This window comes from Nilaparvata lugens, chromosome 1 (genome assembly GCF_014356525.2).
Source record: "Nilaparvata lugens isolate BPH chromosome 1, ASM1435652v1, whole genome shotgun sequence".
NCBI lineage: Eukaryota > Metazoa > Arthropoda > Insecta > Hemiptera > Delphacidae > Nilaparvata > Nilaparvata lugens.
In genome coordinates, this window is record NC_052504.1 from 23,233,627 (window position 1) to 23,301,713 (window position 68,087).

The 68,087-nt window shown below is 34.5% G+C and overlaps 3 protein-coding genes across 11 annotated transcripts in view; 1 reads left to right on the forward strand and 2 right to left on the reverse strand.

Moving 5' to 3' along the window:
* LOC111062200 (GPI mannosyltransferase 4) overlaps positions 1-16,510 on the reverse strand; it is a 28,104-nt gene extending 11,594 nt beyond the window's left edge. Inside the window, exons 1-3 of one of the 8 annotated variants that reach the window (XM_039422447.1) lie at positions 16,163-16,510; positions 7,982-8,093; positions 1,887-6,338 (exon numbers count right to left, since the gene is read on the reverse strand). In XM_039422447.1, coding sequence (XP_039278381.1) covers positions 3,068-6,301 — 3,234 coding nt within the window. In that variant the 5' untranslated portion in view covers positions 6,302-6,338; positions 7,982-8,093; positions 16,163-16,510 and the 3' untranslated portion in view covers positions 1,887-3,067. Of the gene's footprint in view, positions 1-211; positions 339-627; positions 753-1,886; positions 6,342-7,981; positions 8,094-12,497; positions 12,838-16,162 lie in introns of those variants that run through there. The other 7 variants (XM_039422453.1, XM_039422439.1, XM_039422434.1 and 4 more) reach the window with 7 other exon arrangements.
* Positions 16,511-24,944: 8,434 nt separating this feature from the next.
* Positions 24,945-43,920, forward strand: LOC111062180 (ras-related protein Rab6). 2 transcript variants are annotated; one of them, XM_039422793.1, is made up of 7 exons: positions 24,945-25,284; positions 26,279-26,337; positions 30,420-30,473; positions 33,774-33,879; positions 34,724-34,929; positions 36,393-36,459; positions 37,788-41,351. In XM_039422793.1, the coding sequence occupies exons 1-7, from the start codon at positions 25,218-25,220 to the stop codon at positions 37,853-37,855; spliced, it is 627 nt and encodes a 208-aa protein (XP_039278727.1). In that variant the 5' UTR covers positions 24,945-25,217; the 3' UTR covers positions 37,856-41,351. The 2 variants fall into 2 exon arrangements, with proteins under 2 accessions (XP_039278727.1, XP_039278725.1); XM_039422791.1 differs by lacking the exon at positions 37,788-41,351 and adding an exon at positions 42,670-43,920 and having other exon boundaries at positions 25,096-25,284.
* On the reverse strand, positions 43,909-60,562 carry LOC111062178 (pre-mRNA-processing factor 17). Its single transcript, XM_039422599.1, has 10 exons — positions 60,183-60,562; positions 56,001-56,217; positions 55,165-55,394; positions 53,976-54,072; positions 53,041-53,255; positions 52,578-52,686; positions 51,473-51,627; positions 49,541-49,674; positions 48,646-48,867; positions 43,909-44,641 (listed from the first exon to the last, which is right to left on the reverse strand). The coding sequence occupies exons 1-10, from the start codon at positions 60,345-60,347 to the stop codon at positions 44,464-44,466; spliced, it is 1,722 nt and encodes a 573-aa protein (XP_039278533.1). The 5' UTR covers positions 60,348-60,562; the 3' UTR covers positions 43,909-44,463.
* Between the last annotated feature and the right edge of the window lie 7,525 nt (positions 60,563-68,087).

The window sequence follows — 68,087 nt, forward strand, 5'->3', positions numbered from 1 at the left end:
CGCTGTTTGCCTCTGAACTCCGACGTGAAGGAAAGACTCCAAGAGTGCAAACATAATGGAACGGCGATGGTAGAGAATATAGCGGAGAAAGTAGGTAGCTGGAAGGGTTCAAAGATGCATTCAAGGGCCAAAATAAACAGTATGTATATGATGGTATAACTTTTTCAGCTATATGTTCTCCGCTTTTCGCTGTAGGCTATAATATACATTAGCTATCCTTGCCGCTCCACTATGTTTTCACTGGTGTCATTATTGGTGCTTTTGCTGGCTGTCCACTCCAAAAACCGGTGCCGCCACTGGTGTCCAAGTGTAATTCTCAGGCCCTGTTGCACGTACGTCTATTAAATTTAACTGCAATTAATGAAGTTATCAGATTCATTCTTTATACAATAAGTATATTATCAAAATGATAATTGTCGATTAAGTAATTTAGTTCTTGACAGTGTAGTTTAGTTAGATGCGATTAGTTATAGATACTCAGAGCAGTGGTCAAATTTAATATAAGTACATGCAACCGGGACTTGGTGCATGATTTCCAACGCAAAGTGGATCACCTTTTAAAATTTCAATTATCAAGATAAATGCTTATTGTTATAAAAAATACAGCGTAAATATGTACAGCTATACCTGTCATGCATCCTATTCTTATCCGATATTTGTGTTGGGTGTGGGAGTGGTGGTGGGGCAGATCAAATGACAGAGCAGACATGATTGTGTAGCATGCACCCACCATTCTTGACCGTTGATTGCCATCTGTGATCGGATCGGAGTGGGATCGGAACGCTGCATGACAGCTGTGTCCACCAAAAATAGCTTTTAGTTGAGTTATTTTTGGTAAATTGAATAACTTTCTCAAAAATTGATATTTTCAGAAAATTTTGGTTTTACTAGATCAACAATACCATGAAGACTCTATCCTATAAATTTCATGGATTTATCTCTAACCGAATTTGAAATGTTCTGTCCCAAAAATTAAAACTTTAGGGGTTTATATCTCTAAAAGTAATGATAGGGAAAAATGTTTTCCTGAGAAAACTTTTCCATTTTGATAGCTCGATAGTATACAAATCGAAAAACTTTGAAAAAAAAATCACCAGTAGAAAGTTTATTTCAAGCCTTTGCACAGCCTTGAGACTCTTTAGCTGATAAAATTCATGTTGAAAAATTATAAAAATAAATATAACTTCAATTTACTGCCAACTCATTTTAGAGGAAATGATCTTTTACTATATTATAAGCACTATAACAGGTTATAAGCATTTTTAAAATGTCAAGAAAAAGCAAAATGTTTAATGAAAATATCGATAATAGTTGATTCTTCTTCAATGATCATCCTTTCCACGAATATTGGGACTGGTTGGTGAGTGAATGACTACTATTTGGTTTTGGAATATTCAAAATGTAAGTAGCCTACCGTACGGTACAAAGAATGAAAATTGTGAGACCCCAACCTCACCACTAAAACATAATATTCATTTTCTATTAGAGATTTTTGTGTATGGTATCTTGTAGGGCTATTCAATATTTTATAGTAAGATTCACTTCTGTTTGTATTGATTGTATGGAAAGCCTTGATGTTATACATAGCAGTATAAAGTGAATATCACTATAGTTGAAAGTTTTAATTAGATTTAAGCAAGATTTGTTACTCAAACATGAGTTAGCTAAAAAATGCCTAAAATAAATTCTAAGGGTCATATGCACAATCTACGTTAAACGCTAAACCACGATTACTTGTTGATATAGATATATGGTCGCATTCAGTCTACTGTGTTACATTCCGGGTTTAAATATGATCTGCTGATTTATCTCCGTTTAAGCTGAGTTGCTGCACATGGGCCCTAATGGGCTCTGTATTAGGATTTTGAAAATGAATTAACAACAAGTTGAGTAAGACCAAAAATAGTTTTATTATTGCAATTTAGAAAAAGCTAAAAGCTAATTATAAGCGAAATTGTTTGACGCGAAATTAAAAAAAAATCTTAATGACCCATTATTCTCAGGCAGATTCGTAATGTTTCTTATAATAAATAATATTCAAGAGTACACAATTACATTACAAAGCTCCTCCTTACACCAGGGGTTCCCAACCTGGGGGGCGCGCCCCCCTTTGGGGGCGTGGAGAAAGTCCAAAAAATGACAAACATAATTTCCTCAGAACTTTTGTATTAGTAATTATTTCGTTTTTCATGTAATAATTGTTTTAATTTGGATCATACGTGCAATTATTGAAAATTTCAAATCTGAGTTGCTGCATTCAACAGTGAACAAAAAAATCTACCTACTCACCATATCAAGTAGGACTTTGTATGTACGGCACCGTGGAAATAGGGTATTGCAAAATGGAATTTAAGGGGGCGTGGGGGAGTCTCCAAATAACCAGAGGGGGGCCTGGTACAAAAAAGGTTGGGAACCCCTGCCTTACACTTTTTATTTCTTAGTTACATTGAGCTTTGTAATAAATGTTAACAGAATAAACCATCAATAATAAACTATAAACTAAAATACTATAAACCAATAGAATAGAATATAAAAATTGCATCATAAAACGTTTTGTTGATAATGGTATTCTATAGCATTTGAAGGGAATAAGTATTAATTTTCTCTTGGCTTGGAATTAAAAAAATATGACAATAGTTTAAAAAATAAAAGATACATATTTTTAGTAGTAAATGGTGAAAAATCAAGAGATTAAATGACGGATCAATGAACAATTATTTATATTCCATAGTCAAAGACAAATTGAAAAAATCCTGTAGTTTGATTGAGTAAAATTTTTCTTATAATCACGGAACTTTTTTTGTATGCAAGATAAAAATTAATTCTTGATATCAATCTATTATTACTATCACTTTATATTATATCTAAATTAATTATTGTGTAATTAATTATTGTATAATAATATAAATGATAATTACTATCACTTTACGTTTACTTTATAGTTTGAATATAAGAAAGCAACATGTATATTATATAGCTTTGTAGTAGCAAATTTAAAATTGCAGAGGGATAGAATACGGTTCAATTCTGTTCATCAGTAGCCCCTAGAAATAAGAGTAGTAGCTTCTTAACTTCGCCCTCTACGAATAGACCTCAATTCAAAGCTTGAATTTGGAGCAATGTTTTCATCTTCAGGATCACCTGGATCATCAGGATCATCGGGGTCATAATCTTCGTCGTCCAAGTCCGGCGCTGACCGTCTCAGCGCATTTTGTTTAGCAATTACACGAGAAGGATAAGCAGACTTCTTCTTGCATGAAAGGAGATGACAGGCAAGCTTATTCCCAGACGAGCTTTCGAAGCCACAGCAGCAATGCATTGAATTTTTGAGTTGAGTGTCTTTCTTGAATGGCTTTGTGCTAACTTGCTTGCTACCTGCTGGCTCTCTAGCATATCTCAAGTCATGCAATACAGTAACATGATCAACTATTGCATTATAGCAGTTGGTGACAAATTTACACTTTTTACAATTGAACTCTGCTGGAAAATGACCCTCTTCATTGAGACTGCTTTCACATTCTGAACAGACGAGGCTTTCCTCTGGAATTGTCAACTGAATACTTTTCAAATCAGTTGATTTCGAGAAAAGACTGTTTTCCAGCAGAATATCTTTTGTCAGTTTGTGACTGGTAGAAGGCTGTGGCGTTAGCTTTGGCTTAGGCTTTGGCATCATAGCACAATCAACCGGTGCAGCGAATCTTTGCACATTTTCAACATCTTTACAACTTGAGTGATCAGAGTTTTCATGAGCTAAAAGTAATCCTTTCTGCACAAACCACAAAACACATTTGCTGCACTTTTTTGCAACAGCTTTTCTTTTATGTTTCTGAATATGATTCAAGAAGAAATACTGGTTCTGACTTATAGTCTTTCCATTAGCAGCCAATGCAACTGTTTTTAGACAGAAGGGGCATACGAGGGTTTCGCCTTTGCGGTGAGCATCATAGAAGTGATCTACCACATCGGTGTACTTCGAAGTCCTGAAATCACATATTTGGCACTTGTAAGGTAATTCTAACTCCACATGACACCGATGCATGTGAAGAATAAGAGATGTACGATCTTTGAACTTTTCTTCACAAATGCAACACTTGAAACCAGTTTCATTCATGTGGGTTTCTGACAAGTGACTCTGCAGCCAATAATCGGTTGCAAAAGTTCTAAGACAATAGCGACACATTGGATCCTTATCTTCTGAGCTTTCATGGAATGCATGACTGATAAGATGTTTCATGAAAGAAATTATATCATTACAGTCGTATGAGCAAATAACACACTTAATTTTCAACAATGCATCACCTCCTTCTTCAACAACCTTTGAAGCTGGTAGCATACCATAATAAAAGCTGTCAAGCGCCATGAGATCAGACCTCTTTGCTAGATCAATTGAGGGACTCTTCACAAGAGCTGGTAGATCACTTGCATGTCTCTTGCGGCCAAACCTGCTTGTACTGTCTTCATTTATTTTTGGAAGTTTTGAAGAACTTGATTCCAATTCTGATACATCCATAGGTTCACAGGAATCACAATTAATTTTCCAATTAGAGTACTTCCAATCTTTGAAGGGATTTAATGCAATCCGCTGAAGAGTTGAAACTAGAGAATATCCTGTTGTCAGTTTTGTCTGCTCAGCAAGATCCTCAATCAAAGCATCAAAAGCTTTAGCTGATATATATCCCCATCTTTCCCTCCAAACAAGTTCATCCAAGAATTGCTGTATCATCTGTCTTGAGAGATAAGCTAGAGTGTTCTGAAACATTTTGGGAACTGCTTTTTTCAGATATTCCATAATATTTATATTTGAATCCTTCAGAACTTTCTTATTTGGATCAATATTTGATGATTGAATAATATTCTTGAATCCCATTGACTGCAAAGTGCTCTTATCAATAGTAAAGTCAGTATAGATAATGCTATTCTTGTGAACTAAATGCTCCATCGATTCTAGAACTGTTTTGAATTTTTTCTTCGAGTTTTTATCAAGACCTGGAGTTGGTTCAATAGCTTGCAACCTCATTAATTTAGATTCAGTTTCCATCATGCCTAATACTTCAATCTTGACTTGACGGCCACCTCCATCAGATGCGGTAGTTCCCAGGCTGATAACACCAACCTCCACCTTCACATTTTCACCACCCAACTTTTCATACTTCTCATGAACGGCAGTTGTGCAGACAGCTCTCAGACTTGTGAAGAACGTTTTTATGAATAAGCTACTCACTTTCACCCAAGCTACAATGTTCATTATACTAGTTTGACAAGCCCAATGATAAATAAGTTTCAAAATTATATTTGGAGGGAAGGGAGCATCTTCGAAAATGGATCCAGTGAATACGGATTTGCTTTTCTGAGGGCAACATTCACTAAGCCACACATAGCCACCACTGTTTTGATACTTGCTAGGGTCTGAATACACGCCAAGTTGCAATTTGACGGGTTTCAACTCGTCATCAAGATGTGTAGAGCAGAACTGTTCTCGTTTCAACAATCCCTGTTGGATGAGCCACTCTGTGAATTTGGTAGCAGTGTGCAGCAGCACCTGCTTCACTCTGCCATCAACTGCAGCTCTTTCTTGACAAGCAGCCGCCATTTGTTCAGCAGTCATTTTCTTCACTTGCAGAGTTGGTCGTGCTAATACAATCAGAGATGGAAATGTTTTTTCCGTAGATTTGACCGCTGAACCACCTTCTTTGAGGCTTGGGAGGTTTGAGGTTTGTTGCTTGGGAGCAGAGCTTTGAGTTGTGCTGGTTACCGTAGAAGTAGGAGGAAGTATTACTCTCTGGAGGGCACCTCTTGGTCTCATCAATGATTGTGTTGAAGGCTGAGCACGGCCCAATGCTTGGCTCAGAGGTCTGGATCCAACGGGGACAATCGTGCTAGTGGGCATAGGAGCTGTGTTCGATCTTGGCTTGGAGATGGTATTCTGGGAAGACACAATTGTATTTAAGGGACTCTGAGCTCTATTTCCTTGTGAAGTGATTACCTTGAGTGGTTGAGAAGTTATTGTTGGAGGCATGGGTTGACCTGGTGTATTTGAAGATTTTTGTATTGAAGATGAATCGATCTGAAAACCTAATCCTGGAACAAACTTGGGAGGCTTGGTCAAAATTAACGGTTCTGGAATCTCAGTAAAGCCCTTCAGCCTCAATTTCTTCTGTAACGATGTCCAAAGAGTCTGATAGTCATTTTCAGCACGAGAATAGTGGGCTATTTGCGCAGGACTCAGCTCCTCATCTTCACACTCCATATTAGTGGTGATACTCGACGACTTTTCAAAGTTAGCAGATTTGCTAGACTGCATCTTGACGTCGTGTTTGAGTAGTTTCAGCCACCAGCTACTGCTGAAACATCAAACACCTATTTCAATAAATTGATTTAACAAACACGCTATCATTTGTTCTTTGAAACTCATGTACAAAATATCAAACTGAATGATATTAACCAAAATTGTAAAGTCAGCTTCTGTTGCATTGATTACAACTTGATAAACTTGATTACGGTATTGAAAATCTATTGCCATCAATAAAAATTGAAATATTCAACTTTTTATCTACCAATTCAATGAAAAATGCAAGCAAATTAAATAGGTATCTTCTAATTATAAACGTTATGATGAGTTACCAATCAAGCCTTACTCCCTCTATTTTTCAGTTTTGATAAATTGAACGTTTAAACTGAAAATTGAGTATATGGAATAGCGTATAATTTATAAAAAGCTACTTTTGTGATTACAGTAGAACCTCACTACTCCGTCCCCTATAGGACCAGGGGCATGAACGGAACAGCAAAAAATGCCGCATTATGGAAGGTAGCTCAATCATTCATATACACGTACAAGAGAATACTATAACTAACTACGGTCAACGGGGGTGACTGTCTACCGCGAGGTGACTGTACCACCTCGCAGGAAAATATGCAAATCCGTTTACCTCCGGTCACAGTTATCCAAAATCGACGTTCAACATTGATAGCCGTAGCCTTAATCATTATTGAGGTTCTACAATCGATATCTTGTCGAATCTCGATATATTAGTTGAACTTTCGACATAAAACCAAAGTGCTTGCTTCATCTTGTGATTTTGCTATCGGAGAACTTCGTAGAAAACTTATTTCTAAAAGACTGGTGATATCGGTGTGTACATTTCATTTTTGTTGTTTTATTATGTTTCAATCGGTATATCCATAATATACATAGTTGAACTGGTTAGGATTATGCTACTAGTTAAATACAAGAAGGTTACTTTTAGGTCAAACTTGGGGTGACTTTGTCTCAGTATAATAATTATTATGATACTATGCAGAATATGATGAAAATACAATGAAAAATATGATGTATTTTATCTGAGAAACCAAATATTCACCTTGCTTGAAATTAATACGTTCTAAATATTCATTTTTTGCAGATTCTGCAACTGGAGCCAACATTTTACATACGATCTTTGGGCAGCAGAAACTAAAATATTTTCCAATAAATAATTTGTGATTTTTTTAAATGGATTTTAATATTATTATTCAAGGTTATTTTGAAGGTTAACAATTTGTTCCCTTTGTCTAACTCTTGAAAATAAACTTGAATTCATATATTTTTGAAAGTGAGACAAAGTCACCTTCGTGTGGTTGACATTTATCTTATTTTCAAAAAAAAAAAGATATATTTATTCAAGTGATGTAAAATACTAACTTTTTAGTTAGAGATTTGTTTCAACCTAAGTATTGACGCAAGCTATTCAAAATTTCAACTCCCCAAAATTGGGTACAAAATCACCCCGGTTTACCGTATATTTGCACTAATTCAAAAGTTGTATAATGGAAAATCCAAGTACTGAATAAATAAAGAGAGATGGAAATACTTTCAACTGAATAAAAAATAAAAATAAAATTTGCATATGATAAACAAAATGTATTGTGACATCAAAGAAACATTTGATAATATTTTTATCATTATCGAAGCGATGTCGTAATAGTCAAGTCAAGTACTTACATGAAAAATGCCTTGCTTCAATTGTTGCAGGATCCAAGGTTGGTAGTCATCCTGGAAGTCGAACGTTGTATGATTCCACAAAGAACGTCTTCAATTATGAAGCCAGTAACAGCTGCAATCAGTTTGCAACAATCAGAGTGTTACAAATCTTACGAAAATCAGAGTCGTTACAAAAGATGTGATCACACCGAAATAATAATGTTTAAATTGAACACTCAAATACAAATGAATTTATACATTTTTTAAATCTATTTTTAGGCAGGGATACTCCCCACTTTACTACCCCTTAGGCAGGGATATTTCCCTTCCCTACCCCTTTACCGTATGCACAAAAGCTCTGTTGTAATGATAATTATTATTACCAAATGAGGAGCTAGGTTTCATGAAATGTCTCATCACTTTTAATAATAGAAGTTCCTATTTCAAAAAACAGTAAGTTCAAAAAATGATAATAATAATAATTTCGAGTGACCTGGCTGGCTCCGGTCTGGTGTCTTAAGAGTTTTCAGGTCGCATCACATCAATTTCAAGGCCTCTGACATGATCTAACGACTTTTATTAGGCAGCCGGGACCAACAGTTTAATGAGTCCATCCAAAATACGGAGAAGTGCATCTAACCGGTTTTTCTGATAGAACATTACCCTTGTATAAAAATATGATCCAAAATATTGAATTAAAAAGCTATTAAAATTTAAAATATAAATTTGTATTTTGGGTTTGAGACATGGTTTTCTATCTTTGCGAGTATTCCCCCTCCTCTAATACTGAATTTTAAAAACTTCTGTGGAGTCTTGTTCAGAATTAACTGTGCCTTAACATGATACTCCAAGTTGTATAAGTCGAAGCAATGTTCCAGAATTGAAAAAAGACCATTATTTGAAAATCTGTAGCTCTAAAACCAGAAATTGTAGAATCTTGCGTGATCACTCAATTTATTGTAAATTTTATTGTTTTAAATGTCGCCGAAATTGCTTTTTCTTAGAAAAAAACTCAATGTTTTCGAGATAAAATAGAAGTCGCAAAATTTGGCTGTTTTAGGAGGTTTTTGGGATGAAGCCCTCTATATGGTGTGACAGCAAACGTGGGATCCCAAACAACCAAAAGTGATAGGATTCCCATCCAGCCGAAAAATTCATTTTCCCATTTGGCCGAACGCTTTCGGTCATTTGCGACAAACTAGAGAAATTTACGGTCGTTTAGGAATCCTATCACTTTCGGTCAGTTGAGAATCTCAACAATTTCTCAATTCGGAGAACTTGCCGTTCGGAAATTTATAGTCTGTGTAAAATAAGTTGAGACTTGGCCCTCCATCCGAAGAAATTACAGGGTTGCCGAATCGTGTAAAATTGCAACTTTTTCAGATTTTGAATTCAACGTCTATTGGATGTAGAATATCATCCCCGATATCCTCATAGTACTAAAATAGCTTCAGGGTTGAAGGATTGAAAGGAAATTCAACTTTTATGATAACATTGGAAACATCGCGAAGATTTGTAAGCTATTTCTTTTGAATATCACTTCTCTCAGAATCATGGGGCGTAGCCTTATAGGCTACTTGGTATGCGCACACCGTTGCGTACAAATTCGTTGCGGAATTTTCAAGAATTCAGACAGCGGTTTCCAAACAAAGTTTTCTCAATCAAAGTTTTAATCTCAATGTGGGGCGCGGGAATATTCGAGTTGTTCTAACCAAACATTTTAGCATCTAAAATTTACGGTACTACTGTAGGCTACTTCATCTCAATTTACTGAAGTTCATCATGACATCATCATAAGCACTACTATTACTTGCTGTGGCGGCAGACTCTGAAAAAGATCAAAGGTCTAAAAAATGTGGGTGCATGCCATTTGAAGATAGACTTCAATTTGGAGAATACCATACTCTTGTACCACAATTGAGGAAGGATACAGCTATCCTTATATTTTTATAATCTGCATGACTAAGATCATACAATATTGGATAGGTATAAATAATAATCTCCAACAATGTTCTGTGTTCGCTATTTTTCTACTTGTGGTCGTGCAATGTCTGTTACTGTAACTCGTCACAAAATTTGCAAAGCGGAAAAGCGCTGCAAATGCTACATGTAGCAAATGTTGTAACGCATTGTACCATAACTACCTATAGGCCCCAGCCTACGATATTGCAACGTCGCAGCGTAGGCCTGGAATCTAATGATTGGTGAAAAAAATTAAAATAAAAATACTTTTTCACCAATACTTTTAGATCTTTTTCACCAATCATGTATTAGATTCTAGGCCTACGCTGCGACGTTGCAATAGCATAGGCCGGGCCCTTGTATTATAGGTATCTATGATTGTTCCAATGTAACGCATTGGTTTGCGCCAGCACAAACACCGCAATGATATTATATAGTCTGTGTAAAATAAGTTGAGACTTGGCCCTCCATCCGAAGAAATTACAAGGTTGCCAAATCGTGTAAAATTGCAACTTTCTCAAATTCCCAATTCAACGTCAGTATTGGATGTGGAATATCATCCTCGATATCCTAGTAGTGATAAAAAAGTTACAGGGTTGAAAGATTAAAAGGAAATTCGACTTTTATAATAAAATTGGAAACATTGCAAAGATTTGTTTTTCTTTTGAATATCACTTCTCTCAGAATCATGGGGCGTCGTAATGCGTAATAATTTTATATCAAATCAACGGGAAGAATGTCTTCTTTCTATTGGCGTCTAGATCATTTTTATTTGACCTATAGTTATTTTTTAATTAATGATTATGTTCGGCAATGTCGAGACATTTCATGCAGAAATCATAATATTTTCGAAATGCTGGAAACTTTTTTGTTTCGAAACTTAAGTGGGTGGTGAAAGCGAAAAAGTTTCTCAGAAATAATTGGAATTATTTTTCCAATTTTCAAACGTACTCGGAAGAACGTATTTTGGCCTCTCAGGAGCTTCAAAATCTAGGATAGCGGCTGTTGGTGTGCCACCATATGCTATTAATAGCTCGGATCAACAAAAACAAATAAATTCAGAACGGTAGAAGAATTCAGCAACTGCAAACCACATGATAAATAGTGAAAATGACAACCTCGCCTCGAATACACCAAGCAGTGTTTCATTAGGCCCGCCGCAAAGTAGACCCACGCTAATCCGCGAAAAGCAACCCACGCCGTGGGATGTTTTGTAAACCATTGCTATAGAATTATTCATAATCAATCAGCTGACAAGTGGATTATCCATTGCATGTATTATTATCATTACACAGATGTCTGGAGAAGCTTAGAAATGGTTTACAAAACATCCCGTGAGTTGATTTTCGTGGATTAGCTTGGCTCTACTTTGTGGCGGGCCTTAAAGCCTTTCTAAAGGCAATTAGCTGCTTGCGCTTGAAATAATTCAGTCAAATATCTTCTGAATTGTCAGTCTTTAGCATACAATTTAGTACACAATGCATAACATGCAGCCGATCTCCTAACTTTAAAATTCCATTAAGAGACCAAAATACGATCTTCTGACTACTTTTGACAATTGAAAAAATAATTTCAATTATTTCTGAGAAACTCGCTTTCACCACCCACTTATCTTTCGAAACAAAAAAGTTTCCAGCATTTCGAAAATTTTATGTTTTCTGCTCGAAATGTCGGATAATTTGAATTTTTATTGAGAGCGTGAGCACTGGATCACTGCCATCTTAACTGTTACAGTTTTTTTCATGTGTTTGTACGTGTTTTGATTTTTTGACGCCATCGATACTACAATTGTGGGTAATGGATGAAGCTGAAGGTATTAAAGGTATGTCTCGACATTGACGAACACAATCAAAAAATTGAAAAAATATAGGTCGGATAAAAATGATCCAGACACCAATAGAAAGGAGACATTCTCCCCGTTAATTTGATATAAAATTATTACGCATTAAGACTCTCCATGATTCTGAGAAAAGTTATAGCTTATACAAAAGAAAAACAAATCTTTGCGATGTTTCCAATTTTATTATAAAAGTTGAATTTTCTATTAATCCTTCAACCCTGAAACCTTTTTAGCACTACTAGGATATCGGGGATGATATTCTACATCCAATTGACGTTGAATTCAAAATCTGAAAAAGTTGCAATTTTACACGATTTGGCAACCCTGTAATTTCTTTGGATGAAGGGCCAAGTCTCAAATTATTTTACACAAACTATAGCAAGCCAAGCCTAGCTATCAGGTGCAGGTAGCAAAATTAGAATTATTTAGCGTAGTAGTAACGAGACCATAACCTAAATAGGCTACTACCTCTCCATTTGTGATTTTTAGTTTTTTGCTGATGCATTTTAGGGGCTTAAACCCCTAAAATAACTACAAATAAGTCTAGAAAATTCTAATTAAAACAGGTCAAATGATTAGTTCAACTTCATCACAATTAAAGTTGAGGGCAAGTTATCTAAAATTATAAAATCATTTCACAAATCGAAAACAAAAGTGTACATATTATGTAATAAAAATTTGATTTTACCGTTTGACTAAAAAAATATAGCGTACACTTCAGCCAAAAATACTTACAGAATTTAAATGTTGTTTTGTTTACATTGATGATTGTATAATGTAGGTGAATGAAACACTAAAATCCAAAAACGTTACATTTTTCTAGGATTATCGAGCAATCCATCCGACCACGAAAGTATGGATATGGGGTTAGTAACAGTAAACATAAACAGAAAAAGTAAGCACTCAATTTTACATCTCAAGATTTAAACTTAAAGCTCAAACTGGCAAGTTGCAATTTGCAATCAAATAATATAAAAATTATAAACGAGAGAACGAGTGAAGCCGAGTAGCCGAGTGTTTTACTGGCTTAATGCTCTGTTTGCGGGTGGGGATGCGACAAGCTGGGTCGATCCTCATTTTACACTGACGACAAACTAGGCTAACAACAAATGCGGTCAGTGACAGAGTGGGTCACATTCCTGAGCAGACCCAGTTTGTCGTGTCATGAGACGACAGATGAGATCGAAAAAATGACCATCTTTGTCAGACCCAGTTCTATTCCATTATATTATACTATGTTAGCCGAGTGTTTTACTGGCTTAATGCTCTGTTTGCGGGTGGGGATGCGACAAGCTGAATATCATCCCCGATATCCTCATAGTACTAAAATAGCTTCAGGGTTGAAGGATTGAAAGGAAATTCAACTTTTATGATAACATTGGAAACATCGCGAAGATTTGTAAGCTATTTCTTTTGAATATCACTTCTCTCAGAATCATGGGGCGTAGCCTTATAGGCTACTTGGTATGCGCACACCGTTGCGTACAAATTCGTTGCGGAATTTTCAAGAATTCAGACAGCGGTTTCCAAACAAAGTTTTCGCAATCAAAGTTTTAATCTCAATGTGGGGCGCGGGAATATTCGAGTTGTTCTAACCAAACATTTTAGCATCTAAAATTTACGGTACTACTGTAGGCTACTTCATCTCAATTTACTGAAGTTCATCATGACATCATCATAAGCACTACTATTACTTGCTGTGGCGGCAGACTCTGAAAAAGATCAAAGGTCTAAAAAATGTGGGTGCATGCCATTTGAAGATAGACTTCAATTTGGAGAATACCATACTCTTGTACCACAATTGAGGAAGGATACAGCTATCCTTATATTTTTATAATCTGCAAGACTAAGATCATACAATATTGGATAGGTATAAATAATAATCTCCAACAATGTTCTGTGTTCGCTATTTTTCTACTTGTGATCGTGCAATGTCTGTTACTGTAACTCGTCACAAAATTTGCAAAGCGGAAAAGCGCTGCAAATGCTACATGTAGCAAATGTTGTAACGCATTGTACCATAACTACCTATAGGCCCCAGCCTACGATATTGCAACGTCGCAGCGTAGGCCTGGAATCTAATGATTGGTGAAAAAAATTAAAAAAATACCAGCTGATCTTTTTCACCAATCATGTATTAGATTCTAGGCCTACGCTGCGACGTTGCAATAGCGTAGGCCGGGCCCTTGTATTATAGGTATCTATGATAGTTCCAATGTAACGCATTGGTTTGCGCCAGCACAAACACCGCAATGATATTATATAGTCTGTGTAAAATAAGTTGAGACTTGGCCCTCCATCCGAAGAAATTACAAGGTTGCCAAATCGTGTAAAATTGCAACTTTCTCAAATTCCCAATTCAACGTCAGTATTGGATGTGGAATATCATCCTCGATATCCTAGTAGTGATAAAAAAGTTTCAGGGTTGAAAGATTAAAAGGAAATTCGACTTTTATAATAAAATTGGAAACATCGGAAAGATTTGTTTTTCTTTTGAATATCACTTCTCTCAGAATCATGGGGCGTCGTAATGCGTAATAATTTTATATCAAATCAACGGGAAGAATGTCTTCTTTCTATTGGCGTCTAGATCATTTTTATTTGACCTATAGTTATTTTTTAATTAATGATTATGTTCGGCAATGTCGAGACATTTCATGCAGAAATCATAATATTTTCGACATGCTGGAAACTTTTTTGTTTCGAAACTTAAGTGGGTGGTGAAAGCGAAAAAGTTTCTCAGAAATAATTGAAATTATTTTTCCAATTTTCAAACGTACTCGGAAGAACGTATTTTGGCCTCTCAGGAGCTTCAAAATCTAGGATAGCGGCTGATTGGTGTGCCACCATATGCTATCAATAGCTGGGATCAACAAAAACAAATAAATTCAGAACGGTAAAAGAATTCAGCAACTGCAAACCACATGATAAATAGTGAAAATGACAACCTCGCCTCGAATACACCAAGCAGTGTTTCATTAGGCCCGCCGCAAAGTAGACCCACGCTAATCCGCGAAAAGCAACCCACGCCGTGGGATGTTTTGTAAACCATTGCTATAGAATTATTCATAATCAATCAGCTGACAAGTGGATTATCCATTGCATGTATTATTATCATTACACAGATGTCTGGAGAAGCTTAGAAATGGTTTACAAAACATCCCGTGAGTTGATTTTCGTGGATTAGCTTGGCTCTACTTTGTGGCGGGCCTTAAAGCCTTTCTAAAGGCAATCAGCTGCTTGCGCTTGAAATAATTCAGTCAAATATCTTCTGAATTGTCAGTCTTTAGCATACAATTTAGTACACAATGCATAACATGCAGCCGATCTCCTAACTTTAAAATTCCATTAAGAGACCAAAATACGATCTTCTGACTACTTTTGACAATTGAAAAAAAATAATTTCAATTATTTCTGAGAAACTCGCTTTCACCACCCACTTATCTTTCGAAACAAAAAAGTTTCCAGCATGTCGAAAACTTTATGTTTTCTGCTCGAAATGTCGGATAATTTTGTTTTTTTATTGAGAGCGTGAGCACTGGATCACTGCCATCTTAACTGTTACAGTTTTTTTCATGTGTTTGTACGTGTTTTGATTTTTTGACGCCATCGATACCACAATTGTGGGTAATGGATGAAGCTGAAGGTATTAAAGGTATGTCTCGACATTGACGAACACAATCAAAAAATTGAAAAAATATAGGTCGGATAAAAATGATCCAGACAACAATAGAAAAGAGACATTCTCCCCGTTAATTTGATATAAAATTATTACGCATTACGACTCCCCATGATTCTGAGAGAAGTTATAGCTTATACAAAAGAAAAACAAATCTTTGCGATGTTTCCAATTTTATTATAAAAGTTGAATTTTCTATTAATCCTTCAACCCTGAAACCTTTTTAGCACTACTAGGATATCGGGGATGATAATCTACATCCAATTGGCGTTGAATTCAAAATCTGAAAAAGTTGCAATTTTACACGATTTGGCAACCCTGTAATTTCTTTGGATGAAGGGCCAAGTCTCAAATTATTTTACACAAACTATAGCAAGCCAAGCCTAGCTATCAGGTGCAGGTAGCAAAATTAGAAATATTTAGCGTAGTAGTAACGAGACCATAACCTAAATAGGCTACTACCTCTCCATTTGTGATTTTTAGTTTTTTGCTGATGCATTTTAGGGGCTTAAACCCCTAAAATAACTACAAATAAGTCTAGAAAATTCTAATTAAAACAGGTCAAATGATTAGTTCAACTTCATCACAATTAAAGTTGAGGGCAAGTTATCTAAAATTATCTCACAAATCGAAAACAAAAGTGTACATATTATGTAATAAAAATTTGATTTTACCGGTTGACTAAAAAAATATAGCGTACACTTCAGCCAAAAATACTTACAGAATTTAAATGTTGTTTTGTTTACATTGATGATTGTATAATGTAGGTGAATGAAACACTAAAATCCAAGAACGTTACATTTTTCTAGGATTATCGAGCAATCCATCCGACCACGAAAGTATGGGTATGGGGTTAGTAACAGTAAACATAAACAGAAAAAGTAAGCACTCAATTTTACATCTCAAGATTTAAACTTAAAGCTCAAACTGGCAAGTTGCAATTTGCAATCAAATAATATAAAAATTATAAACGAGAAAACGAGTGAAGCCGAGTAGCCGAGTGTTTTACTGGCTTAATGCTCTGTTTGCGGGTGAGGATGCGACAAACTGGGTCGATCCTCATTTTACACTGACGACAAACTAGGCTAACAACAAATGCGGTCAGTGACAGAGTGGGTCACATTCCTGAGCAGACCCAGTTTGTCGTGTCATGAGACGACAGATGAGATCGAAAAAATGACCATCTTTGTCAGACCCAGTTCTATTCCATTATATTATACTATGTTAGCCGAGTGTTTTACTGGCTTAATGCTCTGTTTGCGGGTGGGGATGCGACAAGCTGGGTCGATCCTCATTTCACACTAATGACAAACTGGGCTAACGACAAATGCGGTCTGTGACAGATTGGGTCACATTCCTGAGCAGACCCAGTCTGTCTTATCAAGAGTCGACAAACGCTGTTCATTTTCATTCCTGCACCTCCCGACAAATACGGTCAGTGACAGAGTGGGTCACATTCCTGAACAGACCCAGAAAAGGTTCATTTTCGTTTGAGCGTGAATTTCTGCAGTCGACAACAAGCATTGTTGACATTCATATTGCCCAAATTTCAATTGTGCTAAAAAAGCTGATCAAATAACATTTCATTATTTGTCTTTATTATTAAAGAATAAAAAATTTCCAATAATATCAACATATTGTCATTCAAAATTATAAAAAAGTATAAGCTCAACCTGCCCCATTAAAACATAATTGTACATAATTTTTCAGATTATTTAGAGAAATTGAAAGCATTTACGCACAAACGAAAACCCAGCTTTAGCTGATGCTTTATTGTAGTTAAATGTACTTAACATGGGGGAACCGGAGCATTGAAAGCTGGGTTTTTGTTTGTGCATAAATGCCGTCGTCGACCACAACAAGGAGAGAATCTCAGATTGGATTTCAATTTGAGAGTAGAATTGAATTTCAGAGTAGATTTCAATTTGTCCACTTAACCTGGAAGATTATGTTCAATTATGTTTTTTGGGGCAGGTTGAGCTTATACTTTTTTTACTTCCAAATGGCAATATGTTGATATTATTAGAAATTCTTTAGTTTTAATTCTTAATTCATTATTCGAAAATAATGAAAAGTTATTTGATTACACAATTGAAATTTGGGAAATTGGAATGTCAACAATGCTTGTCGTCATCAACTGCGGATCGTGTAACTGAGGGTGCTACCACCCTCCATTTTTAAGGCCTTTCTAAAACAAAAAAGATGACATCAATAAAAATGTTCTATTATACTTCTATCCAAAATGGCGGCTGATTGAAGTTTTAGTTTTTAAAAAATTATTGATAAGGTTCAATCTTCCGCCATTTTGGATGAAAGTAATATAGAAAATGTTTATTGATGCCATCTTTCTTGTTCTGGAGATACCTTCAAAATGATGTATCACACAATGGGTGTTTATTTTGAAGGCATCTCCAGAACAAGAAAGATGACATCAATAAAAATGTTCTATTATACTTCTATCCAAAATGGTGGCTGATTGAAGTTTTAGTTTTTAAAGAAATTATTGATAAAGTTCAATCTTATGCCATTTTGGATGAAAGTATTATAGAAATTCCTGTTTTGAAAAGGCATTTGAAATGATGTATCACCCAATGGGTGTTTACATTTAAAATATTCGAGTTACAACCCCTAAGTCACCCCTAAGATAGAGTATTTGACCAATAACTTATCCTGAAAGTTACAGTATTAAATCTACAACAGTCTCCAACTCATTGAAGGGCTCCCATACATATGACTCACTCTGTATATTGGCCCATATTTTTTGTTATAGTTTCCAATTAGAGAGATTCAACCAGAAAACTATTTCTTGATCAAGTATGTGAAAGCCATAATTTTCCTGAAAAAGATATTCTCCTAAGGGATTAGGCAAGATGTTCTATTGATTCTACATATAATATACACTACACAGACAAGATAATAAAGGATTGTGAGAGAAATAATATCATATTATTAAATTATATAAAATTATTATTATATTAAATTATATTACAATACAAGTAAAAATAGCTTTTGTTCTGGGTTCATAGATAAAGGTATAGCTCACATATTTTATTGTAGCTATCAAATTATATTCTGTTTGTTTTATGATATTAGAGTTTGCAATTAAAATATTGTAATTTTGAATATGCTATTATAGGTTTCAGCAGAGAAAACTTCTATAAACTTCTAAAACTTGTATTCTGTGGTTTTAGATAGCTAGGCTAGCTATAGTGAGATTTATTCAAACTTTTAGTAGGCTTTTCCTTGAAGCTAATCTTATGGAGAATACTGCTTTATCATTGATTTACTATTCAATGCTAAGGATAGGTTTAATTTCAGATCAGCAGCGTGGCAGCGAGAGTACAATCCAGATCTATGTTTTACTTCAAGTGATAGCAAAGGCCAACCACTGCCAGCCACCCAGAAGGTTCTCTGTGACCTCCCCCACAGCCAGCATCGCCCAGCTCTCATAGAGATAGGCATTCAAATCCCACTTGTAAGATCCACACCCCAACCAAGATGGGATTTCAAAAAAGCAGATTGGGAGAGATTCTCGAAAGAGCTGGATAAATGCCTAGGTTGGATACTGCCGACAAGCAAAAACTATGGTAGATTCATTAGAGCTGTTGAAAGTGCTGCTAAAAAGTGCATCCCAAGAGGGTACCATCGAGAATACATTCCGGGATGGTCTTAAAACAGCAATGAATTGTACGAAACATTTTTGGAGATTGGTGACCAAATTGTGGCTGATGAGCTACTCCACAGCCTTGACGAAGTAAGAAGAGAGAAATGGGTGGAGATGGTCGAGAGCATGAACTTCCGAAACTCAAGTCGTCAGGTATGGACCTTGCTGAGGAAGCTGGGGAGTGGAGCATCCATGAAGAGACAAAAAACAGATGTTTCAGCAGATACCATAGCATCTCACTTAGTAGCAACATCCAAAGGGAGAATAGACAAGGCACATACAATTGAAATAAAACAAGAACTGAGATGCCTGAAAAGAGAGCCAACAGAGAGTGAATTTAGCCATCCTTTCACTTCACAGGAAATTGAACTGGCACTGAAGTCCATAGCCCCCAAAAAAGCACCAGGGTCAACCCGGAATTCCTAATAAATTGTGGAAAGTATGCAAAGGTTTGGTTGGCTGGATTCTTCACTGATATAATGCAAACTGGTATTATACCCAAAGAGCTTAGGCAATCAAAGATCATAGCAATCTTGAAGCCAGGAAAACCTGCAAACACACTCAAGAGCTACATACCAATTGCATTATTATCAGTGACATACAAACTATTGGAGAGGCTGATTTATAATAGGATCAGCCCGAAGGTATTTGAAAGTGTCCCAATCGAACAAGCTGGATTCAGACCTCACCGAAGCTGTGTGGACCAAGTACTCTCACTCACAACATGTATTGAAGCTGGATTCCAGAACAAGCTAAATACCTCTGCTGCATTTATCGATTTATCAGCAGCATATGATACTGTGTGGAGAAATGGAATGATTTACAAGCTCCTTAAAGTGATAAACTGCAAAGTGACTGCTCGACTCCTGAACAATATGCTGAGTGACAGAACTTTCAAAGTCATCCTGTGCTCTGATATGAGTACACAAAGAAAGCTCAGGAACTGCCTCAAGGGTCAGTGCTTGCCCCTCTCTTGTTTAGACTGTACATTGCAGACATGCCAGAGACAACATCAAGGAAATATGGCTATGTTGATGATTGGGTGTTAACAACTCAGAGCAGGACGTTTGAGGAGACAGAAAAGACTCTCACAGCTGACTTGGGGAAACTGGGAAAATACTTTCGCAGATGGCGCCTCCAACCGAATGCCAGTAAAACCGTGGTTGCTTGCTTCCATCTCAGTAACAAAGATGCAAACAGGGAGCTCCATATCCAATTTGATGACAAGTGGCTCACTCATCGCAAAACACCTATAGTGAGGTCCACGTTATAATGACAGTATTTGATCAACTTTGGTTTTGCTATCCTTGTCTATCATTTGACAAAGCCGGTGATAATATCCTTTTCTAGGTCCAAAACGATGACAATTATGTTTTTGACTGTGTAGAAATATAATTAATTGATGCAGAGAATCGGCATCGCTATTCTTCTATCTTTATCCACTGCCATTATAATGTGGATCATACTATAGATGTACCTTGGTGTAGTACATGACAGGACACTTTCTTTTAAGGAGCATCTTACAAAATTGGAGGAGAAGCTGAAGTCCAGAAACAATATCATCCAAAAGCTCTGTGGAACTTCTTGGGGAGCTTCAGCTTCTACATTACACTCTTCAGCCCTGGGTCTTGTGTTCTCAACTGCTGAGTTTTGTGCACCCGTGTGGCTGAATAGCTCACATGTGTGGAGGGTTGATGCTCAGTTGAATGATTCAATGAGGTTGGTTGCTGGAGTCATAAAATTGACACCATTAGAATGGCTCCCGGTGCTGAGTCACATTCCACCCCCCAACCTCTGATGCATGAATGTGCTAACAAGAGAGTTCAATAAGATCCTGCAAAATCAAAACTTGCCAATACATGGGGATATAGAACATGCCAATCAAATCCACCTGGTGTCTCGAAAGCCTCCCACCAGAACGGCATTACATGCTCTGGATGGTGAGTTCAGTTTAACAGATGCCTGAAAACAGGAATGGCATGCAAGGCAAATCGATCTTACCCCATGTATCACCGAAAAGCCACCAGGTTTTGATTTGCAATGCAAACTATGGTTGGCTCTTAACAGGATCCGAACTCAGCATGGAAGATGTGCCTATGCATTGCACAAGTGGGGAAAGGCTCCAACACCTTTTTGTGAGTGTGGCGCTGTGCAAACCATAAGACACATTGTAGAAGAGTGCACAAGAACAGCTTATGAGGGCAGGCTGGATGACTTCCTGGTAGCTACACCAGATGCAGTGGCATATTTAAATCGACTAGATATATGTTTATAACTTTTAAAATTTTATTTTTTAATTTGTGTTCCACCTTTTTTCAAACTTGTGGCTAAGATGACTTTATTGTTTATATGTTTGACTCATGTTAGATAACATAAAGATTTGTGTCGTAGGGCCATATGCTAAATAAATAATAAATTGTGTTTTTTTATTTAAACAAGTTATATGACAGTTCAAAAAACATGATTCAGGGCATAATTTATTTGGAATATCTAAAAAATAAAACAATATATAAAAATAAATTGAAATTGGAACGATACTGTTATATAGTTGATGTCCATCCTAAGTTGTCATGGTCTGAATGGAAAACCAGGGGATCATTCAAGATTAAGGTGCCTGTTGAATTTATAATGAGACTGCTAAATGCTGATTTCTGGCCTTCTGATGCTCTGGTACATAGATTTGTCTCAAATAAGCAAGTTGTGAACTCTTGTGTTTTTTTAGGGAGACCAAGATCACAGATAGGTAGTGTAAATTTTGAATCTGTTGACAAGAAGATTGACCTTGTACTGGGTCACTGGAATGCCCAGAGTGTAAGATCAAAGCAGGGTCTTCTTTCAATGTTTGTTGAAAAACATGAGCTTGACATTTTATGTGTTTGTGAACACATATTTATCTGACTGTGGGTGAGGCAGATTTTCACTCACATTATCTCTGACCTTACACTTGCATCGATTTTTTGTAGAACTGTGACCAGATGTGGGGGCTCTGCTCTTTACATTTGGAAAAATATTGATACATGATGCTGCTCTGACCCTTTTTAGGGATGCACTGGCCAGTACCCCCTGGGAGGCTGTGCTCTATGACACAAATGACCTGTTTGGAACATTTTTCCAGTATTTCCGGGAGAAGTTTAACAACTATTTTCCGGAAATTATCAAGCCACAACACAATCAAGGACCAAAAAAAAGCCCAAGCCGTGTGAAAAGTCATCTTGAGTGGTACACTGATGATCTTGCCAGACTCAAGGGAATCATGCTTGCCCTAAAAGATAGATGTGCATGTGGCAATGGCGATGACCGAGAAAGATACCATCAAGCCAAATCCATCTACAAAAAAAGTATTGAGCAAGCTAGAAAGTTGGCAACAGCATCTAAAATTGAGAGTGCACCAAATCGTTGCAAGGCTGCATGGGATGTGATAAACTCACATAGATCAATGCCGAGGAGACAACTTGACTTTGCAAGTCCTGACTCTTTCAACAGTTTCTTTATAGAGTCAGTGAATGACATAGTGAGTGCATTGTCTGTTGTTCCTGAGGATCCAGTTGAGCTTCTGGCTGCACGAGTACCACCCACACACGCTCGTCTTTCTGTCTTCTGTCCAGTCACTCCAATGGCCCTTAGGAGGATAATCCGGTCTTTTAAACCATCCAGGAGTTCTGTCTGCTTATATGCTTCAGGAGGTGATTGATTCTATTTCACAGCTTCAGGCCGATTTCAGTGACTCCAGTGTTTGGAAAGGTGGTTGAAGCAGTCATCAAGCCCCAGCTTGAGAACTTCTTTGAAAGACAAAACCTTCTGTCAAGTATGCAGTTCGGTTTTTGAAGAGGGAAGCCTACTGCAGATGCAGTAAATAAAGTGGCTGAACATATTGGACAGGTGTTTGAGAATGGAGAGTCTCTGGAGCTGACCTTGTGCGACCTGAGCAGAGCCTTTGATTGTGTTGACCATTGCATCCTGATTGAGAAACTGCGCTACTATGGTGTAGTGGACTCAGCGCTATCCATTCTGGAGTCCTATCTGGCTGGGAGGCAGCAGGTGGTGTCTCTGAGTGGAGCTTCTTCCTGTCCACTTCCTGTGAGCCACGGTGAACCTCAGGGATCAATCCTGGGACCGATCCTATTTATAATTATGATAAACGACCTCGACAGTGATGGTTCAACGCTCTTATTTGCGGATGATACATCATTGATGTCATCTGGCCGTGACCTTCAGAAGGTGTTGGAGATGTCAGCTGAACATCTGCGGTCTTCAACTTCATGGTTCCTGGCAAACCGATTCCAGTTGAATGCAAACAAGACCCAGCATGTCATCTGCAGCTTGTCAAGAGACCTTCCTGGTGATCAAGACCCTGTTAAACTGCTGGGTTTTGTTCTGGACAATAAACTCAACTGGGCCAGCCATATTCAGCATGTGACCACAAGACTGGCCAGAATTTGTTTTCTGCTGCTGAAGCTGAGGGGTCATGTGACTGAGGCCTATTTAGTCATGGTGTATCACGCGCTCTTCTGCTGTCACGTTTCCTATGGCCTACTCATGTGGGGTCATTCAGCAAAGGTTGTGAAGTTGCAAAAATGGGCTGCCCAAATCATCACCGCAAGCGATTATCACGCACACTGCAAGCCCTTTTTTGTTAGACTTGGTATTCTAACAGTGATCTGCCACTTCCTACTTCTCTGTCTAATGTATGTCAAGAAGAACCAGCAGTACATGTTGACTCGGACTGATCTGCATGAACATAACACCAGACATCGAGAGCTGATTGATATTCCCAGAGTACGCTTTCAGAGATCACAGGTGTGCTTCAGGAGTTCAGCATTGCGATACTTCAATAGGCTGCTTACAGGAGTAAAACAGTTGGATTTAAGAGCGTTCGAGAGAGTTGTATCCAAGCACTTGAAAAGCAAGGCATACTACAGTTGTACAGTGTTAGTGAATATATGAGTGATGATTTGTCAGAAATGCTGTCTTGCTGAACATGCCTTATGTATGTTTTTGTTTTTTGTGTATTGTATTTTATGTTTTTGACGCCATCGATCCCATATTATGGGTAAAGGATGCAGATTTAGGTATAGAGGGATGTGCAGCCACGGGTCAGCTCAGTCTATCTCTGGAGCTAGGCGATGGAAAAGTGTGTGAAATTATTCAGAAAAAAGTGGAAAGCTTTTTCCACTAGCTGGCTGGAGGGGAGACTAGAATGCTAGCCCCACTTCTTTACTCTGTCAGCCAAAACTGTCTGATCAGCTTTTAGTTTTTAAAGTTGAAAAAAATTATTGTCAAACCTTCTGGTTCATGACAAATGTATTAACCTACAATTCTTCAACCCATCCACGTCGTTTGTTAAATTTTATTTTCGATTTTATTATACTAGTCATTTAAGTAATGATACAGCTGCATTTTGTAATTTTCTTCAATGCTGGAATGACGCCATTGGTATCATGATGTGAAAAAATTCAAATCTACCATGTCTTTATTGTGTCGTCTGCAAATCAGATAGCTTTTTGTATGCCGAGGCATACGTGGAACGCGTTCACATAGACGTACAATGGATGCCGAGGCATGTGTCCATTTGTCGACAAATAAAAAGTCGATGTATGTATTGATATCAATACTATGGTGACTATCGATGACTATCAATCTTAATGACAAGATGACAACTTGACAGCTATCAATATTTTATTTATTATGAATATTGATTGAATTCATTTGAAAAAAGAATATCCTGCTCGATTTCAAGGCAACTCATAAATTATTAGAAAACCTTACCTAATCAGAAAACTACATTTAAAATATAGTTCAAATTCTTTCTGTTCTGGTCATGATCAATATATGCCAAACACATTTTTAGTTTGTTAGAAAATCTCTTCAACGGGAATGAATTATTCCAAGATTAAAAAAAACATCGGAAGATTTTCTTTTATATGAAATGCATGATCTCTTTACTGACCTATTTTGACAAATTGCAGAATGCTCATATAGAACGTGGCTCACGAAAACCCAGTTATCGCCATAACGCCATTGAGCTGTCAGTTTGATCCGTGGACGGGTGTAATACAAATGTGATAGTTTTACGGATTTAGTTTTAGAAGTTATAGTGTCCAGTGATTCCGAAATGTCGTCTGGAGATTTTGGAAACCCTTTAAGAAAGTTTAAACTTGTCTTTTTAGGAGAACAAAGCGGTAGGTTTCCACAACTACACACCCATTTAGGCTATGTTACAAAATTTTCTTCAATAATCTTTTCATGTTTACAAAAATTGTTATACCAATCACAGATTTCATTGTTTTACTGATTAAATTTCTTAATTAGATTATGTTTTGCTATTTGGTCATTATGTAATTGAGTGTGATTTGGGATAACTGTAATTTTTGTAGGCTATTAGACCTACTACAAGTAGGCTAATAACTAGTCTACCTGCAGTAAAACAAGTTGTACAGTACGGTACTCTTATAAATATGGTAAAAAAATGTACATAAAGACATCAACATAATTGAAGTCGTAAGAAAAACTTCTCAACTATTTAGTGAATGGTCTAACTTGGATAGTGTTTTCTTAAGTTTTAGATACCTAAGTATTAAATTCGTCCGTTGTCTCAAATTCCTAGTATTCAATCTTTATCAGGCAAAGACGGCAATTGCAATGATGATAGGTTCAAATTATTAAATGAAACTATTAATTTCAAAGAGTAATCCTATTGCCTATTTCAAGTGTATCGCCTGAGACTAAGAAGCTTTTATTGCACTTTTAATGCCACCATGCTGGGTCGCCAGTTAGACACCAAGTACCCGAGCTAGTTGCTGAAGATGATCGATTTCTTATTTTGTTCCTTACTCTCTATGCTTTTATTACCGCACTGGTTGCCGGTTTGGCCCTTTCTTTACACATAGACACCACGACTAATGACTCTGGTGGTGTCACACTTGCCTTGTTGACCCAGCCTGGTGACATGATGTAATAAACTACAAGCCCAAGTATTAATATTGATTGCTAAATAAGATTCTACAGTCAAAAAATGTTCAAAATCCTATGTCTTTTGGCTTATATCATCTTACTCATTTTGTTGGTAGCGAGTTCATATTGCCTAAGCTAGTATTAGATGATTGGGAGCTTTTGATAAACGTTTCATCTGTTTTTCTTCCATTAATATTATTCTTTTTTGTTTGTTTTTTCCAGTTGGAAAAACGTCTCTAATTACAAGGTTCATGTATGACAGTTTCGACAACACATACCAGGTGAGGATGGACATTTATGAGTAGATTTCCATTTATATCATTCTACTGGTTATGGCCAAATCTCCCCCTGCAGCGTACTAATAATGTCAAATTTTTAATTTCATTTGTATGTTCTTTCAGAGACCTTAATACGTTTTTGATTAGGAGAATGAAATAAATAATTTCAATTTACATTCGAATAGACGTAACGTTAGGCATTAAAATATAAATTCATTAATACTAGGCAAGCATTTAAACCCACACAGAGAGCGATTTGCAATCCTATAGGTATTGTCAGGGTTTCCAAAATAGACTGACAAATTTCGTGAGTGGTTTCCTGACATTGAAATAGACATTATCATAAATAATCATGTGCTCTAAAATGCTTTGTTAGCGAGATAGTAATGACTAAAAATGTGCATTTTTCTTCAAATTTTCAATTTATAAATATATATAAATATTGGCGGCCAAGCACCTCAAATTATGAGGCCAAAACGTGATTTTCCTATTTAGGATAAATATAACTAGGATAGTAAGTTATTGTTTAACTGTATCATAAATTAGATTAATAAATTAGATTTGTAACTAATAAATTAGTATCAAAACTAAATTCTGGTTAAAAAATGTTCAGTATTTATCTGTCTGAAATAAACTCAAACCTCATAATTGATAACTTCATAATTATTGCTATTTTATTGATTAAAGCAGAGATTTTTCAAATGTGTTATTTTTTGCCTTTTCTGTTTCCTTTCAATCCTGATTCAACAGTATTGGGTGCGTTTTAGACAAAAAAGTAGGTTAACTGAATATGTTTTCTGAAATAAATTATCTAAAATTTCCTCTCTTTTTAAATGTCAATAAAATGTCTTTTTAAAGATAGTCATAGTTATTTATTAAATTATAAAAATTACGTGTTCAGAATATTTATTTCATTATCTTGAAAGTTGTTTTTTAAACGAATTTATAAAATAAATGAATTGAAGATAAATGTTAAATGTTCCGCCATTGTTATCTCGTTAACGAAACATTTTAAGATCCATATTTACTGCAATGTTTTTTCTTATTTTGATATAGGCCTAAGGAAATCACTAATAAAGTTTGTCACATTCGAAGTCGACTGGCAGAAAGCTTCTATAGCTTCTCATCACAGGCAATTGGATTTCTCAACAGCCTTCCTAGGGAAATTCAGGAAAAACGGGACTCTTGGTTCTGTAAAAAAATAAACTCCAGGAGAGACCACTCACTTCAGGATTTGTGTGAGGGACCTCTTTTTGGGAGTGAAGCACCTCCACAGCACGAATAACCGTCCAGGTTTTTTCACTGTAATTGGAAACTTTAGACACTGCCTATCTGGTAGTCCCAGTCCTTGGCAACGACCTATCAACTATCAAGATGAAGTAGGTTATCTCTGAACAAATAGATACCCCTAGTCGCAGCTGAGTCTAGTTCTGAATAAAACTATTAAACTACCCACCTACAGATAGGTGTAGTTAGGTGGGTGAAGCTACTCACCTACAGATGTGGAGTGGACTGTCGATTAATTTATCGGTGCGGGGATGGTTGGAGGTTTAAAAGGAAGCCAACATACTCATTTATTCCTAATAAAAAATTACGGCTTGCTAGGGTGGTTGACTCAAACAGCTGACAACATCTCAGATGGTCGACTTATGTTAATGTTATGCATAGTAGCGTCTTTATGCTTCAGAAGTGGTAAATCGGTCCAGGGATCAACTTGTAAGACCGCGACTGTAGATTAAACGCTAAGTTTTATCATTTAACATATTTTCATTATGATTAGGTTACAGGTCTCAATTTTAAATCTTTTGAAAATGGCGAAAATATTTTATTTTCCGTTTTAAAAAGATCGTAATTTTCAACAACACAAAAGATCAACACATGCATTCCCCAAACTTTTTCAGTAGCCCTTTGTTTTATAAAAACAATAAAAAATATGTATTCACAACCTCAGTCAATCTGAGCTCAGAAGTTCGAACTCAGAAAGTCAACAAGGAAAATGAGAAGAGCGCCTCAATACTGCGAGATTTCAATTTGTCTAGTTTTTTGAAAATAACCTACAAGGTTCTGTTCAATTAGGTTTTAATGTTAAAAGGAAACGTTTGGGAGGTTGGGTTTTGGCTTATAAATGACAATGTGTTAATATTATTTGATATGTGTTGATAATTTTATATAATAAACTAAAATAACGAAAAGTTGAACTACTCGCACATTTGATATATCGCACTTACGAATGACATCCAAAATTAAGAACGAAATTACAAAAATTCACGAATGAAATTGAAACTTTCATTAAAACTGAATAATAATAATAATAATAATAATGCTTAATATTGGCGTTGTCGGCAAAACAAAGTTTGTGCGATAGCTACAAACATTCAGTAGCCTAAGTATTCAATTAGAGAAAAGTATTTGCAATTGAATTAGAAGTGAAAAGTTAGCAGCAATTGAAGGAAAATGCATACAATGCTACCGCACAGCCCATTCACATTTCAATTCAAATCAAGAAGTAGAGCAGAGATGAATGAACTGAATAGTAAATCAAACGTAGATTTGAACACCACTGTGTAAATGTTTTGAAACCTCCTCCTAGCCACCACCTTTCCTAGAATTTGGAGTCATGTCAGTTGAACAGCTAAATATTAGAGATATTAAATATATCATATCAGCAATCATCTCTACACCACATCAAACTAATTATATTTTCGGATCTGCACATAGATGTATTGTGCCTCGAGCTGATTTAACTTTATACTGAAATCACTACAATTACATTACAAATAAACAGAAAATTATTATTCCAGAACATTTTATAAAAATAAAAGCGACAGAAGCATTTAAAACAAAAAATTGAGAAATGGATCAAGACCGAAAAGGTAGTCAACATATTTTTATTCTATTGTAAGACGATCTTTGAATGACTATTTATTTCCTATTTCAATCTTATACCAGTACGAGGTTTGATTGATAAATGATACAATGAATGCAATGAATAAATATTAAAAAATCGTGGTTGGTGTCATATGAAAGTGTATCCTCTACACACCTACATAGTTGAAGGCAGTGCGTACATCTAAAAAATATCAAATCTTTAAAAATAATCTGAAGCTATGTAAACGGTAATTAAACACAACGTTTTTCGAACCCAGGACGCGATACTTGACTTGACTTCATTGCCCAAGATTTAGTGAATAATAATCTGGAGAATTATCTTGAGGAGAAAAATAAAAATAAAGATGTCTGTTGCCAGTGGAATTGTGCTCCGTGGCAATTCACATCACTGTCATTTACGTAGATTTTCACATCAGACTCTGCACCTTCAAACAAGTCACAATGATGCACATGCATAATCCTTATTATACCGTTCTATAAATAAAACTAGTATACTCTAATTAGGTTACGCTCAATACAATGTAAAGAAACCCATAAAATTCTACAAGGTTTGATAACCAAATCATCGGATCAATACTGGCCATTACAATGAAAGTATCAATTAAAAATAACAATATTGGTAAATTATTATGCCAAGCTATTTCTATTCTGCTGTTACTCAGCTATCTATTGGCTTGTGTTGAAGAATTACGAAAAAACAGGTATAGTGAGGTCCACGTTATAATGACAGTATTTGATCAACTTTGATGTTGCAATCCTTGTCTATCATTCGACAAAGCAGGTAGTACTATCATTTTCTAGCTCTGCAACGATGCCAACTCTGTTTTTGACAATGTAGATATATAATTAATTAAGGCAGAGAATAGGCAACGCTGTTCTTCTATCTTTATCCACTGCCATTATAACGTGGACCTCACTTTAGTCTACTGTATTTAATTCATAAGGCTTCTTTGTTTAAAGATCCTAAGTCAAAATCAAAGTATCTTATTACTTTTCACTAGATATATTTCGTTTATCCATATTTTCCTGCTGACATCTCATAAGTTAAAATTACCATTATTTCCTATGTTTATATGATTACCATCATAGCCTATGTTTATATGAAATTTAAAATGTTTTAATATTATTGAAAAGTTTCTTCCCCCATAGTGCACCTCATTACAAATCAACTGATATGTATTATTGATTTTTTTCAGGCAACTATTGGAATAGACTTTCTGTCAAAAACCATGTACTTAGAAGATAGAACGGTGAGTTTTATGACTACCACACTAATAAAATAGATCTTATCTGTACTATATCCGACAAAATACACCATTGTTCTAACACTGATTACCTCACTTTGAAAAAGAATGGCTTTTTACAAACATATTTTTTTTCATTATTTTTTTCATTAATTGATCATTTATCAACCAATTACTAAGGGAAATCCCGACAACATTAGCTTGTGAGTTTATTTGTGTAGAAGTCTATTGTTATTTTTCAGCAATTACATTTTAAATGTAATTTGAAGAGATACTACTTCGATTCTCAAAGTAGGCTCTCCTTGCATTAAATATCAAGGTATGCTAGAGATGGAACCCAGTTCCTTGAAACACGACCGGACTTGGCTTAACATAATATAAGGAGTTAAGGACTACTATATTGTCAAAGTGAAATAAGATTATCAACCAATAGTTGAAGTTAAAATGAAATGGAAAAAATAATATTAATTTGTTTGGAAGGAATTATTAATTTGAACTGTTAACAAAAATGTATGTTTCTAGAAATCTAAAGCAAAACAAATAATGTTAAAATAACAAGGTTTGAGATATCGATGTGCAGTTTTTGCCATTTGTTTTCTCTTGAAATTATTTTTTATTCATAAATCAATTTAGATGTTGAATAATTACATATTTCAGCCTATCACTACAAAAATCCAACTCGTCTTGAAATTGAACATGATGTTGAATAAAATCAAGAAAACTATTTTCAAACAAAAAATCACATTTAAAAAGCAGACAAATATAAAAATTTTGATGATAGTATTGAACTGAAAATTTCACATTACAATTTTTTCCACGGCAACCAAAAAAAATGTTTTGTGGTGATATTATTTTGTGCGAAATAAATTAATTTTTGAATGCATTGAAAAAAATCTTGTATACAATATAGACATATACCTAATCCAGTTATTCATAGCATAAAAGCCTATGACAAATTTTTGCCATTCAAAAATTAATTTATTTCGCACAAAATAATATCACAAAACATTTTTTTGGTTGCCGTGGAAAAAATTGTAATGTGAAATTTTCAGTTCAATACTATCATCAAAATTTTTATATTTGTCTGCTTTTTAAATGTGATTTTTTGTTTGAAAATAGTTTTCTTGATTTTATTCAACATCATGTTCAATTTCAAGACGAGTTGGATTTTTGTAGTAATAGGCTGAAATATGTAATTATTCAACCAGAATTTTGAAGCGACAGAAAAGTAGTTTTCGAATAGAATTTCCAATAAAACATGTTGTAAGATTATTCTTGTTGAAGAAATATTAAGATTTTTCCATAATTTTCACAAACTTTGTATAATTTCACTATTTCGTTCTCATTTTCATCATCATAATTGTTGATTATTTGAGATTATTGACCTCATTTGCCCTATAACTCCATAGCTGGAGTCCTTGAAACGTAATCTTGAAAAAAATCCCTACAACTGCTGCAGCAGTTTCAGTGTTGAGTGTGAAATCATCCAAATGAAAAAGGAATTTAAAATGAATGTTTGTAACACAATTTTTGACTTTGCAGCTTTGTTGAGACTAGTTAGGAGGTGAACTCATCAAAAGTCCCCATCCCTACCCCTTGTTCTAAAAAGAATGAGGGTGATTTTAAGGTTGTTTTTTTATTTTCATGCATATGTCTTGGGAACAATGCGTTCCAACGACATTACTAACTGAACTAAAATTAAGATTGATGATCTACTACAAGTTTTTTTCAGTATATATAGCTTTGTGATATTATTTCGAACAGTTCTTACGATGTCCGCTCTTCAAAAGTTGGAATTTCGATTTTCAATGGAATAATTTTCTCCTTCGTAAATCAATTCTCTCAGAATCATAGTACGTAGGCCTACAGTATGTGCTAAAATATCTACTTTCTGATGGTACTTCGGTATTATCCATCCATCTAGTTTGCTTCTAAGATTGTTGATACATAAAAAGTTTTCCTTTCAAATGTATGTTATTGTAAGAGAAACCACGTATAGTTTTTTATGATATTCTCTGATCATATTCGCGAGGTTAGAGATATAGTGTAGCCTATTGATATACAATAATCTAATATGTTTTGCCCTATTTAAATACGAATATGCACTTTATAATGATGCAGGCATTCTTCTATTCATAGTTCACTCAATATTTTTTTGCAAATTTATAGTTTTATTACAGAAATATGTTACTTCTTGCAATCAAATTTGAGTAAATATTTTTTAGATTTAGAAAAGATGTGCACATCTAGCATTCATTGTTTGGAAAGCATGCTTCTTTCAACGAAATTATTCTAATTTTCACGTTCATTTTTATTATCTAAACTTACTCTCGTTTATACTAGTTTAACGACTGAGATTATAAGCAAAGTGAGATAAGAATTTATTACTATGTATGGTCATTAGGACAACTTTCAGAACTGTTATTTTTAACAAATTCGCTAATCTCAAACTTTAAGGTGTTAATCGAATTTAATCTATAAGATAGGCTGGCCTTTGTAGGCTAATTACTTTTAATATTCCTCAAACATTGGGAAATATTGAGAGGGCTCAGAGGAATGCACACAGTACATTTTACAAAATTTTACTCATCATTTATCTTCTAAAATCATGGACTTAAGTGTATTACTTCTCAGTATGATATTTCTTTTCACTGTATATGTTTGCTTATACTTATTGGAATGCGTTCAATATACAACTCTGTAACATGTTAATACAGCATTGTTGGCATGTTAGCCAACAGTTGTTTGTTAGTGCAAAAGTTACTATTGTCTATGGAAATCTCAATTTTGGAGTAAGTGCCTCATTCCTCTGAGTCCTTCATTGGGCTACATATACTATGAGGTTGGACATTATTAAGGTTTCCTTTGTACTGATGAAATTTACTTGATGATTATGATTATAATAATTATAATCTGAAATTAAGTAATCAATTTAATAATGTATTCAACCTACATTTATTGTAAATTATGGTCAACTGTTATTGAATGTAATTATTTGTAAAATTTGAATTGATATTATTATCATTATCATTGATTCTATTCCAATTTACTAGTTAATATTCTGACCTAATATCTCATCTCTGAATATCTTTACCTAATATATATTTTATTATGTGTATGTGTTTTTTATGTATCATTTATTCGTTTTATGTGATGTTCGTGATGTATTGTTTTAGATTGTGAATTAGTATTGTATTGGCGGGTCAAGTGTAAGAGAGGGCCGGCTACGCCCTAACTTCACCCTCCTAGGATTAAAAAGGCAGCAATTCAATTCATGTAATATTAATGAATGGTTTTGTTCGACAGGTGAGGCTTCAGTTGTGGGATACAGCAGGCCAAGAACGATTTAGAAGTTTGATACCTTCATATATTCGAGACTCAACGGTTGCAGTAGTTGTCTACGATATAACAAGTCAGTAACAAGAGCTCTCATCTAGTAGAACTTTAAACTTGCCAAATGCAGTCTCATCTCTTTTCATAACTCAATTTATTCTTGCTCAGTCTTTAAAAATTATAGTTTAAATTTAGCAATTAAGTGCTGATTGTTATTGTTTTTTATTTGAGGTCCCACTGGAATCAACCTGTTTATTCCAAAAAATACATAACTATTGTTTATAATAAAAAATATCTGTTCATCAAGAAACTTGTCGTTTGAGTAGAACATTTTCGCCTCAGGTTACAGTTGAATCTCAATCCATTCCAGTTGAAAATTCATTTTCAAGAATTATTCTCTGTTTGATTCATTGCTAATATTTTGGGAAATGTTAAAAAATAATAACTTATTACAATCGTGCATCACTAAAGAACACATTGAAAAGTCTTTTTTAATTTGTGAGAACATTGTGACTGGCGTTTTGGCAATGGGATAACATAACCAAAAGATTGGTTGACTAACTTAGAAGATACTCTTCAGAGATTTAAAGGAATTTCAGTTATGAAAATACCACCTGTAACCTGACAAGTTTCAGTTTTATCAAATACATTGTGGTTTCATAATTTAAGTTGACAATGTTACACATTTAACTGAGAATTAGACCAGCTACCACTTTCTTAGCGATCTATTCATTTTTATTAGGCTATATTTTAAGTCCTCTTTAGATTTATTTACTTTTGCACTCGTACTGTCTTCTGTATAATATTGGTCTATTCTTGTCTAGGTTTAGATTATTGGATTTATTAGATTATACTTCAATTATTATTCTTAAAAAATGTATGTCTCGTGAATTGATTTTAAGAGTAATTTTGTTGAATTTCAGATGCGAATTCATTCCACCAGACGTCGAAGTGGATCGATGACGTGCGGACAGAACGAGGGAGTGATGTGATTATTATGCTAGTGGGTAACAAAACCGATTTGTCCGATAAGCGACAAGTTTCGACTGAAGAAGGTGACCACAAGGCCAAAGAACTCAATGTGATGTTCATAGAGACCAGTGCTAAGGCTGGCTACAATGTTAAACAGGTAAACATAATTGATTGCATCCGATTTCTATTATGGTATGGATAGTTCCCATATGGCCGCTGCCGTTTCAAGCTTTTTCTCCTGATTGAACCATCTGCTGCTGTAATTGAATTTAATTGTTAAAGTATCTTCATTAATATTACTTTATCTAAAAGAGTTGAAACAAATAGATGTCGCATGCATAGTAATAAAAATTATGTATAAATTATTATTATAGGTATATAAATTATATATTCAGGCGGTGGGACCTTCCCGCAAGGGACGCCCCACCAACAAAAGCCATACGAATTTACTTTATAAAAATAATTATACAAATCTTGAAAACATCAGAAATGCTTAGTTGATAATGCCAACTATAGTATACAAGAACTCCTTTCAGATTAAAACTCATTGTAAAACACAATTATTGAGTTGTGAACAAAAATGTTGTATTTATAGGTATACAATGTCAATATATATTATTGAATACTGTATAGGCTCTTGCCCGGTTGTACAAAAACCTGTTGAATTTTAATCATGATTAAATGTCTCAAGAACCAATCAGATAAGGCTTTTCGAAAAAAAGGCTAGCATTTAATCACGATTTAACAGGCCTTTGTGCAATCGGGCCTTAGACTGCCTCCTGGAGTTGTTACGTATATATTTTTTGTTTTCTATTGGATTCAGTACAATCAGGACCTCCTATAATAGTATAAAGGAATTCCTGGTACAATTTACTCAAAATACGTTTTAAAATAAATTCAAAGTTTCTAGACTAGTCTTAAATGTGTAAATTAGACTATAAATTCAGTATCTTCTAACCTTGTAACAGTTATGGAATGAGCTGACATTAATGTGTCTTAACATTCAGGGATTTATTGGCAGGTAAAAATGTATACATACTTAAAAACTTGAGTCCTTCAGCTGTCTTCCTTATATTACATAGTGTTGAACAATAATTATTATCACTCACCGGAGTTATCTTCTTCTGATTGAATAATACAACATGATACTCTCGTAACACTTTTTATCAATTTATGGAATTATTTTCGTTGCTTATATCGTTATAGAGATATTTTGCAATAAATGAGTGATTATTCTACTCAGTACAAATTCATACTTGAACCATAACTTTTACAAAAAAAAAGAAAACAACTATTTTACCGTATTAACTTTGTATGTAAATTTTGAGCTTATAGTCAACTGTGTTATGCTTATAAAAACTATATTTCATGATGAGGCATCTAAATCTTACTTCTGCAGAGTTTCAAATGTTCCAATAAAATTATCTTCTCTAATAGAACATTAGATTTTTAATGAATGTACTCCGTCTAGTGTGGAACGAGTTAATGAAAATAGCTCCTCTTTTTCCGCCGATATTGTTATTGATAGAATATCTATCTAATTTGTATATTCTATGTTATGGGCTGTGATAATGTTGAATAAAGTGGTGTATAATTCGAGTATGTGCTTTTGAATTTCAGCTATTTAGACGTGTTGCAGCTGCCCTTCCAGGAATGGATTCAACAGAAAATAAACCACCCGAAGACAGTATCCTTTTCAATATTCACTTATACTATAGTATTACCATTTTTCATTCATTTATAATATTACTAGTTGAAGGTTAAAGTTTCCTAGAATTTTGGCGTTTTGAAGAACTCTTCTATTACATTACTATTTACTATATATCCAAGCCAATAATGGAGATGCGTTTACACTTGTTGAAAAACAATGCATTAGATATCCACTACGCTTATCACTCGTAGTACAATCTAATTATCAAGGACTAATCATTCGTAGCACAACAGAGTTTGAATAGGATTCTAAATAACGGGAGAAGTACGAGAAAACTATCTTATCACACTTTTAATTCATCTGATAAAATTGAAAATCAAAATCAACTTTGACATCTACTGGATTTTTTTTTAATAAATTGGATAAAATTGATTTTATTCTATTTGCATAGAATAGTATAGTGTACTGTTTGATCGTGTGTGACCAAATGACTGGTGTGAAGGAGGTGAGTGGTGCACGATGCTGTACATTTGCCCATGCATATCCTATCTTTATTGACTTGCTCGTTTTTAATCACACAGTTTGCGTTGTCATTTTTTGTTCCATCGCTAAGATGAATTACACAGCTTTAATTCGAAATGAATTTGTATTGCTTTTCACTGGTATGTAGTACAAAATCTATTTTCTCATCGCTCACCCATTTTTAATCAGCATTAAAGAAAGGAGTCTACTGTTTTCAATTATTTATTTGTTGCCATCGATTGCACGTCAGCTTTATGCACTTTTAATGTTGTATGTATTTTCTTTGCAATATTTTCAACTCCAAAAATATTTATTATTTATTTCTTCCATTATTAAATATTGAATGTAGAATGGTTTATCAAACTTGTTATTCGAGACTTGCAAGTCTATGCCTGGCGACAAATGACTTAATTCACATTCGCTTCGATTCAATTTCCAAATGTACAAGGACAATATTCATTCTATTAGAATACACTAATGCTATCACCCATTTTAGGGGCATTCTTCATTTATACTGGCTTCCAATTTAATAATTCCGATTAGGTTCTTGATTCAATGAATTGGTCGAGTGATTGAAGAAGCATTGCTACTTTTCCAAAATTTGCTTTATTCGTTGAGCCCTTTCTTGTAGTATATACTTAACTAACTTTTCTGATTTTGATCAAAATGCAACATCAGAAATACCTTGCTCAGTAAATAAAGAAAAGTATCGTTCTGTTCACTATAATATTTTATAAGTTGGGTTCAAGTTGACTATTTACACATTCTTTTTCTTCTGTTTTGCTTTTATTGTTATTTATTTGTTTTTTCCTTAACTGGAACTCCTCTTTTCGAAACTGCAGTGCAAGAAGTGATTCTGAAAGAAACAGCCAATGACGTTGAGAACCAAGACAGCAGTTGCTCTTGCTGAAGGTGGATGATGATCTGATGTGTCTGGGTGTTATTGCCACTGGTCAACAATAACTTGACCTGTTCTGTTGACTCGTCTTCAGTTTGCTAATCACTAGATTCTGCATTCGCAAAACGTTCTATGTGAAATATATCGTGGAGGGTTGTGGTGCAACAAACTCTTAATTCAGTTCCAGCATACTAATAATGATACATGCTAATGTCAACATTCTAAGAACAATAGATTAATAATTCCATGCAATATTTGTTACTTAATATTTTGGTACTCACCTGATGCATATAGTCGTCAGGATTGAATGGCTTGTAACCGTTTTTATATGAGTAAAAGACAATAACATGTTTGAAATCCTGTTATCAAACAATGCATGAACCACCAAAATGCATAAATGGTTGCTTTTTATAATATTCCCTGTCTCTTATTTTTTGCATTCACAATGTTCTGTAGTTTATTTTCAAGTTGAGTGTTGAGACTGCAACGCTCACAAATCATTCATTTAGGCTAGACCGAATTAATTGATGGAATTTTGTAAAACAATTGTGTCCAAGCTCTTGAATGATCATTTTAGTATACCTTTATAAAAGCTTGCGTTTATAGTTATGATTTTTGAAAAAGTATATTCAATCAAGTTTTCTCTAGAAAAAAATTCTTAGAGTGTATTCCAGAAATGAAATATTTTCATATGTGTACTGTGATGTAGAGATCAATGATTTATGACATTTGATATTTTTGTATTGATTTAATTTCTGAATGCTTTAAATTTTTATTGAAAATCTGGTGCAGCTAGCAGGTTATTGAATAGGTTTTGATTGATATTTAGTATTATTTATTTAGTTTATTGCACCAATTCACATTCAAAATGAGTATCACTCGTGTTTAGTAAAGGTGAGCAGAATAATAGTTTTGTTTAAGTGGCTTTTATTGAAATATTTCTCAATATTCCCAATGCAGTACTTTGAATATTGAATTTATAACTCAACAGTATTATTTTTGTAGCTTTGTAATGGCCTAAAACTCACCTTAACCATTGTAAGATTTTTTCAAGAATAAATTACAACAGTCTACACAGTTTTGAAAATGATCAAATTGAGAATTATTATTAGAGTAGACCTTTGTTAGGAACAAGTGTGGGCGGAGCCGGCCAAGTTCAACAAAATCCAAGTTAACCGCAGAATGTGAAGGAATAATAAGTGAAAGATCTTTGCCAAAAAACATCCATGTCTCCTTTATTTAGAACTCGCTTTACTTTTGCTTAGTTATTTAATGTTCAGTTTGCAGTTATGCTCACTGTAATGTACTGAACAGTTGATTGAACTTCCTTTTTTGGCAACACAGAAGTTGTACTGTTCTGAAAACTATAATATTTAACACAAACATTAAAAACTTGATTTTGTTGAATTGGCGTGTATAACAACAGTTTTTCTCCATATAGGATCTTGATTATCCGTAATTCCCTGTTAATGGGATCTGGATTTACAAGGCTCTACTTCATTTATCTTATCGCAGAGTTACGCTATTAATTTACTAATAATATAGAAAGCTGAACACATTATTGAATACTTATAGATTTGTATAAATAATAGAATTTATTATTGAATTGGAAATTTACTTGTAAGCCATTGAACTCTACTTGTTAAATTTATTTTTCAAGTGTTAACTACCTATTACTGGAAAATAATAATTTGGAATTGTCTCTATCATAGGAATCTGATTATTTTTTGTGAAGTTTTAAACATTCAGGACGAAATGGAGCTGAAAATTCCAATAAGAATTGGTTTTTTGTTTTCAAGGTGAGCAGTAGGGATTGATTCTATTGAAAGCATTGGGTGGTTCATGCTGTAACTTATGATATTATTTATGAACTAATCAAATTTTCGTAATCGTAATCGTTATAAGTAATAATTGTTTTCAAAGCAGCAGAAGCCATATTGAAAATATTAGCTTTTTGTTTTGAATGATTTTTACTCTTACAATAAATTGTACTACTTTATTAATTTATTGTCCAATTGTAAATAGTTATTTATTTATCAGTCTCACATTATTGTTATAATGCTGACTGAAGCCTTTAAATATATGTGATCTTCACTTATCATACATTTGTTACATCTTTGATCCTAGCACTTCTTGAGCATGTTATTCCAAGCTTAATATTCAATATTTTAACTCCCTCCCATTTTTATGTTTGAAATTATCATTTTACATTGTGGTGGAGACGTTAGCACCTTGTATGACGTAAGTATGGATCACCATGATGCCTCAATTCATTGAGATGTGATTTTTGTCTGTGTTGGAATTATTTGCACTTTTTCACGATCACGAACAACGTCGAGTATCGTACAGTATTAATGTTTGTACAAAACAACATCATGAAATGCTACTTTCGTTACCGTAGCCTACACGTTACAAAAAACTGGTTATCCATGTGGATCTGATAATTTCAATCAATTAAATCCCTTCAAATTTCCTGATATCAGAAAATGATCATTATCACTCATTCCTATTGCAATAATTATTTTTGTTTAACTGAAAATAAGGTACAAATTAGTTTGAAAAATAATATTCAAATTATAATACAATCAATTTGAATCAATTCAATTATTTGACATGACATTATTTGATTTTATGGTTATATGATCCTTTCGTATTATATGACTATATGGTGAATTGTATGCTAAATGTTCCTTGAAAGAACGCTAAAGTGGCTTGATTTTTTGGAATATTTTTTTGGGGCCTTACGTTCCAGCTTTGATGCTCATTTACAACAGCTTGACTTGCAAGGTGAAATTAAACATGTTGTAGCTATTTCACATGGTAGGCCTACTTATATTTTTAGAGATTGTTGAAAAGTTTATTTAATAACTTGATCAAAATGTTATTGGTAGCTCATTCTATTATCCTTGGAAGGTTTAGGTGTCATGTTCCTAGTGCAATAGGCCTACATGGATTCTCTATGCCTATTGAAAGTAAATTAATAAGTGTCTTCTTTATATACCGTATGAAATGATTTTAAACTCTAGATAACGTATTACAGTACTTATAAGATAATTTCTGGTAACAGAAATCTTATTAATAAATAGAACTAGATAATTATTACTTGTATTGTGGAAATTAATTTCAAAAACATTCCTTAAAATATATATTTGAAGAATATTTTTTATATTGTTATTCAGGTTTCAATTTATATTTATAATTGATTTAAGAATTGGTCTAGGGCCATACTTTAATACTTTATCCATGATCAAAAATTATAATTTCTAACTGAAGTTTAAAACGTGGATTGTTGTGATCTAAAACGCTATTATTTTACCAAATATTAATTAATAGGCATTTTTACTGAATACATTGTATGCTGATGAAACAATTTTTATTACTGTGAGTCAATTACAACAGAAGCATGAAATTTAAAACTGAAGATCTGTATTAGTTTTCATAAAGATATAAGCTCTATCTGAGTTTTTTTTAAATAATATCCTTATACATAATAAACAAAAGAAAGTGCTATGGTGTCATGAAGCAATAAATTACCTACATGTAAATAACCTTAAGGTTGAATTTTTGTTTTTAACTGACCTACTAAAACCTTCTTACACTTCTGGTTTTGATGAAAAATAGTTGACATTATTTAGGGACTACATTATATTAAGAGACTAAAGTTGACAGGCTTGAGAGAACATTATAGAGATTAGATTATACTGAGACTTGTTAATTCTGAAAAGGGCAGGATAATAGCCCATGTAGGGTATCATTCAAATTTTCAATAAAACATATTTGCAGTTTTATCATTTTCAATTTAACAACATTGGACGTTGTAATTAAACTCGTGTTACTTATTTTATTTTCATTGCCAATATACATTTTGGTCATTATTGAAAACTACAAATTGGTAGATAATCATTTTTCAGACATGATTATCAATCATCCACATACGATCATTATTAGCTATAAAAATTTTCCAATTCTGAGTGACCTCTTAATAATAAGAAAATGACGATTTCCTTGAATAATTATTTATTTTGCTGTAAATTTATTACTCGTATGAACAAAGACCAATGAGAATATATTTTTAACAAGTTTTCTCCGATGCAAATAGATTTCAACTATTTTTTTATGAATTCGAATCTTCAACAAAAATAAAAATAATATTATTTGGCTGTGCTCTCTTTCAGCAATATAGCTCAGCATAATAGCAGTATAAAAATAACAGATAGCTGCTCAATTTATAAGTTGTACCAATTTATGGGAGTTGACATTTTTAATAGCTTCCAATCAATACTCAAGCTTTAAGAAATTACTAGCATAATTTTTATTGTATTCTGCATTGTTCAAAGAGTTTTTTTTCGCTATAAAAAGTAAATATTTTTCTTCACTTTGATAAAAAAGTAGTTATTTGAATATAAGAGGCAATGTAACCCAAGAGTTGGGGTGAATATCTAACTTTGAAGAATATATGAATTGAAGTTCATTCAGTTTATTCAATAGAGATTTTGAGTCTACTCTTGACAAACCTCACCCTGACGGTCGTTGACCAAGGGTTTAATGCTTTTTATAACTAAAATTATGTTCTTGTATAATATTATCTAGGAAACAATGTTAAAATAAAAGCAATTATTCATATTCATTCATTCAATAGAGATTTTATCTTGTAAAGATGGACAAAAATTAACGCAACTCATCTCTAATCTGTTTCATTACCCACGCAAAAGCCTGGTGCTTATGTGGGCATAGACATCAGAAAAAACCAAATGATAATTTTTGAAGTAAGGTTTCGCATCTGTTGTCGCAAAGTGTTGTATGATTCCTTGACGTTGATTTCTCAGCCGTGGACCTACAGACGCAGTCGTCGCCACAGAGCGACCAACAGGACGCGGAGGGCGGGTGCATGTGCTAAGCGCATGCGCAGCGCATACAACTCACTCAGCAGCTCACCCACCAGTGCAGTGGAATTGATTTTTCACTGCGCAAGCGCCGCGCCGCCAACTATTCTATTCAATTCGAACATTTAGTGAAAGCAGAACAAACAATACGTACTCGAACAGCGTCTTCGAACATATTTTGCTCCGCGTCTGTAATGCACCCAACTAATTATTTCTACACAATATTCCTGCTTAATGCCAGCCAATATGGTGCAATTGATGAAGTAAGATCAAGAAAATTCTCATTGCCGATGCTAAGAAAGTGTGCTTTTTCAACAATCAACGGTGATAATATTATTACCTACCATAAAATAATATAGGCAGAGTACTCAATATTTGGATAGTTCATCCCTACTTGTAGCTAAATAAGTAGTTCCCGTTCTGATTTGATGAGACCAGATATATATCTTGAGAGATCCGCTATCTCTCTTCAGAGTCATTAGTGTTATTTGCTGTACTATTTTCTAATTGTTTCATTTCCGTCTCTTCTAATTTTATAACGGCAGTTTTTCATTTAAAAGAGAATCATGGTTTTAGGAGATTCCCAAATTGTATAGAAATTCAGTGATTGATGACTGAAGGTATTTATGGTAATTATATACTTGAGCTCTATATTTTCTTGAATTGTGTTATTTTTAAAGATAAATTGCACGTCCCAGTCTGTGATAAATGCACTAGACTCATGTTGTTTATTTAAAGTTTTTTATAAACTTTTACAATCAATTTTCACATGTTTATAAGATGTATGAAAAGGTGCATTATAGTAGTGGAGCATTATATCTGATCTAGTGCTTTTTTATAAATGCATTTCATTTTTAATTTCAAAGTCGTAAGGAAATATGACTAGAGAAACAGACTGAGTTTGAAAGAAGTTGGTGTGGCAAGTTTACGGATAAATTACCTACAAGTTTGTTATAGCTTATTGTTGGAGGCGTGTTTTGTGATCGACTCAAGTGTATGTTGACAATTTGATGCTTTATTTTCGTTTCAGCCAGCATGCAAGGCACAACGTTCACAGTTCACAGAAAATAATCGACATTATTTGATAACTATTCATTCAACTCATCGTAGTCATCTCATACCTTCCGTATTCGATATTAATTTCATGAAAAGAATAATTAGGATCTAATAATAAAATTTATGGAAACTAAAAAATTGTACTTTATTATTCTTACTTATAGGCTACATGAATTCAATTATCTCTTGTCACTCCTATTCATCATTTTGAAGTTAGTACAGCTTTTTTCCACAACATTTGGTTCCAAAGAGAATAAAGCTAGGGTCACACTTATCGTGCAGCGTTCCGATCCAATTACTGATGACAAACAGCCTACAATGGCGTATGCCACACATGTTCGTTATATGAACACAGAAGTATAGGACATGGGTAGGATCGGAAAGTTGAATGATAAGTGTGGCTCGGGCTTTAAGAGGCTAAAAACAGATTGATCATGTACTAAACCCGTCTTATTGTTTACTACCATAAATATTGCTATTCTTATTGTCCTCTAGACTCATATTACATTGGGTTCTTGGTTCTTCAGTTTTAGAATAATGTTTATTTCTGGAAACCTTATAATTAAATTTGAAGTCTATATATTATTGATAATAAATTTTTCAATACTCCATCAGAAAAAGAAAAGATCGTTGAAAAATATTGCTTTAATGATTTAAATGGAACTGATGTATATAATTAAGTTAGTCCCAATACTTGATTAAGCCATCCCAGCCGGCTGTGACAAGTTTGCTCGGTTCGTGAGGATGCCACAGCACTCCAATGCACACAGCGTCATGTGCTTTCCATTTCTTGAACAGCTTTGTCGTCTTCCAGTCCCAAACGTAGCATTTTCCATCAGCATCCCCCGACACAATGTAACTGAAATAATAGATAAAAATCAATTCCACTTGGAAGTGATGGACTCTTAATGCACCAATTAATCTTAATAAAACGTAACAATATAAATTCAAATTCAATTGGAAAGAAAAAACTCAACATGTAAAAATAAGGATACAGTACAATAGGATATTTTTGTTCTTCATGCAAAGCCCATTATTGGCTATAGCCTAAATGTTTGGACAAACATAAAGCTACTTAATACAGTATTCAATCCTAGAATGAACTACATTCCATTTCATTTTCAGTTATTATTAAAGTTGTAAAGTGTTGTTTACTCACTACTTCAAGACGTAAAGTTGAGTTTTTTTATGAACTAACAATAAATTTTCTACATACATGACTGTTTCCAGAAAAAGTTTAGAAAGTATTGAAACTTCGCTTCAAAAATTGAAACTATAGTATAATTCGAATTTAGATGAAATTTTTATTTTTTCTTACAAAAATCTAGGAGTGCAACAGGCATAACAGCCCAAGCGCACTAATGAATACAGGAAATACATTATTAAAAATTATTACAAAAAAATTATATATAAATACTAGAAAAGTAATAAAGAGAATGATTAAAATGGTACATGTGAAAAACAGACAAGAAAAATGGTACATATGAAAAACAGACAAGAAAAAATAGTATTATAGCTACTTTGAGAAAGAAAAGATTAATGGTAATTGATAAAACTGAATTTTGATTATTCAATAAGATCAATCATAACCACATAAAATAACAACATATAACCTACGTATTACATATGGTTAATTCTAAGAGAAGTGATTAAAGAACTAGAGAAAAAAGGGAGCAAAAGGGAAGTAGAAAAAATATTAAAAGTTAGTTAGTGGAAAAAGGGTGACCATGGAGAAAACAAAGAAAAGGCCATTGTGAACCAGAGTAAATTAAGACCAACAGGTCTATATTACTCTTCAATTGAAGAATGGTGACAGTTTTCTCTTGAAGATACATTTAGACAAGGAGAAGAGATCCACCTGACCATCACAGCAGAGGAATATACGAGGAATACGATTCATTGGTGAGTAATAATGAACAACTGTGTTACATCTACAGATTGAAAACTCTTACAGATTACGATTATTGAAGACAGGAACCTTAAAATTCAGCCTTGCCAACAGATTAGGACTGCTCACGGAACCGTTCACAAGACCATAGAGGAATAAACAAGAAAGTACCTTCCGTCTGGATGCCAAAGTCTCAAAGCCGAACATGCTGCGCAACACACCAGTTGGAAACCCCAAAGGACAAGGACGATTCTGTTTTCTACAAAATAACAATCTCAAAAATGTATTCTGAACAATTTCAATCTCATGTATCAGACCCACCTGATGGGGATCCCAAACCACCGCGCAATATTCAAGCAAGCTCCGAACAAGGCTAGGAAAGAGAGCCATCAAGCCTTCAACATCTCTAAACCCAGCCGTAGATCTCATTATGAAACCTAGCATCCTATTAGCCCTACCAACCAAAGAATGGACATGGGGAGCAAAACTCAGAGAAAAATCAAACAATACACCCAGAGAGTTGAAAGCCGTTAATTCTGTAATTGAAAATAGGATAATTCAGCTTACGAGTGAAGACCATAAATTTACATTTGCCAACATTGAGATCGAGGCCGTTATCCGTGCACCACCCCGAGACAAAATCCAGGTCACTTTGCAGCAGAACAGAATCATGGTAATCAATCCTCCTGTAGATCTTCAAGTCATCAGCAAACATCAAACAATTGGATTGCAACAGGCAGCCAGGTATATATTATACATTAATAAACATTAGGAACAACAAAGGACTCAAATTACTACCCTGAGGCACACCAGAGGAACTGACATAAGTGTTGGATTTCAAATTCAAGACAGAAACATAATTAAGACGATCACTCAGGTAGTCAGAAAAGAAACTAACAAGCCGAGGCACCAAACCAAAACTAGATAATTTGCAAACAAGCCGCTTATGACTGATTCTATCAAAAGCCTTGGAAAAGCCAGTGTATACTCCATCCACTCTACCCCAACATCAAGCGCGTGAATTCAAAAATCAGCCGTGAATTCAAGCAAGTTAGTTGTGGTTGAGCGACCCCTCAGGAAACCATGCTGACTATTAGATAAAAAGGGACTAATATGACCAATCACACAATCATGAAGCACTCTCTCAAATACCTTAGCAAAAGGTGACAATAATTGAGTTATTGGGCGGAAGTTAAATATGTCATTCCTTCTTCCAGACTTGAATATGGGAATAACCTTACCAATTTTCCAACTGGTGGGGAACACTGAAGACCTCAAGGACAGATCAAAGATGAACTTCATGGGAGGACCCAGTATTTCAGCACAACCCTTTACAATAAATGGAGGAACATTGTCTGGGCCACAGCCAGAACTAGGTCTCAGATTACCTATTGCTGCCAATATTGTACTCAGGTCAATAGAACCAATTGAAAGGGAAGGGACATGAATTCCAGGATTGATGTTGCCATCGTCGTCAGAAAAAACTGAAGAAAAATATTGAGCGAAGCCATCTGGCAAATCATGCAATCCAAAAACCTGATCACCCAAATGCATACCTTCATGAGTAGAGCCATTAGCTCTCCTTGAGTTGACAAAACCCCAAATGCTCTTGACATCACTTTTGATACCCGACTCCACCCTGGATAATATATAGTTACTATATTGCCGAGCAATCAACTGCTTGACCCGAGTTCTCAAGCTTTTAAATTGTTCCAAGTGGTATAAAGAGAAACTTTTCTTTTTAGCACACCTATCCTTCCTTTTCAGTAATCCTATTATTTCAGCATTAAACCATGGTGGATATTTAGTGCCTACCGGCCTGACCCTCCTCTTTGGCACACAATAATTATCAAAGCACTCATAGATGAAGTTGTAAAATATATCAACAGCTTCATCCACATTAGAAGAATTATAAATAAGTTCCCAATGACAGTCTCTCAACTGAGTATAAAGCATGAGATAGTCCGCCCTCCTGAAGTCATACAGTTCAATACAATTCGAACGGGAATCAGGAAATGTGGACACCATCTGAACTGTAATGACAAGCGATGGATGTGAGCATCCTCTGGCACCAGGAAATAATCACAACGCTCGACATTAATGTCAATGCTGGAAAAGACCAAGTCCAAGATACGATTAAAAGTAACGAAAGAGGCCATTCTTCTGGCAGAAGGAGAGCCCAGCTCCAAACAATACCTATCATTGGTAATTTCAGGTAAGTTAAAATCCCGCAAAAAGATCAACTTATCACCAATAGCTGCATAACAAGATTCCAGGTGACTCAAATAGGTATCGAAGTACTGAAAGCTAGAAGAGCAAGGAAAATAAACAGCGATTACTGTATGGCTAACACCCTCAAAGTTGATATTGACACCAAGACTCTCGTACGGATCAAGAGTTAAACAGAGACATAGATTAGAGCGAATCCTACGATTAACAGCAATCAGGACCCCACCGCCCATACTTTGTAGCCTATCTCTCCGATAAATAAAATAGGAGTCGGTGAACAACTCACTGTCCATGATTCCATTATACAACCACGTCTCAGTGATAACAATAACATCATAATCAGAAGCCAAGAGTGAAGTCAAAAATGAGTGTGTCTTAGTCCTCAAACCTCTAACATTTTGATAGTATACTGATAAATATTTACGCTGCTCATTCACTCTCTCCATGACAATAACAATTTTTAATAAATAGAAGAAAAACAAATAGAATGATTGGATGGTAATAGTACTATTAAAATTGAAGGTACAAATTAAAATAGAATAAAAACAGTTAAGATATGGAATAAGATGAACGGATAAACCCATTCCGCACTCACATATTAGAATTGGCATTTGGAGATATTTTATTTAAAGTAAGATAAACTTCTCTTCAAGAATTGAAACTACAGTATAATCAAAATAAAACGAAAGATTAGAATAAGCATATTGATTATGTTTTATTTGAAGTGAGCTGAATTGTAGGCCTACCTCATGTCGGGTGAAAAGTCGAGAGAGCAAGCATAGCCGGCCACCATGTGCCCGGTGAATGTTTTCTTCCGATTCAGCTTGAACCTGTTCAATGCTGAGAAAATGACGATTTTGTTGTCCATGCTTTGACAAGCCAGCCATTTCTGGTTTGGAGAAAGAGTCACAGCAGGCATAGAATGCATGCTGGGGTCAGCTATATACTTCATGTCCACCGGAATATCCCTGTACAAAAATATGAAATTTAAGAAACAGAGTTTTGATAATGGTAAAATTGTTTTGATAATAATTATTGATTATAGAATATATTCTTCAAAGATGTGAGAACCAAGTGTTTGTTCCATGAAATGAGCAACGTAAAATATATCTTTAAAAAGTCCCCCTGGAGACCTACACAAGTTGAAATAATGGAAGTGTCTTCAACAGGAGAAGATTGTTGATTGGTTGAGTCTCTTTGTTGATTAGTTTAGATTCAATAGTATTTGATTCAATTATTCAGTACTACACTACTTCCAGGTAAGTATCTCAGGCTGAAGCACAAAACATTACAAAAAATAAATAAGAACATACAAAAAAGCCATAAGGATTCAAGGAATTGTTGACAACACTCTCATAAGGAGCCGAGTTCATTCACTTCAACAGCTAAAACTTTCCTCTATGCTATAGAGTGTTGCATCTATCAATTTATTTTTAATTGCACCTTTGAACAACTTTATGCAATCTATGCATTTTATATAATTAGGAAGAGAATTAAAAACTGTGAAGTTGTACCTTCTCCAAGGTTCTGATTCTTCTTGAAAATTTTCTAAATTATTTTATCGACATACTCGTGTTAAAACGGGTCATTCATTGGAATATAACCTTTCCAAACCACAGATCTTGATAATTTTAAACTCACCATTCCCATACACGTAAACTCTTGTCATCGGATGTCGTGACGAATCGCCTGTTCTCGTCGACGAATGTGATCGAATTGACTGCACCAAGATGGCGGTCATACTCTTGTACAATCTCACCGCTTCTTGTATCCCACTGAAACAGACAGAAGTATGGAACTAATAAGTTATTTGCAGAATAATTATTATCAAGTACAAAAGTAGGATATATGTGTTTTTTTTTTAATTCATCATATTACCGTGCTTGCTCCTAAAAATAGTCACTGTCCATGTGTAAGCAAACTTTACAGCGCAACCTTAAAATGTAAGAGGAACCCAGAAAAAAGAATTTAGCATAAACCACTGAACAAATCAACTAACATTTGCCGAAATGGGTATTATTTATTCCAAATTTATGTCAATATAACTTGGTTATACTGGTAAGAAGATAAAATTACTATTAGGAAAAACTGAAATAAAGGCAATTCCAAACTATGTTTACGGATAACAATAAAACACAAGTAATGCACAATACTTGTTCAGTATGTTGATGATGCAGTGGCATAACTTACACCCCCTACCTGCGGTGCGGGGGACCCGGTCTAGTGCTCAGATTGATAATACAGGGTGTTTACAAACGAGAACGTGGTGACAATAATAGTAAGCCCTGAAATTGAAGCCCTTGGGCGGATTATAGATGGGGAGAATGGAGACGACAAGTTACTGGCAGCCAGTGATTTTCATTACGTCATTTAACATCAATTTCCATTTGGTCAGTTAGTTATGATGTGAATCGATTGCAGAGCACGACAAACCGGACTTTACCACATCTTAGTGACAATCTTGATTGATAGTAAACCACAAGCCTTGTAAGCCCGAACCTAAACATCGGTCCCAACCGATCCTAAATGGGAAAATAGACATTTTTCAATAACAATGAAAAAAACTTGATCCGGAATGTCTTTCAAGCAAGATAGGTTATGCTACTCAGGAAAAGTGATTATTTTAATGGATTAAAGAAGTTAGATACTGGAAGGGCTTGCAAACAAATATTGAAGACCTCGAAAGAGGCTCGTCTTATATTGATGCTAGCATTAATTTAACTATATGGAAGAAGCGATCAAGAGAGAAAGATACTTCGAGGCGGTACATAATAGAAAAAAATTAAATTCAACCTTGCTTTACACATTGAAGCAGCTGTGCAGTTGAAGAGAGTAGAAGAAAATCTGACGGATGAGTTTAAAACGCAAGCAACAGCAATGGACCTTGTAAAAGATTGGTGAATGATAAGGAGTTTGATCATAAGAGATACAAGAGAGAAAAACAGATCGAATTCAGTGAGGATGAGATTGAACAGTGAGAAATGTTTCAAAATATCACTGCTTCATGCAAATCTAGACACGGTTATTGCTCAGATGAAAACCAGGTTTGAGGCTATATCTCAAGTTAGTAGTCTATTGTGCTTTCTTCAAAATTTTTCAACTAGCAAGCAATGAGGAAATTTTTTAGAAAAAGTTAAATAGCTTGTATCAGATATGAAGATCTCAGTAGTTTTCAAATAAATTATTTCAGAGGTGTTTTAAAATCAGAAACAGATTAGGCAGTTGGCAGAGCCTTTATTGGTAGATAATATTATATTAAATTTTAATCATCTATATTAAATTGGTATACAAAACCAAAGAGGACAGTATAGTGAAAAATGGACAGTTATTTTTTGTTCTCATTTTAGCTACTAAATAGAAGTAAGTGGTATTATAATTCAACCCTTCCTGAAAAGAATGAATTAAATACGATAAATCAACCAAAGATAAATTCTTTGAAAGAAAATGAGCGAGAAAATTATTATTATAGACACCATTTTAAAGCGAGATTTATAGCGTCATTATTAACGCACAAATTGTTCATTACACACTGAAGGCGTCATTATTAAGATAAATATATTTCATTTCACTTACACAAATGATTTTCTTGTCCGATGTTCCAGCAACAAACAGATTCTGCTTATCTTCATCCGGATGAAATTTGACACAATATGGAATTTTGCGACTAGTGAAGCGTGATATGCATTCACCTGTCTCCGTGTCCCAAAGCTTTATGAACCGATCATATGCTGCAAAGCAAAATATAATGTAACATGTAATACATGGTAACATAAGGAATAACGATATTTGATTCTTAAGTACAAATATAACCCTTTTCATTTCTGGAACAGAAGAGAAGATCATCTTATACAAATAAGGTATGATAATGCATTGTAAGGAGTAATGGAGCAATTTTAAAAGTTTCAAAGTTTTCTGGTAGCTCTTGTATGTTTGATATTTTCACCTTCAGCTGAGCGAAAAACAATTTAAGTTCTATGTTCCGAAGAATTTCTGTTCTGAAAACGGAAATCGTGAAACCCTTGCTTGGTATTGGAGTGTTCACAGATTGGCAGATAGATTGTCAAATTTAGAAAAAATAACAATTTGAAGCACAAACTTAATGTTTCTGTCGTTCATTCGGCTGCCGTTTTATCTAGGCCGAATGCTAATTTTATTCTCTATGTGTATCGTTTTGAATTACATGTTCAATTTTTCTGCATGCCGACTAGAATGGCAAGCATTCTAATTTATTATAGAAACTTGTACGTTTATCTCATATTAAAATGAAAACTACTTGAAAGCCTCAATACTTTATTCTTTGGCCAGTATCGGTTTGGTTCTACATATGTAATTTGAAAGTTTATTTGAATGTTTAGACCTGTAGAGGATAGTCTATCATGGGTTGTTCTTGAACAATTGTTTCTGAAGGGATTTTGAATAAATCCCATTTTGAGATGGAATCGATCAGTATTATCTATCAACTATCTACAAAATAATTTTGCACCTACTTTTTAAAAATCGGGAACGTGTTGACTCCATTGAACTTGTTTATTTTTCTGCCCAGCGAGCAAAAATGTCCTAAAAATTATTGAAATTCCCTCTACTCGTAAAATTAGCTCATTTCTCCATAGATAACAAGAAATTTCACTCATATTAGTAGAAACATAGGAGTCTCATAAAATAGTCTAGATAAACTTACCAGCCGACAAAAATTGTTTGCCAGGATTGTTGAAGCAAATATCTCGAACTGCTTGTCTGTGTCCGTAATAGGTACGAATACATCTTCTTTCGCCATAAACTTCCCATAACTGAAAAAAATAAGAAAGAAATTAGATTATCTAAGTAATGTTATTATTTTCGTTACATTGTAATTTCAATATTCAATACAAATAATACCTCCTCCAAATTATAAATCTGTCAAACATGACTGACATTGGAGACTATCACTCATTTCTCCCATTGCAATTTACCTACAATTTTGTCAGTAGATTCACTATCTTGCAAAAAAAAAAAACAAATTAGATCAGTCGCATTTCTATTGTAAAAGTTTACTGGAATTTACAGGTTTTAATGTGAACCCTACTGTACTGTAACCCTCTTAATATACTTAACTTCGAAGTAAAGATATCGCATACAATAGTAAGGAGGAAGACTGATTGTACCTTGACACGATAGTCTATGCTGCAGGAGAGCAGAAGGTGGGCGGTGCCTGGGAACCAGCGAATGGCCGATATGCCTTTGGTGTGCCCCTGCCAAGTGTGTATCTGAGCCTTTGGCAAGAAACAGCGATCGGGTGGCGAGTCTGATTTCAAGTTCACGCCCACATCTTGAGGAGCAAACAGGAATGATCTTCCTTGGTAGTCGGTGGGATCCTTGACTGTGTAACAAAAATTAATTTCAGTTCCTTTTGGTTATTAATAAAGTGTATAAATCATGCTTTCTGAGTTAAAATACTCAAATATTACGTCTATTAATTCGAATGATACCAAAGTAACAAATTGTGATAAAAACAGATCACCTGCAATTTTGTATTAGAATTAATAATTAAATTTCCTCTCATTTTGGATAATTAGTATCTCGATTTCAATCCTGTGCTTTGAGAAAATCCCAATATTACAAAAATGAAGATTGGAAATTCAAAACCCTTTCAGTCCCTACCCCACACCTTGCTCTAGACGCCCTAAGGCAATCGAGAACTGATCTATATATTTCATAAGAATAATTTCTCATTAAAAAAAAAATCCTGTCATATTTTTATGAGAATAAACTGACATCGCGATTTTTGCTATAATTCCTGAGATATTTCCATCAATCACTCATCATCTAGCCAAATATGAGACACATTTAAAATACAATACCCAAAAGGACTATTATTTGAAAGAAAGGTGTGAATCATCGGGATTTCAATTGGATCAAATTATAAGTTTGAAGAGTAAAAATACACTTTGCACACAAATCTGAAGACTAAGAATATTGACTTATCATTTTAGTGTATCTCTCTAGGTTGGATTAATATTGGTTGAATTTTTGATTCGATATTTATATTTGAGAGAAAAGTACGAATAAATTAGCATAAGAGAAAGGTAAATAATCTTACTGTGTAAAACAGTCTTCTCTTCGACAGGTTTGTCATCCATTTGTTTCCCTCGCTTTTGTTTCTTGGCCAAATATTCTTCAAGCTCTTCAGCTTCCTCCTGGAAACGATTAAATGGGTAAAATCAATATGCATAATGTTGTGCCCAAGATGCATAGTTGTTATTTGAGCAAGATGATAAATCTACGCATTTCAAATAATGTGAGTAGTTTTTCTATTATTAACAATATGCTATTAACGTGTGATCTAAAAACTTCAGTTGTCAGTTGTCATGGTAGATTTTTCAGATGAGCAAAACGTTTCATCTAAAACACGGAAGTGGCTTCAGAAAATTCAGGACCATGATGCTATCAACCCAGTGATAAACACACTCAGTTACTCGGTAAAATTTGCTTCAAAAGCTTGAGTCCGTAATGTGTAATACATGAGGAAGCTGCTTCTGTCGCGCAGATATAGGCAGGCATCATGTGTTTTGTAATAATTTATGCTCAGTGAATTTACAGCTTCTTCTTGTAGAATAAAATATGATAGAGCTTTCAATTTTTATTGAATATATCCTAGAGAAGAAAATTGATTCAAATATGCCTTCGATGTTACAGAATGCCATTCATGAGTTATATATATATATATATATATATATATATATATATATATATTATTGAATGATGAAAAGTAGACCATGGAGTGCTGTGAACGCCAAGCGTTCATCACTTCTAACTAGTAGTATTTCAGATAAAGACATCTATGATAATGGATATCTATGGGCAAATATACTACAAATGTACTAGGGAAACATTTTCAACAACTATCAATAACTATTTTGGGTTAGTAAAATAGAAGAAATATTAAGCATTTAGGGAATGTCAATTGATATATGTTAACATTTTAAATGATAATCAAAGCAACTTGAGTAAATTTAATTTGAGTTATGAACAATATTTCTGGAATCGTATCAAAACATTAGAATTAAATGCATAAGAATTATTGTATAGGAGGGCTAAGTGGGAAAGAGGGCCGGTTGCACCCTAACTTCTCCCTCCAGGTAAATTAAAGGCAGCCTAACTGTCTATTTAAAACTGATGCATTGTTCATGATACTAAAATATTAATCATTCCACTTGCATACCACTTAAATTATTCATCATACATAAATAACTATTATATCATATTAAATTATTAATAAATAGACTTACTTCGTTTGGTTTAACTGTTCTTTTCTCGTCCACATAACAACCCCAAGGACCCAAAAAACCTTCAATATCTTCAGGATTATCATTTTTGTTTCTTTTTCTCTTATCAAGTGGCCTTTTCTTAGAAGATTCAAATACTGTTTTTCCATCGCCTTCTTCTGCTGCTGATGCAGCTCCAACAACACTAGTGCCTTCTATTGTATTCGAGTCTACTGTCGGATCTAATGCATAGCCTGAAATTTAGAAAAACTAAAACATATTATCGCCATAATGAGAAAAGCTCACTTTTAATATATTAACAACAGAGACGATTGTAATACTAAACATAATATGATACAAAATTCAAAATATTTTTTTCAGTAGAGTACCTAGTAGATTACCTCAACTATAATGTTTTTTATAATTGATATATTCAGAATTGGTGAAAAGTATGGAAACAGCTGAATATTCCTTTTACAAGAGGAGTTTGAAGATAGGTCTGATTAAACTGCCTATTCAAATTAAAAAACTACTTTTCTGTCGCATCAAAATATTGGTCCGCCATCTTGGAACCGCTATTTTGAATGCAACTTCATTTTTTAAATGAGAAGTTATTTGTTAGATTGATATAATCTTTATAGATTTGTTTGGAAAGCAGAATTTGTAATACTGCTGATATGCATAAAGCCGACAAAAATATGATTTCTTTAAAATAATAATTTATGTCCTTAGAGATCCAAGGACATATCTCGTTCAGATAAGATATTTGATATATAAGGAGATCTTTAATAGATATTTGGAATAGACTAATACAGTACGAGAACATTTTTTTTATTTATGTTAAAGAGATTGTTACTCACCATAACTGGTAAACGTTCTTCTCTGGTTTTCAAATTGAAAATCACTCATGTGCGCTTTCTCTACGAAACCTGCCAGCATATTCTTCTGAGCGCGCTGCTGCTGAGTAAGAAACGGATTCTCGGGTCCCACATCGGGCGCAAAAAGCTCTTCATACTTCAAATTGCGAGTCAGCTCTTTGGTGCCAACATCCATGTAGCTCAGCGGTTCCACGGGTTTCTACAAGGAAAAATATCAGTTTTGCAACAAAAATTCTCTATTCACAATAGTATATTTCGCACCTAGGGCCGAAAATGAGACTTTTCTGGCTCGAAATCGGTTTTCAAGTCCGAGGCCGTAGGCCGAGGACTAGAAAAGATTGAGAGCCGGAAAAACATTTTTGCCCATGGTGAGAACGTTATTTTTCGCCACACAGAAAAATAAACAATATACATATGAGAATAATTGTCTATTATAAGCACTTCCGAAAGCAAAAGTGGAAGGTCATAGCTCTAGCAAATCTGAGGTAATCTGAATATCAAGAAATTGTCAAAGTATTTTTATTTTTTATTCTGATTTGTCTAAAAGATTATGTAAGAGGTTGAGTTTATACTTTTTATTCTTTCAAATGACAATAAGATGATATTATTATAAATGTTTTAATTTTATTATTGAATGATAAACACAAATAATGAAAAGTTTTTGATCAGCTGTTTTAGCACACTTGAAATTTGGCCAATCTGAATGTCAACGGAAGTTTAGGTTAGAAGTTCTATCCTACTCTGAAAATCGAATTATTTGAATAGTTTGTAATATATATCTTATCTGTATTTTATTCATCCAAATAAAATGATAGTATATTATTGCAGAATACTTTATTGAATTCTAGAAGCATAAAATGATTCCGTTTATCCACCATGTTCCGTGATAAACGCTGTAACTAGGAGGTTTGAGGTTAGATTCTATTATACTCTGAAAATTGAATTTGAATAGTTTATAATATCTCATTTGTATTCCATTCATCCAAATAAAATTATAGTATCTTATTGCAAAAACTTTATTCAATTCTAGAAGCATAAACTGATTCCGTTTCATAAACTATTTTGTAAACACGTTCACATCAAATCAGAATCAGCTGACTTCAAGGTTATTTTACAGCCCTAGGGCCGTAAAAATTTTACCGGCCTGGTCAGAAAACAATCACTTTCGGCCTCCATATGACGCACGTAAACCAGCTCATTACATCCAAGTGGGGCGAAAAAGAGTTTTCGTCAAATCTTGACATGATTGGGTTAAAGACGTTTTGTTTCGGTTGGTCTTTAGAATATGGCCTGCAATATCGCGCAATGCTACCTATATGATTATTTGATAGAGGAGGTCCACGTGTACAGGAGGTCTGTAACAAGTGACAAGTAAATATAGCAACCTGACACTTTTGTCCATGTCAAATAATTATCAAAAAATATAGAGGAAACTTTTAATTCCCAGTTTTTACTTCCTGATAAATGTACGAAGTACGAAAATAGTAGATTCGTAAATGGAGACGAGAACTAATGGAAATAGTACGGTAAGAAATAGGAAACATTAATTTACAATATTGACAAATTGTAAAGTTGATAGTTATTAAAAAAGATGCTGTATTTCAGAAGATGTAAGAAAATCAGTTTAAAGCAGTTTTGGGCAAATGCCTGTTGTTTTTACCTGTATTGTATCTATTGTCTATGAATAAATGAATGAATAAAATGTCATTTTCGCTCAATCTGTTTATTTTGTGATCAAAAACAATTTTTAAATATTACATTTGTTTATTCTGATTATGGACTGAGTTCTATTCTGAGTTCAATTCAATTCAATTTTATTTTTCATGTTATGCATCGTATATAATACAATATTAACACAAGTCATAAACATCACATCATAAATACATTAAAAATGTTACTACAATATTTATATAATGATTTAGACTATATTATTATTATTAGTCGTAGAGCTCCCGAAGTGGAAGACGCTGAGTAAAATCATGATCATCGATTTTTATTAGACTTGGCGGTTTTCTTGTTCGCCCACCAGCTTTTCATTCTCTGAGAAAATGCAGCTTTTCTTTCTTCACTCCATCTTGTGCCAACTCTTGGTGCTTTTATCTCTGGAATAATTTCCCATTTGTTCACTTTTGTTTTTAAATTATTATTTAGACTATATTATATATATATATTGTAGTAACATTTGTAATGTATTTATGATGTCATGTTTATGACTGGTGTTAATATTGTATTATATACGATGCATAACATGAAAAATAAAATTGAATTGAATTGTTTATTCTGATTATGGACAACTCCTCAAGCAACCTGGGTGCAGTTCTGTTTGCGGATGACACCACCTTGATCTCCGCCGTGGAACAGGTGCCGACCAGGTGTGCCAGTCTGGTTGAGGAGGTGAAGCTGTGGGTTTACGGCAAACAAACACAAGCTGAATGAGAAAAATACATCCATCCTCGTCAGTTTATTGAAGAGGCGCAAAGCTGCAGGTGAACCAGTCAAACTGCTTGGCTTCTGACTTGATGGAAGACTGTACTGGAACAGTTACATACACTAGGTGTGTTTGATGAATTGAGTTCTCCTTTGGGGGCATGTTCCGGCCGTTCGGGATATATTGCTCATGCAGAAGAGAGCAATGAGGTTTATGACTTTCGCGGGCTACAGAGATCTCTGCCGTCCACTTTTCAAAGAGCCTGGGCATTCTCACAGTCCACAGCCAGTGCATACCATGCTCATTGTTGTGTGTAAAACAAGAGAAGCAGCCAAAAAGGAGTGACATACACAACCACAACACTCGGCATGTTGTCAGACTGGAGATGCCTAGATGCAGATGGCGGGGACCCAAAACAGTTTCCCAACTCGAGCCATGAGACGCTGCCTGGAGAAGTACAAGATATGCAGTATGTAAAATTCAGCTCAACACTGAGGAAGAGGCTGCTGGATAGACCCTGCAGATTCGCTGCAGGGGTTGGATGGGGAGCCTCTCTTTGGTGTTGCAGCGTCTCCACAGTCCAGATGACTTGGGCTTACCAAATGACCCTGCCAATCTGGAAACCCTAGTCCTTGGCGACGACATCAAGTATCAAGTAATTAAGCATTGGTTTTGATTGAATTTGTTGTCATAATAGTTAGTTAAGGACACTTACGGTCAGAAAACTGACAGGGAAGGAGGTGTAGATGGTGGAAGAAATTAAAAAAATATAAGATGAAGGTCTTGGGGATTTTAGAGACAAGAAGAAGGGAAGTGGGAGAGAGTGATTTGGATGAGGGTTAAGTCATGAGATACTCAGGAATGGCAGAGGAAGATGGGCATTTGGTGAGGTAGCGATTGTGGTTGATGGAGATACAAAAACAAGAGTCAGAAGCTGTAAAGCAATAAGTCCTAGAATAATTAGGACTGAATATACAACGATGAGGATAACTTCTGGAGTGACTTGGAAGATGCCGTGACTGGAGCTGACAAGGAGGTATGTGGTGAGAGGAAAGTTAGGAAGTTTAAAAAGAGGACAAGGTGGTGGTCAGAAGAATTGAAGAGAAAAAGCATATTAGGGAATATATGATCTCCAAGAGGCAGGAAGATTTCAGAACGTATGTAGAGAAACGGAATGATGCTAAAAGAAGTGTTAAATAAGAAAATTGGTAAGAATTTGGTAGAGATCTACAAAAACAGCATGGACAGAACAATGACCAGGTAGGTAGGAGCATATTTCCTTACTCCGAAATATATGATCGGAATTCATTGAGATAGGAAAGAACGTTTACTTGGCTTTTCTGGATCTGAGGGCTGCGTTTGACACAATTCCAAGGAAGTGGATATGGAAGGTGTTGAGTAATAAAAGAGTACCTTCCAAACTTGCAAATGCTATCAAAAGAAGCGTAAATGAGGGAATGTCAACCAAAGTAGGAATTGGAGGAAATGTGTCAAGAGAATGTACAATGAAGAAGGATGTGAGACAGGGAGACTGCCTCAGTCCCTCTTCTATTCATCTTAGTGATGAATGATATACGTAAGATATGCAGATTCATTAATTAGAACTAAATGGGCTTATCTTGTGAGATGTACCGGAGTATCATTCATTAATGATACAAAAAGTAAATATTCAGAATTGGGTAATTCACAAAAATTTACAATGCAATTATTATTCAAAGTCAATTCTGTTAACTTACAGTGGGAACCACGTCTGGCGCAGCACATACTGCATAGTTTTTCTGTAAACTTTCCATTATTTTTGCTGATCCTTCAATGGGTTTGAGATGAGCAAGTTTTTCATCACCACTACCTGAGTCTGAGTCTCCACCACTATCACTTCCGTACTGCTGCAACTGCAGCATTTTCAATTACAATATTTTGAATAATTAAACAAATACTATTATTAAGAAACTTACAGGAGATTAACCTATAAAATTAAAACTGAGAGCAAATAGTGTCGTAGACATAACATGGTATAAATCACATAGAAAATAAATGAAAACGTAGAGTTTAAAATTCAAAATAAACATACATCAATCTAAGGGTATCTAACCTCAAATCTGACGGGTGATGGTTGTATACCTTCGACCATTAATATAATAGACACGGCTTGAGCGCAGTCGCTGAAGCAAACATGAATTGGGTGTGTGACGTCACATGAGAGAGCCTTCGAACTACACGCCATAATCAGCCTATGCTAAATGAGCACTTTCATAGCTTCTGAATCAGAATTTGAACTGATTTATTATTCTACTTGAAAAATTAATTATGGAAGTTAATTTATCCATTATTTATTCATATAATTGCATACGTAAAGCCTAAGTTTATATTGCCTAGTAAACGTATTTAAACAGATTATGTTGTATTGAAATTTATTTCAGGGCTTTATCAAGCCGATAATAACTTGCTTCTTGAATCTATGAACAAGTATGAATAGACTTATTGAAAATTCAGGAGTTATTGTATGTTATGCACACAATCAATAACATAATCTTGAGCCTGTTCAAAAGAATAATATTGACATTGAGTTTGAATTCTCGACCTAGACACAACAGATTTTCTTATCACACATAGAAACACAATAAAATTATGATGGTAAAAAACTGGAATACAAGGATTAGGGATTGGATGATTTGAATGAACATATCAATATTGAAATATTATTACTACATTATATTATATCAATATAATATAATAATCATGATATAAATTCTTTGTAGAAAATATATCGGCAGTAACAATAATTTATTGCATTCTATGATTAATAGAGTAGTAGTTTACAGATATGTTAACAGAAGAGTAGATGGAGAGCATGAAAAATTACTTATCAAAATTAAGTAGGTACATACGGTAATATTAATAATACTAATATATTCAGCTTCATTGAGCTGAAGGAACGCTTAATTCTACAACTTTGTCCATAGAACTTTAGTGAATTATTATTAAGTGCATTAATAAAGGCAGTGATCTGGCTATCTACTATGATGAATAATATTTTCAAAACTAGAACACTAAAGATAATTATATTACAATCAGAAATAATATTAGGCCAGCAAAAAGTACATTCTTCATGAAGATTTAGATGAGTACCGTAGATGAAGAGCTTAAAAAAACTACTTATAGAAATTAGGCACATAACATTAATAATACAAATCTATATGATAAGTGATAGAGGGAGCTCTTAATTCTACAACTTCGTTTAGGTATACAACTTTCGTGAATTATTAAGTGCACCATTTGGTAATTGATTAAAATACAAAAAATATGATAGCGTGCCTATACCGTACAAGAATATCCAGCCATTTTGCTCCTTCATGTGACGTCATACGGCTGTTTACGTTTGCTTCTGCCCAATGTATTGTGGAGGTATTGGGAAGCCGTGTCTATTATATTAATGGTCAAAGGTGTATACACACTCAACGAAAACGATGTCAAAAGTGGAACAACGACAAACTGGGTCAATCCTCATTTCACACTGACGTCAAACTGGGCTAACGACAAATGCGGTCAGCGACAGAGTATTATGTCAGCGACAATATATTATCACATCTCCAAAGATCATAGGCTGATGTTTAACCAAACTGTGTAAGTATGAATATAACCTAAAAGAAAATAAAACCTGACCGCTTTCAAAAGCTGAAAGGAGGGTTAAAAGGTGAGGTTTTCGCTTTTATGGTATTAAAATTATGTTATTTGAATGTTTTGATGGTTGAAGAACAAAAAGCTAATATCTCAGAACATGAATGTGTTGTATAGTTTGGCACAACTGAACTGCTTTTTGTCCTTTATCCTTTGAGCATTGACACAAGGAGAGACAGAGATACATTCAGTGGTAAATGGATAGTGTGAGAGAAAAAGTGGATCCGAAAGTTGGAGAGAGAGTAACGACAAAAGAGCAGGAAATATAATGAGTGAAAGAGATGGCGTGAGTGAGGGAGAGAGAATGAGTGAGTTAGAGAAAGAGAGTGTGAGAGAATTGATGAGTAGCTGGATGTTGGAGTTTCCTGCCTGTTACCACAGAGAAGAAAGCAGAGGACGTATCTAATGTTGCGCTAAATGGGTGACCAGCAGTGCTGAGTGGGTGTGGAGGGGAGTGAAGTGGGTGACTAACAGTTAGTTCTTCAATTCTCTACGAGAGATCAGTACCATCTGGCAGGCCTTCTCCGCTTATTCAGAAATCCCCCTTCACTGTTATCATTCCACATCCACATCCAACAAAATAAAAACAAGTCACAATTGGCAATTATCCAATATTACTAAAGTCTGAGATATATTACTTTTAACATGAAGAGGAGAAACTTATTTCTCCCTCCACAGTTTGTAGCATAGACACAGACAGACATCCTGCGTACAATTGGATGCACTGTGTCATTTTGCTTCATGCTCTTGTGATGAAAACAATATTATACCTGCTGACCAGTATATGACTTGGAACATTGCCAGCAATAGCTGGAAGGGGAGTGTTGGTGCGTCACAAAAGAAGGAGAATGCTGCTAGGTAGTGGGAGTGATTAGTGGAGGATAGAGCATCAGACCTCTCCATCTTTGAGAAAGAGCCGTGTTAATAGTTATTTGTATATCTAGAGTGAAAAGTATGACTTTTTCTCCCTGTGGGAAAAAGTTTGAAGCCCGAGGCAAAGCCAAGGGCAACAATTTTCCTGAGGGAGAAAAAGTATTTTCTGCTCGTGATGTACACAACATTTTTCCTCCATCTACATTTTTTCATAGAAACTGCAAATAAAATCATTTTAATAACTTACATATTGGTGACAATGTTTCGTAACAACATAACCTAAAATCTAAAACCTAAAAACCGGTCGGCTGATTGGCACTGCCAATTGCGCTATCTATCGGCTAAAGTTGTAACAATTATATCAACTGAGCGGCTACCAAAAATGGCTGACTCAAGATAACGCATTTCAAATTTGAATTGCAGATCAAAAATATTTGTTGGCTGGTATTTTGAATTGAATAAAATATTTTAAAAATTGTATAAATTTTTATCGCCTACTAATATTAAGAATATAATATCATACAGACATATATTTCAGTTGATCAAATTTCTTGTTGTGGTATTGAATTCAGTTGACTCAATGACATACACCTCTATTACACTTCCTCATCTGAAATTGGACCTTCTAACCTATTACAATGTGAGTTTTTGAAATAGAGATGCTTCCCATGTTATTTAAATTGAGTCACTTTTCCTCCCTAGGGAGTTTTTCTGTTTTTTACTACCGAGAGCAAAAAAGTGACATTTTAGTATTATGTTTCAGGGAGTAAAGTAAGTACTTTAGACAGTAGGTGGAGGAAAAAGTAATTTCTCTCCCACTTTAGTAGATCAGCTTGCTCTGCTCTGCTGTCTTTTCAATTTTATGAAGCGCATACCACACACACGCACACACCATACAATGTATTGCACACTATAGTGAGATTCACGTTATAATGGCAGTGAAGAAAGATAGGAGATAAACGTTGCCAAGTCTGTCCATTTTTCCACTGACTGTACACAGCTGTTAATCAATTCATCCCATTAAATTTAATCTAATAATAATATCATTTCCTTGATAAAATAATCAATTTGATGTCAAATTAATAAATAAATTATATTTTTTCATAATTTGATTAAAAAATTTGCTTTTATAACTGAGATCAGATTTTTATTTTTCTACAAACCTGGAATAGAAGCTAATTTGAAAAGCTGTGATACAACAGTCTGAATTTCAAAACAACAGAAATTAAGTTATTTGGTACATATTCTATTCCAATTTCTTTTAAAAATTATAGAAAAATAGAAATCCTTCTTAAAATAAGTAATTTCAATGGAAATAATTCTAAAATAACCTTCCAATATTATCTATACCGGTACGAGTAGGTCTAACCTTTTAAACATGTAGGCTATCTGAAGCATGGATGAAGTCTAGGATGGTTAGTTATCAACTTTTAAAATGTCATTTCAGGTATTTTAATTTGTGTTTCTCATATGGTAATGTTGAAAAAATATTTCATTGTTTCAAAAATACATTTTATATCAATTATACAACTTGTGTACTCAAGTATTTTGATAAAATGAAGAAAAAAAATGGTGGCTGAGAATTTTTTGTACAGTTACTGTCAAAAGTAAATATAAAATAATCTGGCAAATAGACAACATTGCAAAGTGAGAGAGAGATAGTGCTATCTGTTTTGTTGTATGATAGAAAAGGACAGCAACAGTATTGTCAATCATACACTGCCATTATAATGTGGACCTCACTATAGTACAGTAACTTCTCAGAGAGGAGAAAGGAGAATGAATATATTATTTTCTGTGTGATACTGCAGTGCTTCATAATTTCCCTCTCAGTATTATTTCATGACAACATATCAACATAAAAGCTTTTGTTCCTTCTACATTATAATTCATTATAAGTTGGGAATTATATTATATCTATGAATATATATATTTTCGGCTTGTCAAGGCAGTTGGAAATCATAAATCATGAGTCAAGTTTGTAAGAGAAATGAGAAATTTTTTGTTGAGTGTACACTGTACCTCAACCCATATTCCATACACAAAATAATGACAATTTATTTATTTGTATGCTGCATATCTTATGAAATAATTCAGATATAAAATCAAAATCTTGTCAAGGATGTGAGGAATTTCCTCCTCTTCTCACTCCAATCAACAATACCATTAGAAAGTTACAACTGATTAAAAAAGTGACAATTGCAGTTTTACCATTTTTTTGCAATTCCACTGTTGATCAAGAGTCTCTAAAACGAGGCTCATACATCATAGAAACTCATGGTTGGTTCTAAATTGTACTCTAAAGAAGCTCAGTTGCCTTAAATATTTATCTTCAACTACTGTTTTCCATCTTAGAACTACCGAGATAGTGAATATGAGGAGAATATCTTCAATCTCTTGATGTTTTCAAGTGATTGAATCGTACCGTGCGTCCAAGTATGTCCAAGTGAACTATGAATGAAAATTATAAAATCAACAGCATTTTTTGCGTTACAAGTTTTATCAACATGGTCGAATTTGATTAGCAGATTCAGTCACAAAGTTTCTTCAAGAAGGTCATGAAGATTATTCCAAAATCGATCTACGATTTTAGTTTTGCTCTTTATTGCTTTACTTAAATTTTGTATTATATCAAGCAAAGGAAATACATTTACAACAAAATACACATACATAATAACAGGGGTAGGTAAATCGTTTTAAAGAGTATCAATCAATTTCCTCCTTATCATAATATAGAATGAAACTAGATATTATTTTACTGAATGATAAAAAGATAGTGGCTCTTATAAGTTTATAATGAGAGAAATTCATTGAATTTTCAAATTAATTTCTCTTCCACAATCTCCTGCTTGTTGGCTCGCCTACCGGCATTTATAGTTGATATGCAAAATTAGAACTTTCCACTGGGTACAGTCCATGAAAAAGGTTAACAATCTTTGGCTATTCAATGAAAAAAAGTAACTGAAACAATATTATTGTTAATGAGCAGCTGACATAATTTTTATAATCATTTTAGAACAATAATGGAAGAATATAATACTGCATTACACAGCACCTCAAGAACATGTCATAATTAAAATTATTTCATGCTCTTTCTCAATTTTCAAGTTCAAAATCGCAATTGTGGATTAAATTAGATAGATTTAAATTTTTTCAATTATTAAATTGAAGTACATAATGTAATAAAGTTTGGATTATGCTACATTTTTATAAAGGACAATACTTTATCTGATCACTGATTCACTTCTTATTGTTTTCTTGTTCTTGTTGATTACAAATAAAAGTTAATCCACTTTGTCATTGGAGATGCAGCACTCATGCAATCTGGAGAGTTGAGAGTAGCAAGTGATTAGAATAAGAATAAAGCATGTCCAGTCTTTGTATTATTAGCAAAACAATGTCATGCAGGCCTCAAGTCTCAAGATGCTGCCAGCATGTTGTTTTGCTGGGGGGAGAGAGTGGTGTGAACTGGTTTGTTGGAGAGGGAAGTGTAGGATGCCAATGACTTCTCACTACGTGCCCCTACTACAGCACTAATCCAGCTCAGACAGGAATCGTCATTTGCAAGCGGTATACAAGCGCTTTCTACTGAAATACGTTGATACTGCACATTAGGCGAAACAATAACCAATGAGAATGTTCTCTCTGATTCCTTCTGTGGACCACCAGAGACTGCATAAGTGGAATCTTCAGCCAACTTCTGTTTGCCTATTGCTCTACCACCTCCTCTCACATGATGGGGGCGCCACAGTCGAGATTGACGACAGTCGAGATCGACGACAGTCGAGGCCTGTGACAGTAGAGGACTGTTTTCCAGTTTTTCATTGGCCTCAACTGTTGGGAGTGTACGAAAATTAAAGAGTTTTCTACTGTCGCCTAACGCAGGCAGCATTTGAGGACTCTTTTTTAGGAGTCCTCTGCGGTCACAGGTCTCAACTGTCGGGGCTGTTCAAAAGTTGAAGAGGCCTCAACTGTCGTCTAACGCAGGAGACATTCGAGGCCACTTTTTTAGGAGTCCTCTACCGTCGCTGGCCTCGAATTTCGCAGGTCTCGACTGTCGGACCTGTACAAAAATTAGAGAGTCGCTTGCAGCAGACGACAGTTGAGGACACATCCTACTGTTATACCAGACTGTACCTGTACTAATGTCAATAGTGCAACTTTATCTAGTGTTTAATAGATGTTATGAAATAAATCTTGTAATGATTATAACATCTGATTTGTTGAAAACCAAATAATGGAAACTTCCTTCATGAAAAAAGCATATGAACTTTGAAGGATCGTAGGGCTTATCTTTAGAGGATTTTCAGAACGAGAATAGGCCTATGACACTTGTAGGTATACAGGCCATCTTTGTGAAGAATTACAGCTCAATCAGTCAAGTAGTTCAAGCGTGATAAGCTCACAGACATACAGACAGAAAGACAGACACCATATCTTCTTTTATATAGATAGAAGATAGATGGATGTATAGATATTTATCAATGAAGGAGGCATAATGCAGTGGTAATGGATTACCATTACTTATAAATATTTTCAGGGACCACCATCCAAGTACTGGAATGTATATCATATCAAACATACTACCGGGTGAACTGAATGCTCTTTTCAATTTGATAAGACTTGACCACCTTTGTTGACCAAACCTAATTGGAGGGTGGAAAGATGCAGGTTTCTTTATTTTACATGTTGAACTTGATAGAAAAAAGTTCATTTATTGACATAATAGCTATTTATGTATTAAGAGGGTAATGCGCGACTTTATCGCTCGTGCAAAACAGTTATCACGCAACGCGAAGCAGAGCATGATAATTTTCAAGAGCGATAAAGAAGCATTACGTGCGAATTACATACAAAATTTTTTCTACAACTGCCCAAACCTGTTAAATTACTTATATCGGCGGAGTTACAATTACCAACTTTTTAGGTTAAGATCTGACCTTTTGGCGAGCTGCTTACCATCAGCTGATTGGCGAGCGTAAAGAAACTCTTCTGCGCATGAGCGAATGATTTGCGAGCGTAAAGAAAATTTACTGCGCATGCGCAGATGGTTAGAGAGCAAAAAAGTAGATTCTCCTCAGAAATAAGCT

Excerpts from the sequence above, each read along its gene's own strand:
- LOC111062180 (XM_039422791.1), top strand. The coding sequence starts at position 25,218 with ATGTCGTCTGGAGATTTTGGAAACCCTTTAAGAAAGTTTAAACTTGTC. Across the intron at positions 30,474-33,773 it reads TGTACTTAGAAGATAGAACG|GTGAGGCTTCAGTTGTGGGA; the intron begins GTGAGTTTTATG and ends TTTGTTCGACAG. Across the intron at positions 34,930-36,392 it reads CTGGCTACAATGTTAAACAG|CTATTTAGACGTGTTGCAGC; the intron begins GTAAACATAATT and ends TTTGAATTTCAG.
- LOC111062178 (XM_039422599.1), bottom strand. The coding sequence starts at position 60,347 with ATGCTGCAGTTGCAGCAGTACGGAAGTGATAGTGGTGGAGACTCAGAC. Across the intron at positions 52,687-53,040 it reads GCATAGACTATCGTGTCAAG|TTATGGGAAGTTTATGGCGA; the intron begins GTACAATCAGTC and ends TATTTTTTTCAG. Across the intron at positions 48,868-49,540 it reads AGTTTACGTGTATGGGAATG|GGATATTCCGGTGGACATGA; the intron begins GTGAGTTTAAAA and ends ATTTTTGTACAG.